This window comes from Ammospiza caudacuta, chromosome 2 (assembly GCF_027887145.1).
Source record: "Ammospiza caudacuta isolate bAmmCau1 chromosome 2, bAmmCau1.pri, whole genome shotgun sequence".
Lineage (NCBI taxonomy): Eukaryota > Metazoa > Chordata > Aves > Passeriformes > Passerellidae > Ammospiza > Ammospiza caudacuta.
In genome coordinates this window covers 55076055-55137002 of record NC_080594.1, presented here as the reverse complement: position 1 = coordinate 55137002, position 60948 = coordinate 55076055, and the positions used below count along the sequence as shown (strand labels likewise).

The 60948-nt window shown below is 41.6% G+C and overlaps 2 protein-coding genes across 4 annotated transcripts; one reads left to right on the top strand and one right to left on the bottom strand.

The window, feature by feature from the left end:
• Window positions 1-219: 219 nt before the first annotated feature.
• SMAD9 (SMAD family member 9) lies at window positions 220-22078 on the top strand. 3 transcript variants are annotated; one of them, XM_058824950.1, is made up of 6 exons: window positions 220-774; window positions 7160-7417; window positions 10208-10318; window positions 12129-12350; window positions 16542-16798; window positions 21251-22078. In XM_058824950.1, the coding sequence occupies exons 1-6, from the start codon at window positions 363-365 to the stop codon at window positions 21392-21394; spliced, it is 1404 nt and encodes a 467-aa protein (XP_058680933.1). In that variant the 5' UTR covers window positions 220-362; the 3' UTR covers window positions 21395-22078. The 3 variants fall into 3 exon arrangements, with proteins under 3 accessions (XP_058680933.1, XP_058680932.1, XP_058680934.1); XM_058824949.1 differs by having other exon boundaries at window positions 10208-10345; XM_058824951.1 differs by lacking the exon at window positions 10208-10318.
• Window positions 22079-33863: 11785 nt separating this feature from the next.
• Window positions 33864-42130, bottom strand: RFXAP (regulatory factor X associated protein). The gene is made up of 5 exons (XM_058825583.1): window positions 42086-42130; window positions 39391-39490; window positions 38647-39308; window positions 36036-36143; window positions 33864-34091 (listed from the first exon to the last, which is right to left on the bottom strand). Exons 1-5 carry the CDS (start codon window positions 42128-42130, stop codon window positions 33981-33983), a joined length of 1026 nt encoding a protein of 341 aa, XP_058681566.1. The 3' UTR covers window positions 33864-33980.
• Between the last annotated feature and the right edge of the window lie 18818 nt (window positions 42131-60948).

Here is a 60948-nt window from a genome sequence, read left to right as displayed (position 1 = left end):
CCCAAAATAAACATTAAAAACCAAACAGAAAACCACTGAAAATTAACTACACATTTTGAATGATTTCTCTTTCAAAACATTTTATTGAAGGAACAATGGAAATAGTGTGTGAAGCCTAACCATGTATTGTGTTGCTGTTCCAGGCTTCATCAGCAGTTTCTTGATGTTTGGAAAGTTCTGAGACCCACCCTGTTGGACTACTTGTGCCTAAGACTAAAAAAACGTACGTGTGAAAGAACCTCTCTTCCTTCTTCCACTGAAGGAAGTGTCCATCACAGTACTGTGGAAACGCCGTGCAGGCCTTGCAAGGCAGGAGAACAGTTTGTGCTTCCCTTGACGCTCGTGCGCAATCTCTGCTTCTTATGCACTCCAGCACCCCTATCAGCTCCTTGTTCTCCTTCACCAGCCCCGCAGTGAAAAGGCTGCTGGGCTGGAAACAAGGAGATGAAGAAGAAAAGTGGGCAGAAAAAGCTGTTGATTCCTTGGTGAAGAAGTTAAAGAAGAAAAAAGGAGCCATGGAAGAACTGGAGAGGGCTCTGAGCTGCCCAGGGCAGCCCAGTAAATGCGTCACGATCCCACGTTCCTTGGACGGGCGGCTGCAGGTGTCTCACCGCAAGGGGCTTCCCCACGTCATATACTGCAGAGTGTGGCGCTGGCCTGACTTACAGTCTCACCATGAGCTGAAACCACTGGAATGTTGTGAGTTCCCTTTTGGCTCAAAACAGAAAGAAGTGTGCATCAACCCCTACCATTACCGGCGGGTGGAAACCCCAGGTAATTATGTCATCTGCCGATGATTCGCATCTCTGTGTTAGCTCTTGCTCTGGCCGGTCTAGTCTTGGTGCATCCTACAGCCGTGCTCTGAAATGTGAAAAGGCAGGTTCCATCTGATGGAAGGATCTTGTGTCTTACCCTGCCTGCTGCTATCATAGCTCTGACAGCCAGGACTAGGGAGGGAGTAAGGGGCCCCTCTCCCGTTGGGGTCTGAGTCCCGTCGGACCCCTGAGGGTGCCCAGATCTTGTCCAAGGTGCTGAAAGCAGCTTCCTCTCCCTGGACGTGGGTGCTGAATCCTCCCCGTCTGAACTGGTTTGCATGAAGTCCGGGCACCAGCCTGGCTTCACCACCATGGTGAGATTTATGTCTGACTGAAAACCAACAGTTGACTCATTAAGCCCCAGGAAACACTAGCTCTCTCTTTAAAGATAAGAGTTGCAGTAAAATGGCATATTTTGCAGTGAATACGAAACCTGGTCAGTTGATTCTTCCTAAAATATCTGGTGGACTGCCTTAAGTGGGATTTACTTGCCTAAATGGAGAGTTTATGTGAAATAAATCCATCAGGTTCCCATAAAACTTTGACATTTTCTACTGATAACCCTCTTTGGACTGCACTAAAAACTTATGACCTCACTGAAAGGTCATTTAATTGGGCTTTATGTCAATGAAACAGCTGTTAAAAAATTGTAGTGTTCAGTGTTGACTTCTATAGGGATCTTGGAAAACAGGGCTGGCAAAGGTCTTTAGCAGTCATCCTGTTTTCCTCTGCCCAGACTCCTGAACAAAACAAAATTACCAGGTACGTTCCTGACAGATATTTTCCTAATAAGCTTTAAAAATCCCATGTGATTAAGGCTCTACAACCTCCCCAGGCAAGTGAAGCTATTGCTTTTTCTATCCTTACAGTTCAAAATGATTTCTAATGTCTAACCTGGCTCTCCCTTACTGCCAAAAATCACGGTAATTTAATTTACTAATGGATACGGTTGGTAAGTGTATACTTTTTATTCTGAGATTACTCCTTGTCTGGCATGAATTTTACTCTGAGGTGACATTCTGATCAGATAAGTGAACCGTGGGATGTTTCTTTTCACACAGATGAAATAAGGGAAAGACATTTGTTAACATTTGTTAAACACTAGGGGCTGCTTCCTCTTCTGATAATCCTTCCAGTGCAGCAGAGCTGTCATTGTGAAGGTGTATCCAATCTCCTGTAAACATTGTCAAAATTTTTATATTTTACAGCTGCACTGAGTGGCGCTTGTTGTCAACAGTTTTCAGTGGACAAAGCTGATCTCATGCCTTGTTAAAGTAAACTCTTCAATAATTTAAGAGAAGATGCTCATAAAATATCCCTTTTTTTTTTTTGTTTATTGCACTTCTTTATTTGCAGGCTGCAGTCTTTAGAGTCTTATTTCTTCTGGTGTAACTTTGGTGCAGTTAATGGAGTCTCCTCAAAGCTGACAGCACTGAACAGTGCTGATTTCAACCCTGGTTTTCTCATCTTTTCAGTTCCAGCTAACAAACACTGCTAATGGAATAGTCCAGCAGCTGCTAAATGGCTGCCAAAGCTTGTTGTTCTGATCCTGAAACTCAGAAGCTTTCAGCTGTGAACATGTCCCTATTGTCTGTCTGTGCAGCAGACTGGCAGTATCTGTGCTAGTAAAGCAGAAGAGGACAAGGTGCAGGTCTGGGTACTGCTGAATTGGTAACATGATCCCAGGAACAGCTTTCACCCATGTGGACTCGTGTGGACTAGCAGCTCTCAGAGTGCAGAGTTAGCCCACAGGAGGGACTTTGGGCACTTTGGACTTGGCCACCTTGTTCTGGAGGTGAAAGCGAGTGCGACTGTGAGGATACAAGCTGTGCTGTGCCAGTTCTCCACAGGACCCAGGAATTGCTCTCAGGCTGTTATATTCACTCCTACAACTCTGCTTACAGGCACAACTCAGAAGCCTTGGCTCACAGCCATAGTATATATTTGTACAGTATAGCAGAGTGCAACCCACTTGGGTGCGCTGGGGCAGCAGCAGCAGAGAGAACTTGCACCACTGCAAGTGGTGCAATGCAGCTCCAGTTAGAAAGCAGTGCTGCAAGGAGGGGTTGGCAAGGCAAGAGAACACATGAGCTTCATGAGAAAGTGGCACCAGTGAGATCACCGCAGAAAAGGCTGGGAGTGGTTGATTTAGGTGCCAGTCCGTTTAAACAACAGTCCTCTTTTAACTGCAGGAAATCTGCATCTTGGCTGTTGGTGATTTTAGGCTTAAATGAGATTCTCTGAGTTTCATCCTCTGGAGCTAAAGAATCCTTCACTGAATAAGTCAACACTGTATTTTTTATAATCTGCATACCAGCCTTATTTTCATATGAATGTCCACCCTTTTGGGGATCATTTTCCATCACTGCAGTCTTTCTTGCTGAGTCAACCACTCCATGACCAGATCCATTAACTTCAATCCAGAATGAATGAGCTGTGTCCAAGATGGGAGGGCCTCATCCTTTCTTTGACAGCCTGGCAAATCCTCTGTTACTAGAGTACAGCTTTGAAATCTGGTCAGAGATTCCGGGATTTCATTACCTCTGCTGTGTCCTCAGGCTGCCCAGTCCCATTTTAGGCTCTGCTACTGAAACTGCACAGATTACACATGGCTTTTATTGCTGCTACAACTATTCCTGGCAGATTTCTTCTCAGGTCTGCTGAATAGCAGGTGCCACTTAGGAAAAAAAAAGCAGAAAATATTCCCTATATGTGTGCAACATCCCACTGCAGAGAGGAGTTAGCCACCTAATCTGAAGAAGGTAGGAATGTTGGTTATGCTCTGCTTCTCCCTTCATTGTTGCCTTCAAAGAGCTTCTCAGAAGTCTGGTTTATTGTCAGCAGAAGCTGCCTAAACATGTACCCTATTGTTTTTATAAGATATCATTCATATGTAAGTATTGTAAATTTGAGGGTGTATACCATTGCTCTGGACAGGAGAATTTTTGACTTAGACTAACTGACTGCTTTCATGAAGCCTGAGTGGGACTAAGATGTGATAGCCTGCAAGGTGGAAGACCACCTGATGGCTTCACTGTTGGCTGTGTATTTGGGAGTAGCCATGGGCAAAGGGAAGAGATGGATCTCCCTGGAGAGTGGTCTCCAAAAGTAGTAAACTCTGCGGAGATGGATTAATGTGTGAGAAATCGCAGTGTGGATGTTGTACCTGAAACTAAAATGAGGCAAAGTTTTCTTCCTAGCATCTGAAGTCACAGGCACAGCCAGGTTCCCAGCAAGAACTATTTAAGCCCAAAGGGAATGGGAGAAAGGTATGAAAAGCAGTGGCAGGACTTAGGACATGACCATATTTGTCTTCAGTTGGACAAAGATCATCAACACTTCAGCATGCATAGAAGGAAGGATTCCACCTCTGGCCCCTGGTGGACAGTAGCATGTAGAAGAAAAGGACCCCAGTGAGTGGAGAAAATGTGGGTAATTTATGAGGACAGACAGGTCCCAACACATTCAGTTACTCAGTTTTATGCCTCTGGTCACACTTCCTTCAGAGTGGTTGAGCCCTGGAGAGTGACATGTTACTGAAAGAACAAGGAGAACGAGGCCCTGGGGGATACTCTTAGCCACAAACAAGAGCATCTCGGAACGCTTCCCCACCACAGAGGCTTTAGCCCTCCAAGCAGTCACAGAACAGTCAGTGGAAAGAGTGAGTGAGGTGGCAAACAAACTGTTCAGCAGAGCAGAAATTAAGAGTGCCATGATCAGAGCTGGGAAGGAGTTCAAGGCTTGAAAATTCTTCCTGCTGACTCACTCAAGGCAAATCAAAGGCTTTCCTTGGCAAGCACTGTTCACACATCCAGATTCTCAGCTTTCATTTAGAGAAGGAGTTGAGTTCTCACAGGGCTGAAGGAAGCAGCTCCCTCAGCTGTGGTGCCCACAGTGAGGTGTCAGCCTCTCAACACTGCACGACATTGCTGCACACAGCTGCCCCTTGCTCAACACCTCTGCTGGGTGCAGAGGGAACTCCAGCTCCTCATTTTTGAAGGCTGCTGGTTGGAGCTGGCTGATCAGCAGCAGACCTGACAAGCATCAGACCAGTTTCATGGAGCTGCTGAGGAAAACTCCAGAAGCAGCAAAGGAAAACTCCAGAAGCAGCAATAGTTCACAGCCTGAAGCTGTTCACAGGAGCATGGGAGGAATACAGCTCACCAAAACTGTATCTGCAGTGCTGGTATTAGTCTTGTCTCAGTATATAGCAGTTAAAGAGTTTATTCCTCTCCAATGGCTGTGAAGAGATCCACAGGGGACTGGGCAGTGCATGCCAGATGTGAACACTTGTATTGCCTGTATCAGTCCTACCTGGATGTTTAAAGCTAAAAGAACAGTAAAGAAGCAGAAATACCTTTCTTTACCAAACAAGAAAGTGGCAGCAGACTCTTCATGCCACAAACAGGGGCATATGAGAGGCAGAGGGAAAGAAAATAGTCTCCAGAGCACCAATCCTTGTCCTGGCCAGAGGCTAATTAGCAATGCATTGGGCCAGAGAGCCATGCATGTGTGGTGTCCTAACAGGTATGCCGTGCTTCTGTTTCTGGGCAGAGGAGAAGATAACTTCTGCAGTGAACTCCCTGCCATCAGTCCAATCTTTTGCAGTGTTAGGGCTCAGTTCTTCAGGTCATGGGTGACTAGCAAACTCCCAGTGGTATATTCCAGTGGGTGGGCAGACAAGTTGTTTAACCCTGCCTCTACTGCAGCATTGAGCAAGAAGCTGTGAACCCATTGTTGGTACCAGGCACTGTAAATGCCCCAGCTCTCTGAGCAACTGATGTGCATTCCAAGCAGAGTTCTTGCAGCCTCTTCTCATGCACATGTTTTGCATTATCTATACATTATTTGCTTTATTCAATAGCAATTATGCCACTCTTTCATTAAGCTGGATAAATGAGAGTTTGCTGTAATTAAAAGTTGTTAGCTAACCTACCTAAAAATAATTTGCCTTACCTAGACAGGTCTTTGGCTCAAGCAATATGTTAAAACATGTTCAAACTGTATATTCCCATCAACATTTAAAAACAAGAGTGTACATTGCTATTTGTTTCCATAAACCAGTAAGGATAGGCTGGAAGATGATGTGCTGCTGAATTTTAGGCCAGAGGAACTCTGGATACTAAGTCAGTCAATAAAGCCTGCTGAATTGTCCCTGATGCTGGGACAATTCGTCCTTCTCACAATAACTCAAATTGCCTCCTTATCTTCTTTGGTGGCTTTTAGGTCTACACAATACCAACTGGGAATTCATTCTCCTTACCTGTGCTGAAAGCCTTAACTAAGATAATTTGGCATTATGTGAGCTAGTAGCTAATAGAGAAATCTTGGAGTACAGGAATCACCCATTGTAGGGGCTGCTCTCCCCACCAAGGATTATGGAAGACATGGTTAAAGCCTCAGGTTGAAGTCTCATATTGTAAACTTACCGGCAAGCCTCCTTGTGTTCCAGCCTAGGGACTGCATCTTCATAGGTATCTCACTAGTCAGGATTTTCAAAGTGTTTTGAGTCTTAATTCTACTATGTCAGAATCCAAAGTAATTTGGATCAGCTTTGGGTTTCTCAAAGGGGCAATGCTGTTAACAGCACTGACAGTGTGAGATAAAAAGGAAGAGAGTTTGTGGATAGGCAGTATCTTCTTCTAGGCTAATTTTTAGATGGGTTAATTTGGATTTCAGTTTTCTGGCCTGCATTTTTCATGTCTTAAATACCAACCACTGACATATGCCTTATTATGCTAGATCTTTTATAACTATATTGCAAGACCCAAATTGATATTGCTGCAATGTTTGAATTGCCATTTACATTTCCTTTCAAAGATCCCACTGTCTGTCTGGCAGCATTTTCAAGTACCTGATAACATTTTAGATCTGGCTTCAGGTCTGTACTTCTTTTTGACCATCTGTAACATGCTGATAGTAAAATATGCAGTGTATTGTAGAGCACTATTTATTGTTATTAAACTTGGCTGTAAATTTGGCACATCCTGGTGATAATATTTAGAAAACTTCTGATGTGTTCAGTTTTTGAAGAAGGGAGGATTAGGTAATTTTGGAAGGGAGAGATGTATCTCCTGAATTTCTGCATGCCATACTTGTGGTACCTTGCTCAAGTCAAGATTCCTTATTTTTCATGTGAAACTGCTGTAACTGGCTGCAGATCTGGAGAAAAATGTCCAAGAATTCAGCTTTTGATTCTTGGGTTTGGACAGATTTGTTACTCTTCAATGACTTGTATGCAGACAGCAATATTTGAGCAGCATGGAATATGCTTCTTTTTAACTTACAAGATACACTTTCAAGAACACAGCTTTAACCATTTTTTCTGTTGTTTTTGTTTTCAGTCCTACCTCCTGTACTTGTTCCAAGACACAGTGAATTTAACCCTCACCTCAGCCTCCTTGCCAAGTTTCGAAACACTTCTCTGCACAGCGAGCCACTGATGCCGCACAATGCCACTTACCCGGATTCCTTCCAGCACCCTCCGTGCACCCCTTTCCCTTCATCCCCCAGCCACATGTTCTCCCAGTCACCCAACAGCATCAGCTACCCCAACTCACCAGAAAGCTCTTCTGGACCAGGAAGTCCCTATCAGCTCACAGGTAAGAATGAGCTTTGGGACACCCTCACTGAGGCATTTGAGGGTTGTGACAGGGCCTGGGGTCAGGTGACAATTCTGTGCTCCCCCCAGACTGTGGCTGCAGATTGAACAGTTGGATAGAGTGGACTTGGAATGTGATTTCTCATGACTGTCTCCTGTATATTGTCTCTCAGTCCTTCTGACAGATGCTCAAGAGATTGAGAACTGTAATTGTCCTGCTCATAGAAGTGCCTGGGTGCGATGACATGATAATTCTGGGGAAAAAACTGAGGAGAGAAGCCGGTGCGGCAGAAACGAGCACTTGCAAGACCTAAGTTAGGGACCTAGGGTGGTCAGGGTAGGAACCTTTAGAAACTCCATCAAGGAGACGGGATAAAATGGGGAAACTGGTGTACAGAAAGTTTTCAAAGTTTATGGCAATCCTACTGACTGTATAAATTTCAGAAAGTTAAGTTGTTTAACAATCTGGCCCAACACTTGGAGAAGTCACCAGGCAAGTTCCTGTGACGTTGGAACGTTCCACAGTTCTGAGATTAACAGGTTTATATCACTCAGATTGTTTGTGCTGTGAACTCCTGACTTAGTACAGCTCTAATTACCTGAAAATTTAACTGTGCTTTTGCTGCTAATGCAACACAGCTAAGATCTAGTTTTAATATCAAAAAATGGCTCAGATTCACTTCAGCACTTTAACTTTCAAGCAGTTTCAGTTATGTCAGCTTTTTCACAAAGATGAATTCAGGTCAGAATCTTGTAATTTAAGATTTTAGCGTCTTAACTATGAAGCATTTAAATTCAGGTCCTTAATGATATGCCTATTTAATTTTAAGAAAGAAGTTTATTTTACAAGGTTTTTGTAGCATTTGAACTTCCTTTTAAATTGAATACTTTCAACACAGTATGATGTTTTTCCTTCCCTCTTCATTCATTGAATGTGCCTTCATTCATTTCTTCTCTAGATCTCTATTTCTGATTATATCATATTTAGCAACACTGAAACATTTCATCAAGTAGCAAGACTTGTTTGTCTTGCCAATATTTTTCTTTCTCCTGTGTGTAACTAAGTTGGATTTAGTGGAGCTGGTCCTGACAGGTAAATCAGGCCCATTCCAGCTGTGTAATGACTCTGACTCGTGCATTTAACTGAACTTGGGACCTCGCAAAGCTACTTAATAATGGACGTGGCTCAACCTGAGCTTCAGTATATCACAGCACACGGCTAACTGATAAGCATAATTTGCCTGTGTAACAATTAGTGATGGAAGGCTATCTAAAGCAAACTGGAGTTGCATCAAGAACCTTGAGAGGGATTGCTGTGACCAAATATAGATGTCAGCAATGCAGCTTTCTGCATCTCATAGAATTGTCTACACTCTCCCTGTAACCAGAGCAGGAAAACAGACACTCCCAGAAAAAGATTCATTGCATCTTCTTGTGTATGTCCAATACACTGTGTCTGCAGGTTCCTATTTTTCTTTAGTGGATATAAGGAGACCTAAATGTGACTAGTTTAGGAGCAGACATCAAAAATATCCATATAACCACATGATTCTGTGTTTATATTCCTTTCTGTAACTTATTTTCTCTTCCACTATTTCTTGTCTCTGTTTTACTGTTTTTTGTTGGAGGGTTATGTCATCTAAGTGTCAGAAATATCATATAGTGTATGAAATTCCTAGGTCCTGAACAGTGCTTAAATAGAATAGAATAATGTGGCTTACTTGGAAGATTCAGTGGTTGTCTAATGATACAGTTCACAGTTATCCACTCTGGGTCAAGTTGCTTCATTTTGAGGGCCAGACAACAGACCCCAAACACAAGAGGGAATTTCAGTCGGGAACCAAGTTAAACCCTTCTTAGAGAGGCCCTTGGTCCTGCAAGCTTGTATATGGCTATAATTTTCATATTATCCCATTGAGTTTCTGTTCAAATGAGGCAAAACTACACACTTTTAGTGCTTATGCACTGAATGTTGTCATTTTATATGAAAATGAAGTCCTTTTTAATTTGGCTTTCTAGAGCCTCCAGCCTTTCTGGATGATCCCCACTGTAGAGTCACCTTCTGTTTTCTAGCTCATGTTGCTGTAAATGAAACAAATCAGGAGCTGAGCAGTTGTGACTTGATACTTTTTTCCTCCCAATGTTTTCATGACATCTATTGCTCTTTGATGGGAGACGGAACAAACCAGGGGAGGGACACACTTCCCTTGTAGGACAGGGGTAAAAAAACAAGTCTGGAGGGAGTTTTGTCAAGTCTGATTTCTACAGTTTTCCATAAGCTTTTTTTACATATTATGAAGAAAGAGAGCTTTCTCCCAGAGGATGAAATGAAGTCAGTTTCTGTTTGTGTTGGGAACTCCTGACTTAGTACAGCCCTAATTACCTGAAAATTTAAATTGTCCTCCACAAGTTTTGAATTAAAGACAGAAATCTGGAAATAACAGATGAAACTGCATTACTTTCTTAGGGTAACAACCAGTGTTAACAGAGAACTTGATTTTACATGGGTCTAGGCCTGAGGCACTGTTGTGACCACCCCTCTCTCTTTCAAGCACTGCATGTCCAACATGACAGCTTTTCCTTCCCATCTTTGCTGAACATGCAATGGTCTTAATATGGAGACTGAAGGGAAGTCAGATTCAGATTTGTGCTTTTTCCAGTCTTCTCAAGCCAAACAGTACTGAAGTGGTAAAATACTCACCAGGAAAAAAAACAGGAGGAATTTACCAACATACTGACTTAGGTGTCTTTCTTCCTCTCTTTCTCCTTTCTTTTTTCTTTCTTTCTGTAGTGGAAACTCCACCTCCGCCCTACCATGCAAGAGAACCTCCAGGAATCCACAATGGACGGTCAATGGATGCAATAGCTGAAAGTCAGCTAGTGCTGTCTTTGCCCAATGGAGGTAAATCTGCCGATGGAGAAGCTGAAAGTAAATACCATTTGTATTATTCTTTAAATAAAAACTTTTAAGAAAAAAATAGTTTTAAAAAAATTGTTATTTGCACATGAAGGGTTAGTGATCTGTAATAATAATTTTCAGTCAGTTTTGCAGTAAGGCTCTGTGCTAGACCCATCCATTAGCTAGCAGGAGAGGTTGAAGTAATATTTCCATGAATTATGTGCAAAGTTACAGAGTTTAGACCTTATTTGCATCCATGGACTATTACAGTTAAAAAGCTGTTAATGCAAGCAAACACTGTTATCTACATTGTAAAGATAAACATATCAAATCAGGGATGGTGGGGCAATATAACACACAAAAGAGTTATCCATATCAGAACACATTTCTTTATCACCTTCAGCTCTAGGTTTCAAGTACTTTAAAGCCTTATGGTAGGGACCTTTTTACTGCCATCTTTGTATAAATGTTATGGAACTGGCTGGCTGGAAAAGGAAAGGACATGTTCTAGTGGAGTACAAAGATATTTTGACAGAACTCCAAAGTCTTTGTCGTCTTATAAGAATTATTTAGTGAGAGGCATTAATGGTCAAAGAAGGGTCTGGGGTCCTGTTTGCACCCCTCAAACAACTTGATGACCTCTCCTCTTGATGGCCTTTCCTACCTTTGGGCTAGTACTGGCTAGTGCTAATGCCCCCACCATTCAGAGCCCATGCTGCAGAGTAGGAAGGGGAAATGGAATTCCTCTGCTGGCTTTTGCTTTGGCTTCCCGCTACTGCAATGAAAAATCACTGATGTTCTTTTAGTCCATCATATTGTTTTCCTAAAGAAGTGTCATTTCTAGAATGAGGACTGACATTAAAAACAAAATATTGCCAGCCTTCTGAAACAGTGAGGAGTGTGTATTTAGCATGGAACTGGAGCAGAAGGAATGTGAGGGGATAGTGCTAATTATGGATGGGGACACAGAATGGCTGGATAATAACAGGTTATCAGACACCAATACTTATAAATAAATTGTCAAGCTAGTTTAATCTCTTTATCACAGCCTACCATCCCTGATCACTATCCTAGTGAATATTAGTTGGAAGTTTATTAGAGGTTATGCACAGAGGTGCTCTGGGGGCAGGCAGGCTCACATGCCTGTGGTGAGCAGGCAGGATAAAGTTTCCTACTAATTCCTGTAGGACAAATGAAGCTCAGAGATTCTGTTACATTTTTGAGTCTTTCTCTGTCTCTGACTTAGAAAACCTGAGCAGGGGTAGATCCAAAAGAAATGACCTTGCTGACATTTCTGCTTACAGTCCCACATGGAAGCGGAAAGCCTGAAAGCGTGCAAAAATTGGAGTGATTTATTACTTCTGAACTCCAGAGTTTGGTATTAGGCTGAAGGCCTAATACCAAAAACTTGGCTCAGTTTTGACTTGCTTTGAGCCCATCTGTCATCTCTATCTCCTGCTGGTGTGCAGAGCAGATGTATCCCTTTCTATTTTCAGTGTATAGTTTGGGCCCCAGTTCAGCAAGGAATGTCAGTGTGGTTGATTTAATGCAGTGGAGTTTCCACTTTTAAGAAGAAGTGGGGATCTTCGAGGCTTAGAGTTAAGCTGATGCATCAACCTTTTTGCATGTTTGGTACTTCAGTCATAAAATCAAGAAGTAATGGAAGCTTCTGTGGGGATAAAGTATGACATAAGTGACTGTTTAGATAAAGAGATGGGGGTCTGAGAGTGGGAGGGAATGAAAGAAAACAGAGCAAGATTGTTTAAAAAATATTGCTGAAACCTGAGCAGCTGCTTAACTGTATTTCCTACAGACTTTCGGCCTGTTTGTTATGAGGAACCCCAACACTGGTGCTCAGTTGCCTACTATGAACTCAACAACCGAGTAGGGGAGACTTTCCAGGCCTCCTCTCGAAGTATCCTTATAGATGGATTTACAGATCCTTCAAATAACAAAAACAGGTTCTGCCTGGGTCTGCTCTCAAATGTAAACCGCAATTCTACTATAGAAAACACCAGGAGACACATAGGAAAAGGTAAGAGGAAATCCCCTCTCCTCAGGAATAATATTCAGAACTCAGAAGATCCATGCATTGCATGAACTAACCTATCTGATTCATCAGATGTGCTTGCCTTAAAATCAGACCTCTGACATTACTTGTGAAATAGAAGAAAAGCAGAGGATTCTTTTCTGACTGGATAACAATCAACAGAGTAACTCCTTACAAAGGCTATTTACTTGGCCAGCAAAGAGAAAAATGTTGTTTATAGTTGTGTGTTCTAATTTAGCAGTATGTATTTTCATTTTATTTATTAGAGCTTCTGGCAACTGGGAATATTGCCATTGAAATGCCACTAAAAGGATAATTGCTGGTGCCTCAGGGCTGCTTCTCCTCCCACCAAATAACAAAGGGAGATGGATGAAACACTTAGTAGTTGAGTTACTTAGCTGAAGAACTCTGGTGGAGTTGTGTTTGTAGCTTCCCCCCCCCCCCCCCCCATCCTCCTCCTGCCAGTCTGATTCCCTGGTTTGTCAGCTTTTCACTGGTAAAACTAAGGTTTGTGTCCTCCCACCAGTGGCTGCTGGTGCAGCTCTGTGTGCTCCAGCGCTGGTGTACAGATACCCTCAGCATGCAGTGCTGGGGCCAAGCACCAGGAGTCCACACCTGGACACTCATGGCCACACACACTCTGTCCCAGCTCCCCAGGGTTGTGTAGGGTTTGATATTCTCCCAGAACTTACTGTTGTTTGTGGTGGTGAGTCAGAAGCCCTGTGCCAGCCACTTCTCCATGCAGATGAAGCTTTGCCTGTTCTGGTACATCCAGTCTAGACTCATTATCTTGCCAACCCAGCCTCTCACCAGTAGCTGCCTGGGAATGCATTTCCCTCTGGGCTAATTAACTCTAATTGTTCCACTCCTATTATCTTGTCAACCTCACCTCATTTCCCAGGCCTAGAGCAATATTTTAATTGGCTCTTGATAGTCTAGTGTTGAATGACTGAATATGAGGAAGCTCTGAGACAAATGTGATACATTTTTTGCAAACAGCAGCGAACCTGAAGGCTGGAGCAGGCAATGTTGTGCTAAGCTCTTGCACTTTTCCCCAGAATGAAAAACACTTATGTTGCAGATGCTACGTGTGCCATAGTGGTTTGTTGTGTGGAGTGCAAATGTGTTGTACATCTAGTCCTAACTTACTTAGAAAATAAAGCAAAGCTTTACATCCTATCAGTGTAAGCTGTCAGAGGGATGTGGATCAAAGCTGAGCATGGCCCTAAAAGAAGAATGACAAAAGATCCCAGCTGTCATTTGGCAATGTTACAGTCTGTGACTTTCTGCCCCAAAAGATGAGGAGACAGAAGAGAAATAAAGTTGGGTCAATGCTAATGGTCTTCATCCATTTAAATGTGAAGATCTGTCTTAATTGATTGGAAGTCCTTTAAAGTCCTACACTAGGAATGTGCCCAAGGGAAGGGAGCAGATTGCCCAGAGAGGAGCTTAATATATCAGAGATCCTTAATTTTACTGCTCTTCCCTGTTTATGCAAATCCTAAAAAAACATATACAAGTGGAATAGAAGCGGCACCAGTGCAGGCCTGCAGAAGAGCACAGAGCAGCTCTAGAAGCGTATAGTTCAAAGGCATGGTGGACAGATGAAAGCTGCTGAAATGGATACAATTGTCACATGTTAACACTGGAGAAAAAAAGAGTGAGTAAACAAGATTAGCTCAGTAGGATAAGGATATGTGATTGAATTGTCATCTAGAGTATCAGCGTGAAACCATTTCCTGGAAATACCACATCAAAGCTAAAAACAATCCAGAGCACAATGCAACATCTACGAGCAATTGGACCTGTTTCAGCAGTCAGACTTCAAGGACAAAAAAGTAACTTTTGATCAGTGTCAAAAAGATGTGGATGCTTGGAGACTGCTGAATTTTCAGTTTCTGCAGAGGCAATGAAATTCCACTAAAACATATGGACCTTTGATTTGGTGTTCTACAAATATGTATTTAGCTGCTTGGTTTCCTTTAGGGTGCTTTCCTCTGGTGAATGAGTACTAGAATAATAGGAATACACACTGATTAGTGTTGTATTTACTGCTTTTAAAAAGTTCAAAAGAAGAAAACAATTTGTAACCTCTGCTTTCAGAAGTGGCATTGATGTTTTTGTTATTTTAGCACAATGTTTGGGCAATACCTTTGAAAGCATTCATTTTTTTCAGAAAATTGGTTACTTAATATACTTTGAAAACTCAGCCTTTAAAAAAATTCACCTTAGCATCTTCTGTGTGACCCTAAGTCTATAGCTTCTCCTGAAGATTTGAAATGTGGTGCACATTTACGTCCTAATTCTTCTCTCCCTACCCTCTGTTCTCACTTCATCTGATGATTTCAGACAGCTATATGGACTCCATCAAGTTCCTTTCTGTCCTTCCCTTTTGCCCATTTCCATGGGAAGGAAGATCAAGTGGTAACAGTCACAGTGGTGTGCAGCACCCCACAGTGCCTGGTGCAGCTGGAGCTGACGCTTTCCTGTCACTGCTGTTCCCAGTGCAGCACCAGAGTGTGCTCCGAGACACAGCCCTGCCACTCACAGCTCATTTCAGATCTTGTGGCTGCTCAGAAGTCAAGTGATGGCTTGAAGACAGACTTTAAGGTTCCCATCTGAGTCACCCTGGAAGACTATGGGAGAGTATTTTTTTTCCCAGATTCTTTTCCCACTCAACCTGCTTTCCCCCATGCTATTCCCATTTCTGTTTAGAGGCTGGTTTTGACCTAAGGATGTGCTGCTGCCCCTTGTTGTTATGACTGCAGAATGATAAACAGACTGGGAATATGTAACCATTCTGTTTGTATGAAAGACAGCAGGAATAAAACTAATTACAGCTGCATTATTAAAGCACAGTTACCAGTAGCTTTGCAGGCAGTGTGCTGAGGCTCTGTGAACATTTGTGTGTGTTTGAAGAGCATACCTAGTATTAGAGAGGAAGATTTCATTTTTATTTAGTAGTGGTTTGTACAAGAACAAAGAATTGAGTTTTTCCACCTCTCTTGGCCCTTGGAAGGATTCATTTCCCCTAATCTAGCCATGGGAAGGGTGACTGGGCATTTTCACGGATGACTTGTCCCCTTTCAGGTTGTGGCTTCATGCTCACTTTTCAAGCAGTCAGGGTCCCCATTGCCACACTTGTACTGATGAAGATCTCACAAGATCTCACTGAAAATAAATTTTGTTTTGTTTGTTTTCAAGTTTATTAGCTGGTTCAGTTCCTCAGCCTGGACAGCAGACCAATCCTCAGCTGTTGCTGCCAGCATGAAAGCAGGTGTGACAACAGGGGCAGGGAATGGGAGAGCCTTTTCAGCACCTGCACAGGCTTCAATGGCATTAAGCTGGCTCTGAGCCTGCACTCTGTAGCAGATGGAGTGAATCATCTGGTCACAGTGTCTCTCTCTAGCTATCAGCTAGAGAAGGCATCTACATAGTTATCATCTTACAGATGATCCCCAAATTCAAGGTTGCTGAATTAGGCTAAGATAAATTCTCCCACCAATTCAGGTATGTTTTCATGCAAGCACATATCCTTGGTGGATCAGAGTATTTGAAGGGATAGAAGTGCTTCCACCTTAATTTCCTGAAGTCACAGTCAAAATTTGAGTTAGTATTGGTAAGTCACTTGGGCACTGAAAAGTTCTGAAGAAAAGCAGTCATTTTCATGCTAAAGGTCCCTTGGAACAGGATCGGATGAGTAAGTCACATCATGTAAATGCAAATACATGGTTCTGATGTGGGAGATAATGCAAAATACAGAAAAGTATTTTAAGTACATGCCATGCTGTGTTTTAAATGTTTGACAGTAGGACCCTGTAGTAAAACAACAGCGTGCAGTGAAGTGGGTCTTGGCCAGTGCACATTTGCTTAACAGCGAAAAAACACATTTAGCTGTGTAATGCAATAGTGATTTTTTCCATTCTTGCTTAGTTTTGATTGATGTTTAGGATATTGTTGACATGTGGTTGATGTTTATGTATGTGTATTTTGTCATAAAGTTACTACTTTAGTACAACTATGCTGTTGGGTAAAAGTAAAGAAACCAGCACTGAGAAACAAAGATCCTGGAAGGATCCTGGGCTTGTATCCCCAAACTAGTAAAATACTTAATTACTGGCGTAAAGTGTGTTGTGAAAAATGGAGACATAATACATGTTACTTTTTTTTTTCAAGGTGTTCATCTTTACTACGTTGGTGGAGAGGTTTATGCTGAATGTGTCAGTGACAGCAGTATTTTTGTGCAAAGCCGCAACTGTAACTACCAGCACGGTTTCCATCCTGCCACGGTCTGCAAGATCCCCAGTGGCTGCAGCCTCAAGATCTTCAACAACCAGCTCTTTGCCCAGCTTCTTGCCCAGTCAGTCAATCATGGTTTTGAAGTGGTGTATGAGCTGACCAAGATGTGTACGATTCGAATGAGCTTTGTTAAAGTAAGGATTCTTTGCTTTCTCTTACATCCTTGCTTTTGCTTTCTCTTGCATCCTTTGGTGCAAAACTAGATCACATCAAATCCGTTCCAAGGGAAGATGTAGATAGCCAACTTTTGAATAGCAATTCATACTGCTTGTTTTCCAGTATTGCCTTAAACTTTTAGGTGCTCAAAATCAATAGCTTTTGTGGCCAACCTGAAAATGTCTGAGATTACAAAATTCAGGTGCTCCATAGACTCTCTGTGGAAAATAGGCAGAGAAATCATGGTGGTGGTCCCCCGCTGACTGTTCAAAAAGCTCAACTCAGAAAGGCTTAGCAATGTATAAATGTTGTAGCACATATCTTAGGCAGTTGTGATCTCTCCCAATGTTACTGGTTTGCAATAGAGCTTGATGGAGCCATTAACTTGAAAAGAATGTTCTTATGTATTTAGGCTAATTTACAGTCTCACCAGTACCACAAACTGGTATATATTGTCTTAATCAAGAAACACTGGGTCCTTCCTCATCCCTCACTGAACTTGCAGAGAATTGTTGTTTGCCATGTGCCCAATCCCTCACAAATACTGTTTTACTTTCTGATGATATTCACTCTGGCCAGCCACACAACCAGAAGGGCTTCTTGCAAGCAGAACAGAAAACTAAAAAGAATATTTTACCTTCCCCCTGTTATTTGGAAGAGACAAGGGGCTACCAAATCCATTATTGTTCTGATGTCCTTCATATTTGATTTTCACAGCCTGACTGCTCTGTGGGAAGACTGCTCTATCAGTCTTTGTGGGACTTTCTCAAACCTTCTGAATGGCCTTCTCACCGGAACAAGATCTCTCAACTGCTTTTAGCACTTAGGATTTATTTGCATGCCTGTTGTAGCATCTAACCCCCAAATAATGGCACGTGTTTCGAGATAGTTTCCAGATGATGCTAGACCAGCTTGCTATAGTGCTGTTGGGGAGAGCTGGCAGCAATGTTCAGCCTGCAAACTAGAGCACTTGCACCATTAGAAGTTCTTGGTCCTGCTAGGTACCATAAAAATGGCTTGAGTATGTTCCTTTATCTTGCAGATTTGTTTTTATACAAATGACTGAATTGAGGTGATTGAATTCTCATCTAAGATACCAAAAAGTGCTTGAGGCTCAAGTCCAGTTTCCTTAAGTTCTACAGAGCTGATGAGTTGAGTTCTACATATCTTTCTGGTCTAACTTTTTCTAGCCATCCTTGGGGACCCCTCTTCTTAAGTCTTCAAGAGAATCAGGAGTGCCCTGTAATCTCTCCCAGGAGTCCAAGCCAAAATCTCCATGCCCATGCTGTTGCTTTGTTCTTGAGAGTGAACTGATATCTTATTCACATACAAGCATTAGGGCAAAAAAAAGAAAGAAAGCAAGAAACCCAACAAACAGCATTTTCTTTAATGGAAGACATGAATGGGCATGTTGTTTGTAAAGGCAGTATAGCCAGTTACACAATATTTTCATTATCTCAGCGATTCAGGGGCAAGCTCTTTGATGTGTTATCTGCCTCCATGCCCAGCATGGCAGCAGAAATGGTGGTGTTGATGCACTATATAATGCTGCTGCCATATTATCACCTTGCTTTGTTGAAATAATAACAGCTATCATTGTGCTTCAGTCACCATAAGACCAGTGCAAGGAGTTGTTTTGAACTCTTTCCCATGACGTCTGGAAAATTGCTATGCAAATCTCATCTAGGCTCTTTCTTCCTGGCCTGCAAATACACTTTCCTTTATTCAGTCTTCCTAAAATATTTCCCTCCCAAGGAGTGAGCCCTCCTGTGTTCAGTCTGGGGTCAGGAGTGATCCTGGATGTTGGGGATGCAGTGCCAAAGGGGCCTGCTGTCTGTCAGAGCCATAGTCCAAGAGAGCCCTCGTGTGCAGGGCAGTGCTGTGGCTTCTCTGCTGACTCATGTCCAGACACTGCTGGTCACCTACAGCCCAAAGGGCTGGAGATCCTGCTCTGACCCCACCAATGCTTGAGCTACCAGCTGGGAGGCAGGGATAGGTAGGGATTGAGATATGAGAAACTTGACAGGGCTGTGCCCTCTTCTGATGTAGGGCGTGGGACAGAGGGAGGTGAAGGTCTTGTCCCCTCTGATGCCCTTTTTGTGCCCACTGAGCAGCTGAGAGGAGCTCAAATATGGGTGTATCATCAGTGAAAGCAGCTTCCATCCACTGAGCACTGCTGAAAACCAAAGCAGGTTGGCTCTTGCCACCTCTCCACAGCTGAGGCAGCTGAAGCACTAAGGGAAGAGATGGAGAGTTTCTCCAAGCCGAGGTCTGAACCCAGCTCAATCCCTCCCACACCTCTCCAGGTCTTGGGGCTAAGGGGAACACCTAGCAGACTTGAAAGCTCAGCACTCTGGGACACGGAGACTAGGCTGGAGTGAGCTGTTGCCCACAGGAGGAGGGAAGTGTTGGCAGGAGCAGCAGGACCCATGAGAGTACCAGTGTCCTCTTCCCACCATCTGTGGAAAACACCACTGCAGCTTTGAAAGTTGTACTCACTTCATTCCCTCGTTAAGAGAACTCCAGCTCTGGGCTCTTCTCAGTCCCAGGGTGAAGGAGGCTACCTGCAACCCAAGAGTGATATACAGGGAGCATCAGAGTCCTTGCCCTCCTGGCATTTCCCCTGGGGGTGCTCCAGCCAGAGACAGCATCGCTGGGAGTGTTTGGGAGATGCCAGCAGAGGGAGATGGCCAGCCACCTGCCAGGCTCCCCCAAACCTGGCACATTGCGCTTGAATCCTGTAATTGCTGTTCCTCTAGATTTTCTGTCCTGCCTGTCAGCAAGGTGTGCCAGCTCCTCTGACACTTGCTCTCTTGGCTGTGTATCTTCACTGCAGTTGAGTACTTGTGACTTCACCACCTCAGAAGTCTGACTGCGCTGGCATTTTATGCAAACGTTTACAGAACATCAATCTGAGGTTCTGTGAATGCAGGCTCTTTCTAGTCTGATAAATGCTCTGCAGTTCAGAAAAACGCTGTCTGTTTGGAAGTACTCTTTGGGATTTGGCGGGTTCATATCTTACTCTTCTGCTTTCTTTCCCCTTTTCTTCATTAATTAGCATGGATTTTATCCAGACCACTTATGGTGACATCTCATTTTAGTGTTGATCCTAATTTTCCAGCTATCATCTAAAGAAGTAGCTGCACTGGCAGCCACAGCTGTCTGAGCTGCTCAGCACTCTCAAATTTTGGTGACTTTGGCAGCCATCAGTCTTAATATACCTCATATCCTTTTTTGACAAGAATACCAACCTGCCTGCTTATCATAATGACAGGTATGACTCAGTGTCTGATCAGCATCCCACAAATGAAGATCCTCTTCCTGTAGTGGGACCATGTTTTGCACATTGCCCTATGGAAATCTGAGATCAGTTCTGCCAGTGAGACATCTGGTGAGCTGCAAGACTCTGGGCTGTGACTCGCATGCCTTGTGTTGCTGTGACGTCAGGCTGCCTGCTTAGCACTGCTTAGACACTGTGCCTGCTTGAATCAGAGAATATGCTGAGTTGAAAGGGATTCATCAGGATCATCAAGTCCAGCTCCTGGCCCTGCACAGCACTATGCTCAAGAATCACATCCTCAAGCTTCTTGAACAGGCTGGTGCTGTGACCACTTCCCTGGGATGCCTGTTCCAGCGCCCAACCATCCTCTGAGAGAAAAGTCTTTTCCTAACTTAAACCTGCTCCTTGAAGCATGGGTACTTCAGGTTTTCTCTTCTCCCTGCCAGCACCCCATCCCTACCTTCTCTCAGATGCCTCATATCCCTTATCTTCCCCAAGAGAGTTGGAGAAATTACTGCAGGACTTCCCACAGCAGACAGCTGGGAACTCTTGTTGGCAAAGAGGACATGTTCAAGGATAGAAAACCCATGGGCAATATTTATACATAGGCTAAGTATGGTACATAGGAACTGCTCGAAGTTTCCAGAGGTTGGGCAAATACTTAGAAATTCTAAATTCTTAGAATCAAAGGATGAATCTCTACCAATACACGAAGCAGTGCCCAGGACCATCCCTAGTTCCTGTTAATGAAAAAGGCTGGCCTGCTTTTTGTCAGTGCCAGACAGCAGTCTGCCAGACTTCCCTGGGCATGTCCCTGGGGTGCAAACTACAGGAACCGTTCCCCACGGGCTGTTTGCAGGCAGCCAGGCTTGGAAACAGGCCTTTCCATGCTAGTTGTTCTCTGCACCTGGAAGTGTAACTGAGATTTTTAATTTAATAGCATTGAGTCCCTGGTAATTATGCTAACAATGACCTTAAAAAGGAGCTAAGTTTTTAGAGAAAATTATCCCTAGGATAAAGTAGCAAATCTTGGGAACTTGGATAGTAGACTGTCTGTAGTTGTGTTAGACTATCAGCACTGGAGTTATGATTTAATGTTTTGAGTGTTTTAAAAAAAAAAAACAAAACTCACTTTTTGGTCCTTTTATAGGGCTGGGGAGCAGAGTATCATCGCCAAGATGTTACAAGCACACCCTGCTGGATTGAGATCCATCTGCATGGACCATTGCAATGGCTGGATAAGGTGCTGACACAGATGGGCTCACCTCACAACCCCATCTCCTCAGTCTCTTAAGAATCATCTCTAGAATTCCCTTAGGATGGATGCTATTGCAGGCAGTGGCTTATAGAATTCCCATGAACAGAAGCTTCTATATGTAGATGTATGTAGATGTAAATATATCTATACATAGTCTACTCTCTTTTTAAATTTTTTTTTCATTTTGTGGTTTCTAGTTACTCTGATGCCAGTACAATAAGTTTAGAAAGTCGGGTATAGCATATCTGTTCTCTAGTACAAAATAAGCCAAATTCCTGCAAAAGTGTCAAACATTTCCTGTGAGCATCTTCATTCCCCAGCCAAGCCAGTAAACAGTGCAAATTCCCAGCACTTCCACGTGGGTTCAGAAACCTGTCCATCACTGCTCCTAGCAGGTGAAATTCACCCTTCTGCAGGCAACCAAAATCAGATCTCTGTGCCATTTAAATTCATCTTACATCCTGATTTCAAGTCCAGAAGAGGACCTGAGGTGGTGCACAGGACTTATGCATAGAGGTGACTTTTATCTAGGGAACTGAAGGACTAAACTGCCATTCCAGTCTGTCTCCCTACTGCAAAGCACGATGGGACAACAAATCCTCTGAAGTGCTGGATGCACACTGTCTCTCCTGGGATTTGGCAGGAGAAGGGAGCATGTTCAGCCCACGAACCTTATCTCAGAGCATTCTGGACAATCTGAGTAGTCTGATACTGCTAACATAGTAGGGTATGGTACTGCTGTGCTGAAAAGCAACAAGCTCCTAAGAAAAAAATAATAATTTAAATATATGCCCATGAGTTAAAAAAATTAATTAACTTCCAGTGCTTTTTTGCAAAGTAGATACATACTTGCATATGTGTCGGGTAAACTAAATCCTGTTCATTCTACAGTATTGATGTAGCTTGTTTTAAGATTAGGACTGTCTGTATTTAGACTGCTGTGCTGATATCAAGGTACTCCTAAAAGGGATTTGAACTGTGATTCAGAAAAGGGACATTATTTGTGCATTGAAGAAGCAAATCATTACTTTATCATTCATCTTGGGAACAGAAAGCCGCACACTCAAAGGATGCAATGAGAAGGAGATGGGAGCCATGTCCATCCCCTGTATTGGGCCAGTCCCCGGGATCTGACAGCATTGCTCAGGTCTGACTGAGAGGGCTTCCCTGCCAGTCACTCCATACATCCCTCGGGATGGTTTCTCATCTTAGGTACACGCTTCTTCATTTGCTGAGCTTTTGCCTTGCCTGCAGAGGATGGTGAGGCATGGTGGAGCCATGAACAAGTAAAGAGTGAATCTATGTGAACAACCATGTCTGTGTTCTTTCTGTAAGCAGGGAAACCTAATCATACCCTAATAATCATACCCATTGCCCATACCCTAATCCCATCCTTGCAAAATGCTGTTCACTTGGAAACCTTTCCTGAGAAGACATTTTGATAATCTTTCCTTTTGCTGAAAGAGTTGAGATTATTTCTTTCCAGGCATAACAATCCACTGAAAATCGTTTTTATTCAAGGGTCAGAAAGACTGAAAATATCTGCAACATCATTCCTCCATAGAACAAGTAGAAATATTAGTGGAAAAAAAATGTTTTTCAGAATATTTCTTTTCTTCTCAAACAATATTTGGTGCTGGACGTTTTCCTGAATAATTAGAAGAAGACTCCTGAAATCTTCAGCTGTATCACAAATGCAAAATGAAATAATATCCACCAGAAAGACAGTGAGTAAACTAACAGTGTTATTTCATTTGAATGCATCTTCAGCTGCCTGCAGCTTTAGCAGGGCACAGAAGGATAAATTGTTGTTAAGTTTGAGCAGTAATAGCAAGTTGTATAGAAAATTTGTAAGTGCAAAGAACCCTATTCTGTCACCATTTGATGTCAGCAGTGTCACTGTGAGATAGGAAAAACTTTACAGTCTCTTGCAGCAATGAAATCTAATAACAATAATAATCATATGCAGAAATTCTAGGCTATTTACTATTTAGCAGACTTTAGAGACATCAGTTCGGAAAAATGCATTTTCCTCAGCTCTCTCTGTTACAGTATCTGTTAAGTGATCAGATCCTGGTAATGTTTTACAGCACGTTTGCTGCTCCTCTTCTCCAGCTGCACCTTTGCTCCAAAGGATGAGCACCTTTTGATTTTGCTCTTTTTTTTTTTTTTTTTTTAGCAGCTAAGGACAGAGGATATCACCTTTACTGTCCAGCATCTAGCTCTGTCCCTTATCCTAGATTCTTCCTTGTCTTTTAGGCTGAAGCCTCCTTCCTATGAGTTCCTTTTAGACATTCCCAGCATTGTCATCTTCCTCACAGAAAGCAAAGAGAAATGTTCTGAGGTGCATCTGCTCTTGGGCAGTTCCAAAACTCAGTTTTCTGTCAATACTGCAGAAAAAAATTGGAAAAATGGCCAGTGAAAAGAAGCAGCTTCTTTTGGGGCATTATTTGTTTCATCACAAGGTATTTCAGGCAGGTGAAATGCACTCCTATCTGAGCATGCTTGTGTCTTCCCACTGAGTATAAGGAGAACTCAGGGTCATTAGCTCAAATGTAGACTGCTACATTGGATGTATTCAAAAATAGATGAAGGGAACCCTAATGACATTGTTTTGACTTTCCCAGCCTAGTAATGATGCTTTTTCTGCAAGTGTTTGTTTGGAACAACAGACTGACTTTTAAATGGAAGTCGGTCAATATAGAGCAGTTTTTCCTTTCCTTTATGTCTACCTTTAATCATTTTACAAATAGGATTTGGCTTCCATGTAGTCCATACATGCATCTCATTTAAGGTAGTCACTTTAATAACTGCCTTACTAATAAGAAAAGAGGCATTTCTGGAGCATGATTCTTCTGACCTATTTAAAACACCTGTATTAGCATGAGATGAATTTCAGCAAATTTAACTATTTGCTGAAAACTGGATCAAAGCACTCGATTCTGGGAAATTCTGGCAACAGCCATCTGTTTTTAGCCTTTGGGAAGGCTGATACCACTGTGTCAGTTGTTTCCTATTGTGATGGTTTCTGGGGGCTTAGCCCACTGTGCTGTGCAAACACACAGAAGCTGACAGCTCCTCCCCAAAGCCCACAGTATGTGGAAGGAGCGGTAACAGTGGATGAGACAAAAAAGCAAATAAGATTACACTTGCCCAGATAAAAAGTAAGGCTAATAAACCATTTATTTCCCTTTATTTTTAACAAGGTTCCTTTTACAGGCTTTTCTAATATATATGAACTGCAATTGGTTAAAATTCAGGTTTCTTACAATTTACAGCAATAGAACTTTGCATCTCTAATGTCTTCCCCACTTTGGAAGGAGATGATTTCTGCTCAAAGGTCTTCATGAACCTTTAAACTTGTAGTCAGTTTAAGGTCTTTATAAATGTTCTACTCATTAATGCTCAGCCTTTGGAGACAGTCCTCCTGAGAGATTTAAAACCACTTACAGCAAGACTACTTAGTTGAAAGCAGATTTTTAAAATGTTTTTTTTTGAGTCATCAACAGTTCATAGCCTCTTAAAAGATTCTGTGGAGCAGTACCATGCATCAGCAGGCAGCGGCGGGAGCCTAATGAGGCAGAGTCATAAAGCACACTCAGCATGGTATGTAGACCACTTGTTTTCCTATTAAACAGTCGAGAGAAGATGACTTCAGTTACTGCCAGTTCTTCGGCACCACCAGTATTAATGTGCTGTTTGCATCCGGAGGTGGCAGGAGCAAATCTCACAGCCTGACTGCCTGGAGCCATTCCATGGCACTGCTGCTTGGGTGGCTCAGTCCCATCCCCTTGCCTAGGAAAAGCTGCCCAGGTACGGCACAGCAGTGGCTGTAGCAATGCAAGGTGCAGCACGTGCTTGCCCTCCCCATCAGCTGCTATTCCATCAACGTGTTTACTCCTCATCAGAATGCTTCGGCAAGCTCAGTCTGAAAGGTAACTTTCAGAGCCACAAAGGTGGCCCAAAGTAGCATCAGCTGGACTTGAGGAAATCCCTTCCATGTCTCCAGCAGGTACTGTGTCAAGACTTTCACTACCCTGAGCAACCTTGTTCAAGCAGTCCCTGTCAGGAACAGGGTGTCAGACTTGATGCCATGGTGAGCTCCCTTCCAATATACTTCATCCTCTGGGTTTCTGTGGAGATTCAGTCATAACTGGTTGCCACAGGAAGGAGTTCTCTGTTAGCAGCACTTTCAGGATGAAACATTTTTCTCCTTAGCTATTTCATATTAGTGTTCCCTCAGCATAAAATCAGCACTCCAAACATCTCACTGTAAATGTATATTCACCACACCCCTCTTAAAATGCAGAAAACAAGGCAAATTGTGACTGTAACCTTATCTAATCTGCTCTTGTTCTTCCTGACTTACAACACCCATCTTTGTCTATCAGCTCTACAAATGAATCTCACCAGTGACTAAGGAGTTGCACAAACAGCTGGATTTACAGAGACAGCTCAGGCAGAGACTTGGCTCCTTGACTGCATGGAAACAATGAATAAAAAAGCCTGATCAATTTAGGAACTTTAAAGGGGTATCAAATATAAGATTAATGTTCTTGGATCAAGACTGCTCTGGTACAACTACAAAGTATTTTAGGAATACTTTAGCACTACCTGGTACTCAGCAAAGGAAAGAAACATTACATCCTCTCTACTATTCACCTCTTCCCCTAGCTCCACATAACCTAACTTAGTACAAGCAAAATCAAACACAACAAAAAAAGAACAATGAGTCATAAAGTAGAGTAATTAAATACCATTTTTCAAAGCTGAGAAGTGCTGCCTAAAATGTAGATTTATATCATGAGAAGGCCATGTAGTTATAGGACAACTGGGTAATGGCTTTACTGAAAGAGGGTAGTTTTAGTTAAGATATTAGGCAGAAATTCTTGATTCTGAGGGTGAGGAGACACTGGCACAGGAAAAGCTGTCCCAGAGAAGTTCAAAGCCAGGTTGCATGGGGCTTTGAGTAACCTGGTCTACAGGAGAGTGTCCCTGCCCACGGCAGGAGGTTGGGACTTGATCATCTTTAAAGGTCACTTCCAACCCAAACTATTTGATGACAATGATGTTCCAGATGCCCACCAAGCCAGGAACAAGATTTCCTTGCTCTAGAGAAACCTGGAGACCCGGCTGTTACTTGAACATCTGAACCCAAGCCCTTCTGAGTGAGTGGAGACCTCACTCAAGGGGCTGAGAAAATTTTTATAAAGGATTTACAGTTCATGGGTGTTCCAGTAGCCAGAAGTGCACTGAGATGATGAAGATACTGAGGAGGAGGAGGGAGCATACAACCAGATAAGCCCAGTGGTCATCACTGGAGGTATAAGGCAGTACCTGCCCAGGCAGCCACTCAAGGCCTGTTTTAGGAGCAGCTTGAATTACCACAATCCTTGCTTGGGTTTTTGCTATACACCTGGCCTGGGAGAATGTGCCAGCTTCCTGATTAAGCCATCCGATATTGTGGGGCAAATGGTGTCCCATGTGCTCCAGAGAGTAAGCTCTGGTTGCATTTGGGAACCAAACTTGGAAGATTATCCTCTGCCTCACCACAAGACTAATGAGGATCTCAGCTTCAGGGCATTGTCCAAGGACACTACAAACACATCCAGCATATACTCCTCAAAGAAAGATGGAGTCTGAACAGAAACTGCACTACTGAAAGCTGTGGACTATATATGGAGAGAGCATCGAACCTGGGAATTGCGACAAACCAGCTCATTACAAGATAAGGTGGGAAATTGCAGTGCCCAAAGAAAAACAGTCAGCAGGAACCTTCATGAGGACTCCTGACTATGAAATCAGATTTTTAACAGTACATAAGGGTGGACAAGTGTACTTCCCTAAGAGCAACTAAGAGGTCAAATTACCATGAAAAAAGAGCTTGACAGTCTCATCTTGCAGCAGGGAGAGAGATTCTGTGAGACTTGAGATCTATGAGGCTGATCAACCTGGAGATCAACCTGGAGGCTTCATTGCAGCCACTGAAACAGGGCTTGTTCCTCATGGCAGCTCCAGGAGTACCCTTCAGCAAGATACAAGAAGTCTGAGTGGGCATTTAGTCTTTGTTCAGTTGAGAGAAATCTCTTTGTGTGTCTAGGACAGACAGACACTTCTGCATGTTGGGGGCCAGCACAGAACACAGCCTTTGGTTTGTACCCATCATCTACCCACAGGAAGTTCCAGAACAGTCAGGAACAGCCAGAATCCTGTTACATGTTCACCCCAGGGCTGTCCAGACACCCTGCCCAGGCGTGCCTTACATTACGTTGCCATACTGATGCCACACATTTCTCTGCCAGGGAGGTGAGACACAGGAGAATCCTAGCAAGAGGACACCTCCACTTGCACCTGGGCCATGCTTGCAAACTTGGTGCCTGTATAGATAACAAATCTAATTTGCAGGCCATGTCTCTCACGCAAGGTAGACATAACCACTATGTCCTCCAGAATCAGCTACTCTTCCATTATGGTCAATGTGAACATTTGCAGCTAATTGTGAACACACTTTAATCTTCAGTCATAGTGTTTTTATTATCCATGGATGCTGCTATTTTATATTCTGTGTTAGTATTCAAATAATATTGCATATGAATAGCATAGGGTGAAATAGACCAACCAGTTAATAATTTTAAATACAGACCTCATCAGCAAAGAAAAGCTAGAGAAATCTTGGTAAAATCTGACCCCTTGCACTTTCACAGTAGTGAGCGAGCACGTCATATTCAAAGTGGTTTATTTGATGCTAAAGTGTGTGTTGTCTTATTAATTCACAGTTATGTCCATAAGAAGCTTTGCAAACAAGGGCAAGGGAACAAACATGATGAGCAGACACAATGTGCATTCAAATAAATTTTTTTCACTTACTCAAGCAATTGGAGTTTTAAATTATTTATAATACTGTTAAAGTACAAGTTAAATGTACCACAGCCTGCTTTCTGCAGATAAGTCAGTGTTAGCAATTTAAACCTTCATTTCATATCACCTCTGTGATATTAATGGGGTTGAGAAGTGAGACAAGAAAGTGAAGAAACAGGCCTTTTTGTGTGGATCAATGAAGCCATGAAGTTGCAAAGCTCTATGAATTGGTGGATTTGAGCAAGGAGTGTTAACTATTGGGTTGTGTTAACTATGACCTATCAGTCTGGTGAGAAAAGCACTGTGAGTCATCCACAGATTAACAAGAGTCACTCATGTCTATGAATAATTCTGCCCTCTGTTTTCCATCAGAAGCAAAGCAAAACATCTGCACTACCCACAAGTATTACTCATGGTTTGTGACATTCTGTCAGCCAGCGTAGGTCGCTGTATAAAGAACAATACTTGGGCTCTTGCTTCTGGAGAATAAAAAATTCAGGAGTGCGAGAGACCCTGGGCAGCCAGTCCCAGTAACCAAGGGGACACTTTCTCAAGCATTCCTCCTGCTGCATTTGATTTGAGGCCTTCTGAAGACAACACATTTAGTCTGAACAATACACTTTTTAACGCACTCCACTTTCTTTGGCCAGAATTATTCTATTGTAAAAGGGATTATTCACATCTTGTGTTTTACTGTTAATAAAGAGATTTCTGTTTTAAGAGCTCCTTCTCTTGTTGTCTCCCATTCTTCTCTTTCAAAGAGATTGGCTGTAGATCCCAGTATGACCACAAGTGACTTTGGGAACTGGAGCATTTAGAAAGCCTTTATCATACAAATCAGTCTTTGGCAAAAGGAAGCATCCCATTACTCACTTAGTGCATCTCATTGCAGTAAATGAATGAGTAATGGGATGCTTGACACAAGAAAAGGTATTGAAAATTAATTCAGCATAAAATCTCCATGTATATGAATCCCTCACTGTCCTGTGATAGATTTGATGATTCAAGAGGATGGTTCAGTTTTCTCTGGATGGGGACAGCTCTGATCTGACAGGCAATCAATGAACAATGATGCTGCTCTGTGACACCTTCCCTCTGGACCAGATTGACATAAGTGGAAAGACAGACTTGCAGCTGCACAGTTCTTCAACTGCTCAAGGACAATGAGAGCTATAATAAGAATGTACTCTTAGATAAGTATTGTGTTTCCATCTTCCTAAAATTCAGATTTTGTTCTGCGATAACAGAAGGGAGTAGACAACATAATGGGCCTCAGAGCTACACAAGACAGTGCTGGCTTGGGAATCCCATCCAATCTTCTGCCCAAACAAGAGAGCACTGCTGCCAGCACATCTCCCAATGTCCGCACCGGCCTGATGGTGCTGCTAGCACAGACTATCAAAAATACAGGATAGGTGATACTGTACTTCTCTATACACAGCTTCAGCACCTGACATTTGTTTTGACATAGACAACTTGTTTGGCACTGTCTTAACAAACACTCCCTGTGCCAATTTTCTGCCCTGAGGGATTTGGTTTTAAAAAAGTTTAATCAGATCTGTCCACCTAAATGATCTGTTCACCTTTTAAAAATTGACCATTTAAAACAAAATCAAGTACATTATTCTACAATTTTTGCCAATTATGTTTTCACATATATTCTTATTCACTGAAAAGTAACCTATTTTTGCTTAATTTAAATTAATTTTCTATAACAAGACCTTGAAACACACAATTTCCTTCTAGTCAGAGCTGGCTGTTTTAGCACAGGAAGAAAAACCCACACAAATTTAACAAAAGAAAAAAGAACAGAATTTTTTTTTAAAGAAAAACCAAAGATTTTACTCACTTATTGGTCCAGAACTGTTTATACAGTTTTTCAAGTTCTTTTTTAAAGAACAATTTGCACAATGCTAAACACAATAAATCCCCGCAGAACAAGTTGTATGAATACAAAAAGCAGAACATGTAAAAATCCACAGGACTAACAAATACTGCTGAAGAGATATTATTTAGTGGATCAAACTGCTGCAATATAAAAGTAGTACTTGATAATAAGCACCTAACCCATTTGGATAACCTCTATTCAGAAATGTGGCTTAATACAAAATGATTTTTATAAATAAAACACAGGATTTAATATTTACATAATATAGTGTTTGGATTCTTAACCCGATAAATTGCAAGTTCATTTTAATTGGTTGAAAACCTGTGAAGTCTAGCACTGCAGCTGATTAGAGATCTGTTGTCTTAATAAAAGACTTAACTATACCTTTTTGAGAAGAAAGAAACTAGATTTTGAATTATTTACTATTATGAGTTAAAAACTTTATAATTTAATTTAGTCACTTAAAAATTAGTGGTATTCTAAACTGTAATTAAGTTATATTTCACATATAAGAAGTTAGTAATTTCAAATAACTCCATGTAACAAGGTCCAACTCTCAGTTTCATACTTTTCACCTGATACTTTTTTAAGTTTTTTGCCATTTATCACTTTAGGAACTTTTAAGTGCAAATTCTTTCATATGCTATGCACAATGTAGCATTTCAAACCTACTTAATTTGCAGGTAATAGAGATCACCTACTTGTACTTTTCTGAACTGCTAGATTGACTTCTTGATGGCATATTGTCTTTGCCTTTAGTGAAAGATTCTACAGGACATAAATCTCTCATATCCCTGAGCAATTGCTGTTAGCTAATGCCACTGGACTGACTCAGCTTCAGAACTTTGTTTCGCAATGCCCACAGAAAGTAACTGACTTCCATCAATGATTGTCATCAAAGACTGACTTAACTGTAAATGTTTATATAGAAAAATGTTAGTTTATTATAATTTTGGTAGAAAACGGTGTACAGCTTAACACTGCTACCATAAACAAGTTTTTATTAACAAATTAAATATTAAAAATTAAATATTAAAATTAAGGTTTAAGAATAATTGGAAAAGACTTCTCCAGATGTCCAAGGAAACATCCCCATAACAGATCACACAGCCGGTGCTACATGGAGTAAGAGGGTTGCACTGATTACATGAGCTCAACTGGGAATTCTGGAAAAAATCATGGACTGGCCAGAAGGCAAAGATTTTGGAGCATTGCCGAGAAGACTTGTGCACAAGAAGAACCCACACACAACCAGTTAACCAGAAGGTGAAAGAGGCTATGCCCTATTTAGTGATGGATCCTGTTGTGTGGCAGGAAACCATCAGAGGTGAACAAGTCATTGAGGCTGCTGAAAGAGAAGGCAAGTCAAGGCAGTTTGCAGAGGTCAAAACCATCTGAACTAGCCAGAGAAATTGCTGAATGAGAAAAGTGACTTGCCTCTATCTCTATCCTGACTCCTGGATGGTGGCTAATGACCTATGGAGGGGGCTGCAAAAATGGAAGAGGACCAATTGGCAATGCAAAGATAAACCCATCTGGGCTGGACTGCACCTGCACTGGGGCAGGACATCAGTGCACAGGTCGAAAACTTGACTGGAAATGTGTATCAGAGAGATGTTCACATGCCCAAAACCCATTCCACTGAAGTACAGGTAGATAACGCTGCCAAAACTGAATTAACTTAGGTACACTTGGACTGGGAGTGGAAGGGTGAGCCATTTATAACCTGATGGGGCCATGAAACATCAGCTGCAACAAACAGATGTGCTCATCAATGACGGACTGACCTGACCATGGAGGCCATTGCACAGATCATTCATAAATGAGAAGCATGTGCTGCAATCAACCAAGCCACTGAAGTAAACTTTCCCTGGAATAGAGCAGCAGCTGGGTTGCCCGTATGGTGAGGCCTGGCAAACTGGACCATTGCCATAAACACACCAAACATATGGTACATACTCACCATGGTAACAACTGGATGGCTGGCAACATACCCTGTAAACCACTGCCACTGCTCAAGACACCATCTCAGATCTTGAGACATATTTTGTGGCAACATGGTAGCGAGAGAGAATTGAATCAGACAATGGGACTACTTTTCAAAACAACCTAATAAACTCTTTGGCAAAAAAACATGGCATTGAGTGGACATCACATCCCTTATCACCCATAAGATAAGGGGTTGTGTGGTATAACACAATCACACAGCCTGCTGAAGACTGTGTTAAGTGTTAGGTAATGGGGCATGGAAGGATTGGGATGTAAATTTAACAGAAGCCATTTGGCTGGTTAACACCAGATCTGCAAACCTCCCTGGTACTGAACAAACAAAACCCCTACACACTGGGGGAGGAGATAAGGTCCCCATACTATACATGGGAAGTGACTAGGAAAACCGGGGTGGATTTCTCTCCCTATAGGAAAAGGCAAACCCATTTATGTGATTGTCTTTGCTCAAATACCTGGGAGTACTTGGTGAGTAATGTAGAAGGATGGGGAGAACCGTGTGTGCTCCATAGAGATTTGACCCTGGGGGGGGAAACAAAAGGACAGGGGATGGCACTAATGAAAATTCATAAATCTGTATGTCCAGCCAAAGTCAACCCATCACAGCCCCTCTGCTCTGGTGAAAATGCCATCTGGTGGACTGCATCCAGTTCTGGAACCCACAACACAGGAAGGACATCCACCTGTTACAGCAAATCCAGAGATGGGTCACAAGCTGATTAGAGGGATGGAAGACCTCTCCTATGAAGAAAGGCTGAGAGAATTGGGATTGTCCAGCCTAGAAAAGCAGTGGCTTCATGGTGACCTAATTGCAGCCTTCCAATACTTGAAGTGAGCCTACAGGAAAGATGGGAGAGGGACTTTTTAGAAGGACATGTAAGGACAGAGTAAGGGAATAAGGGTTCACACTAAGAGTAGATTTAGATTAGATATTAGGAAGAAATTCTTTACTGTGAGGGTCGTCAGGCACTGGAACAGATTGCTCAGAGAATCTGGGTATGTATAGCCCCTCCCTGGGAAATGTTCAAGGCCAGGCTGGACAGAGGTCTGAGTAAGCTGGTCTTATGAAAGGTATCCCTGTCCAGAGCAGGGGAGTTGGAACTTGATGACCTTTCAAGGTCCCTTCCAACTGTTGAGGAACACATCTGGTGCAGGTAGTTGATTTATAAGCTGCAGTTATAGATGCAGATTGAGATGCAAATTGAGCTCTGGGTGGGAGCAATGACAGGAGGCAGTGAACTGCCAACTCTTTGTATAACAAAAGGCATGAAGGTGAGTGGCCAGCCAAGTGAATGGACACTGGGATGTGGCAGGAATGGAATACTCAGAAGGGAAGATTCAGGAGGAAGAGCCTTACACTGTGATGGTATAAAAGCCCAGGAGTTCCTTCGTCTGAGATCCCTCCTTGGAGGCACCAGCCCAGGCTGTTTCTGTGTTATTACACTGTTAATAAATTGCTTTATGGAACAAGGTTCTCAAGACCTGGGGTCAAACCAGTAAGGAAACCTGGTCTGACTGCAAGCCAGGTGTGCAGGGAGTCGGGGGGGCACCTGTCAGATCACTGGAGCTACCCACAGTGAAGGAGCTTTGGTCCCAGAAGTTGAAGTCTCTGGCACTGGGAGAGTGACTGTCAGAGAGTCCTGTGAATGGTCAGACTGGGAAGTTTCCATAACACCACCTTGTCTGCTCACAAGTCTGCAGACACCCAAGCAGCTCAAAACCTCAAAAAAGTGCAAACAGGAAACAAATACATAACAACAGCAACTTCCATTTTTGTTTAAACACTGAGATTCTTGGTATTTATACAAAATACAGATCCTGTCCCTCCTTCAGCACCAGACTCATCTGCAGATCATTGATCTTTCCTCATTACCCAGGTGCACCTTGAAACTGTTGCTGCCTTTGTTCCAAAGCTTGTTGACTTAACAGTTGCTGTTGTTTCTGTAGAAACTGCACTACTTCTGGGCTTCTGAGTAGGGACTGAAAGAGAGAGAAAGTGAACTTTATTTTACAAAACTCACATACGTTAAATAGCTACCACAGTAATATTTTTCCATTACACTAATTCACACATTACCCACTGCTGTTGCTTAATATCATAAAAACCCTGTAAGTATAGCAAACAGGAGTAATTTATTGACATACAAGAACCAAAACATCTTTCAGTTGTGCTTCAGTTCTACAGCTGTGCTTCAACTGAGCTAATTTCTACATTTCTCACGGCAGATCGCTCAAAACCAGTTTAACAAATGAATAAAATATTGTAATCCTGAAGCAAAGCTCATGCGCCTGTCAGAGTTCAAGCATCGGGACTATGCCCATAGCACATATTTTAGTTTTAGGCAGTCCTGTGAGGAGCAGGGAGTTGGACTCAATGATCCTTGTGGGTCCCTTCCAACTCAAGATACTCTATGGTTTTCACTGATTGTCCAGAATTTCCCAACATTTCAAAACAGAAGCCCATCCATAGGGAATGACTTAAAAAACTCCTCTGCATTTAATCAAAAGACAAAGTATCTAAAAGTATTTGCATTTGGCTCCTGGCTTGAATGGCTGCAGTCTGTAATCCAACTGTAGTTGTTCACTCTCATTCCTGCATGGTGGCAGCACAAGTGATTGTAAGGTAAAATGGCAAATCATGTGGGAATTGATTCCTTCCAAAAATTATTACAGGAAAAGGGTTATTTTTCAGCTGAATTAATTCCCTAGATGCTTGCTCATTATGCATGGTTACTTCAGTGATATAACCAAAGAGGTACTGCAACTGCAAGTCAGAGGAGAAAGAGAGAAGCAAGAACCAGATCAAGGAGAATCTGAATTTCAGGAATACTGGAAGGAATCCTGAGTTCTTAAGGAGCCTTGACATAATTAGTGCAAAAGCTCTGAAAATCTATTAAAAGAGCTTCTGGTTGCTGTACGTCTATTAAAAAATAATGTTTAATTCCTAAGATACCTTTCAAATTTAATTAAAAGCCATGTTCATGGAAACAGCCAGGAAAGGGGACAGCAAGCCAGTAAGTGGGCATGAAGAACAAGAGAATATATGAAAATTACTCCACAGTTCATTACTTGTTTTTGTCATGAAAACTGAAGAGCTATGAATACTCCTCTGAGTTTTAGACACAATCACTAAAAAAGTGCTATTATTGAGAAAGAATTATCAAGAAATACCTCTAGGTAGTTGTATACCTAAGACTGACATGATGTTTCTTTTAAAGCTTTCCAAATTTCTGAACAAGCACTACAGCACTATAATGAGGATTGTTAAATTGCATTAATTGCACAAGTAACAGAGGAAAATAAACAGTCCCATAGCTTTTAAAGAATAGAGACTGCAAAAACATGCAGCAAAGAAAGTTGTAGTGAAGAAGTTGAACAAACTGTAGGTACTGAATGATTTCCCCGCACTTGGCTTAACTTGTTAAAGGAGAAACCAGTGTTTAAAAAACTTTACAAGACTCGCCATTCATGCAGTCTGCAAATATAATAAATCACACTGTTTGCTTAGAGTTTGATTTATCAACACACATATACACAACTTTAAGTTTGATATGATACATCTACAATTTCTAAAACACACCACAGTAAACCTTACATGAGACCAATAAAGTCCATTCATTGTTCTACCCAAGGCTTTGCTTGAACAAGCTAAAACCATCTCAGTTATACTGTAGGCACTATTTACCCTAAAGAAACCACCCCATCTGTTACTACCAGAACTTCAGATCATTAAATTCAGTCATCTTAGTATTCTTCACAGAGAGACTGAAGCACACATCTCTGAAGCATGTTTCAAATTTGAAATTATGCACTTGCAGTGCATGCTTATTAAACTGATTTTCTTTTTTCACAATGGTGGCAGGTAAACACTGTTACATTGCCTTCACTTATTTGAATCCAAAACCTCTCAAAAACAAGACTTACCAGCCTCTTCTTATTCAATACTTGTTCTAAAAGAGTAGGTCTTGCTGGGCGATCTCCAATGGATCCTGTTCTCTGCTTTGTGACAGACACTGAACCTTCAGCACTATCCTGCACACGACAGAAAACAAAAACAAAAAACAAGGGAGGTCAGACAATGAACTCTGATACAGTCATACACAGAAAATCCCAAGAGTAAAGAACATTTGCCTCCTTAATCTGAAGAGCAAAGTAACAGCACAGGAATGGAAATCTGTCTATTCAAGACCTGGCCTCTTCTTTCCACCTCCTTTCACTATTTCACCAGCAAGAGTGAAGCAATGCATCTTCAGAGTTAGTCTTCTATACTGCAAAACTGAACAGGTTACTAGGGCTAGTTAAGGGCTTCAATTTATTTGACTGCATTTCTTAAAAATGAAGTCATTTACAACAGGTCAGCCTCCAGCTTGTGGAAATGAATGATATTTACCGTTTGTAATTGGGCAGGAATGACAATAATCCTTGTAGTACCAAAATGTACTTCAGAACAGTATGATGAACACACCAAAGCTACAGGCTTCTTTCTTCCCCCCCAGGTTTATTCTGTTCCCTGTACAGTCATCTGAATTAGACAAACTAGTACAATGTGGCTCTACAATCTGCTCTAAAGAAAATATGAAAGGTTTGGAAAATTTCAACCAATGCTGAATCCTATGTGTATTACATTCAAAACTTACTGATATTTCCATCTACCTGAAAGAGTTCAAAAGCAGGAACAATAAAAAACTATACCAGTATCTTTCACTTCTATCCACTCCACAGAAGTGAAAAATGAAACTTCTAGTAGGAACTTTTACTGAAAATGGCCTCAATAAACATCACTGTAAAAAAGTAAAGTTAGCACTAAATACCCTGCTTGTTCCTGCAACTTCAGGCCCTAATTTCCTTACATTCAAAGCAATCTCCACTTGCACAAACTGGGAAAAGAAAACCCACCCTCTTCCAACATGCAATAATCACTATTTCATGCTACAGATCAAAAAGTGTTAACCCATCACTACATGAAATGCGGCATTTTTACCCTTCTCCCATACTGTCCCCTTTCCTAAACTAGCACAAGTATTTGTGTAGACACATCATGAATTGAGCACGATGAACTATCAGGGAAGGAAGAGAGAAGAGGAAAAGTCATGCTGGTATATAAATCTAGAATTCACTCTCCTTTTCAATAATGTGTGCTCTCTTATTAAAATGAGAAGTAGATACTCGAATTAGAAAAGGCTCACAAAACAGCATGGATGATAATAGTGTGTAACTTTTTCACTGGAAACAAGCATGCCATGCCTTTTCAATGTGAGAAGGAAAAAAACTCGGACTAAGTATCACAAACACAAGAGGAACTGTTCTAATGTAAACACTACCTGGCAAATTAGGTTGACACTAACAAGATTCAAAAACAAGGTGAATATTCACACCAGGTAGCAGACCTGAAAAAACCACCAGAATGTAACAGAGCCACAGAGCTTACAAGGGTTCAACAAAAATCCAAAATACTATATGCAACACTTATCAATTATAGCTACAGAATACATCAGGAAAACCTCAGCGAGTCCTTTGAACTGAAAGAGAAGATGAGAGAACATTCCCTAGCAGCAACATGTACACTTCCCTTTCTAAAAGCACCTGCCTCGTGGCTTTTACAGATACTACAAAAGATTCTTTCGTGTGACACCCAGCATGGTTACTATTATATTTACATGAAGAAAAATGGAAACAGGAAAAGATTTTGGTGGCCAGTTTGCAGTTAGATCAGTTCCCAGTCACACTACTCCGGACACAGCTGCGATGACATAAAAAGGTGGCTTTTAGCAGGAGCTCCGGGTAAGATTTCTTTTCTTCTTCTGACAATCACTATTTCACACCTACCCCTTTGAGCACAAACAACTCATTGTGTAATTATGTAAATGTATTTAGTGTAAAACTATTTCCCTTTTTTGTTTCATCTAAATACAAGATCTGAAACACTAACTCTGTACAAGCGACCATCACAGAAGGGCCCTAGCTGAGTCACAAACTGTAGGAAAAAGAGTATTTTAAAAAATGTACATTACCATTAGTTTTCCCACTGATAGTTTCCCCATCTAAACAATACACATTAGCTTATACAAGTTAATTATGAACTAGCCGTGGTGGAAATATTTACCTGCCATTTAATATCAAAGTAAAAACCAAAAAGCATCCTGAAGAACCTACCCAACTGACTTTTGTACACCTGATACCCAAAGCCTTTGTGACTTTAAAACCCCACACTACAGCACCAGCTGAGAAACAAGTCTGACATATCTCTTAGTCTATACTTTCCTACCGCGGGAAAAAAAGCCACGCTGCAAGCGAAGCATCTTCCAGCGATATTTTTTTTCTTGGAACCTGGTATAGCTGTAAGCTTCCACAAATTACGCCAGAACTGTAAACAAACGGTGTTTGGCTGAAGAAGAGCGAGCTGCAGGACGGCCCTGAACTTCTTCCCTGTCCTCTGGCCGTCTGACAGATCCCTACAGCCCCCAGGCAGCCCCAGCTCCGAGGGACCAGCGGCACCCGAGGGTGTCCGGGCCGGGCCCCGCCGCCCCCGCCTCACCTCGGCCCGCGGGCCGCCCCCCGCGGCCGCCGCCCCGCCGCCCCCCAGGGCCTGGTCGCTCTTCTTGCGCTTGTACTTGTCCTTGTAGATCTTGTTGCGGTGCCGCTTGCACATCCAGGGCTTGCGCTGCTTCACCACCTGCGTGGTGGTCTCGCTGCAGCCCTCGTACGTGCAGCTCTTGCACTCGCCGCCCGCCGCCGCCTCGCCGCCCGCAGTCCCCGGCGCCGCCGCCTCCTCCTCCTCCAGCTCCTCCAAGCTGGCCGTGCTCTCGCCGCCCGCCGCCTCCACCTCCACCTCCTCCTCGCCCACCTCGATCTCGCCGGGGGGCCCCAGCTCGTAGAACACCATGAGGCCGCCGCTAGCGGAGGGCGGCAGCTGCGGGTCGGCGCTCGGCTGCAGCACCACCCCCGCCGCCCCGGCCACCGCCTCCTCGCCGCCGCCGGGCTGCATCACGAGCAGCGTCAGCTGCTGCTGCTGCTGCGGCGGCGACGAGGAGGAGGAGGAAGAGGCGGAGGAGGCGGGAGCGGCGGCGGGGCTGTCCTGCAGGGCGGCGGTGCCGTGCCCGGCCCGGCCCGGCCGGTCCCTGAGCGAGCGCACCGCTCCCGCGCCTCCGCCGCACCGCCCGCGCGCAGGCGCCACGCGCAGGGCGCACGCGCCCCGGCCTGCTCAGGGGCGGGGCCCCCGTAATGGCGGCACCGCCCCCGGGGCGCTGTGGAGAAATTTGGGTCGGGACTGTAGCGGCACCGCTGGCGTGAAGCGTTAGAGGCCGTGTTAGAGCCGCCAGTGTGGTTTGGCCCCGGGTGGTAAATGCTCGTGGTCGAAAGGAGCGTGGAAGTCGGAGGGTCTGCAAGCAATCAGAACGTTATATTAGTATATTGCGCGCTTGGCGGGGGAATTGGTTTGTTAGCCCCTGACTTACTGTGTAAGCACACGGTAGTGGGTTTGGATGTAAGGGCCGGGTGAAAGGAAAGAGCGAAACATTGTGAAAAATGCGTACTTTATGATTGGCTTTTCACAAATATTGAAATGAATATTATATGTGTTGTGTCAGAAATTAATGCTATATTAATTCTCTTAAGTAGTGTGTTAAATATAGTTTTAGGTCATAACAAAATGTTAAAATAGAAACTATACAATATAGGATACTTTTTCTCTAAAGAATGGACTCGCACCGAGATAGCAGTTACAGGACACCTAAGTCTTTCAGAGAAAGAGAATTTATTGCTCCATTATCAGGAGAAACGAACTTCTTCCCATCTCACTCGGGCAGAATGATGCCGCTAGGATTATGAGGAAGAAGCTGACATTGGCCAGACAGAATCCTTTGAATGGAATTTATGTATCATATATGAGGTGTAGGAATATGCAACAGGCTATTGCTTTGAAGGGTTAATCCTCTGTTAACGGGTGTCCTTTTTCAGGCATGTGCTGCCCAGAAAAGGTACCCGGACATCTGTAACTCTTTGTTTCTATTGTCTCATATTGTCCTAATTCAAATTGTCCAAATTATTATTACTCTATGTGTATTACTATTTTTATAATAATTTTGTTAAACAACTATTAAACTATTAGAATTTTAAAAACAAGAGATTGGCGTTTTTCACAAGATGAATTAGAGGGGGTGAGGGGTCAGAGAGAGGAAAAGAAAATTAAGAAATGAGAGAAAAGAGAAAAATGAGGTGCTACTCAGCTTTGGAGGGAGGTACCTTTTCATGGGCAGGTTTCTTGCTTTCTATGCAAATTAATTATCGTGCACAGTCTGCTCTTTCAGATCTTTTGGGAAATAGCTCAGAGAGCTTTGTGAAAAACGCCAACCACTTGTTTTTAAAATGTTAAAAGTTTAATAGTAATAAAATGGTTATAAAAATAGCTATATAATTAAAGTAATAATAATTTGAACAATTTGGAATAGGACAATATGAGATAAGAAAAACAAAGAGTTAGAGGCAGTCGAGGTACCTCTTTCTGGGCAGCACAAACCTGAAAAACGACACCCGTTAACAGAGGATTAACCCTTAAAAGCAACAGCCTGTTGCATGTTCGTACACCTCATACATGATGCCAAAATTCCATTCAAACACAGGATTCTGTTTGGTCAGTGTCAACTTCTTCCTCTGAATCCTAACAGCATCTTCAGGGCTGAGCAAGGCAGAAAGGACTCGATAAGAGACCAATAAATTATTTTTCTCTGAAAGATTTAGGTGTCTTATGGGTGCTATTTCGGTGTGAGTCCTCTCTTTAAAAAAGGTATTTAGATAGCATAGCTTCTATTTTAACATTATGTTATAACATAAAACTATATTTAACACACTACTTAAGAAAATTAATACAGCATGACTTTCTAACGTAACACATATAATATTCATTTTCATATTTGTGAAAAGCCAATCATAAAATATGCATTTTTCAAGGAACTTTGATGGTCTTGATCTCCTCCCACAGCCCATGCCCACATCTTGCCCTCATTCCCATGCTTGTGTGATACTGTGTTGGGCTCATCTCCAGGAACTACAACAAGGCTGTTAGACCAGGAAGAGTGCTGACCTCCCTCCTCATGGCCCCCGTCTCCAGCCACATCTTCTCCTTTCTCACAGAGCATTGACACCAGCAATCCTCATCTGTTAGTGCAAACAATCCTTGGTTGGCTCCGTTGCTATCCAGCTATCGTTTTTGAGACATACACATAATCCCATCATCTTCTGGGATTCTACGCCCTGTCAGCCTGCTCAGCCTCCTGCCCTGCTGGGGTCATGTGGTGGCTGTCCAGATCCAAGCTTTCCTGCTGCTGAGCTTTGCAAGTGCTGTCTCCAGGCTGTACTTGCATCCTTGCTCTTCATCCACTGTCACTTGAGAGTGCAGATACAGGGATGCAGTTTGGCTTCTGCCACTTAGCCTTTTTGTTTCCTCTAGTGACAGCCCATGTGGCTGTCAGCATGCTGCTCCTTGCCCTTTCTTCCTTTGGATGTCAGTTCTCTCCTTGGGTTACTTCTGCATGGCTGCGAAGTCCCACTGATTTCCATCTGCTTGATCACCTGCTGTTGGCCCCTCTTTATTTGTCTTAGCTCCTTTCCGTGGGTTCTTGCCTTTCTCACTGCACACAGCAGTTCATCCCATATTAAAGAATGCTGCTGACTCCATTTATTTCCTGGCAATTACTGAAGCTCCCTTTTCCTGTTACTAAGACAAATGATTATGCCGTTTGCAGTTGTAGCCCTTCTGTTTCGCCCTCAATCTTGTCATAATACATTTCTCTCTCATTTGTCAAAATAGTTAATGATGGTATAGTCCTAGAAAAATTGCAGTGAACTGAGTAACTCTGTCCTCGTGAACTGAGTAACTCGGTCCTCATTGCCTTTGACCAAGCAGTCATGGGTGAGGTGATCTCCAGCTCCAGGGTTTAAACAGGAATTACTGACTATTTTTGTCAGTTAAGGCTTACTTTCCCCATATCTGCTTCAGTGTTTTTCATCTCTGTTACAGCCATGCTAGGACAACTTGCCAGAACCTTTCTTTAGGACTCAGCCTTGATCTGTGTCAGTAGTGAAAAAGACAAAAATTTCACATTGTCACTGTCATATTTTCTGGAAAAATCCCCTCACCAGGATTTCTTCTCCTGGGAAGCTAAGAAGCCTCAAAGAAAAAGGAAAGTGATATTATCTCCTTTGTTTCTCCTGTGTTTTGCTGCTTTGATATGTGGTTGGAGATTGTTTATCCAACATGTGAATTGTTTTGACTTAATGACCAGTCATGGTCAGGCTGTGGTGGGCTCTGGAAGGGAGAGTCGCAGGTTTTTCAGTAGTATCTTGTTAAGCCTTCTGTCTGTATCCTTCCTCTATGTTTTAGCATAGTATTCTTTAATATAATATAAAATAACATAAAATAATAAATTAGCCTTTTAAGAACATGGGGTCAGATTCATCAATTCCTCCTCCATCTGGGGAGCTCAGAAAATACCACACGCATAGCTTTGTTTTCGTCCCACTTCTTAACTATTTTGATGTCATCACAAAATGTTTGGGGTTTTTTTTCACATTATAGGTCCATTCAAATAATTTTTGTTTATTTCTTTTGCTTTGAATGCATCTTGAAAGAATGTCTTCCTAAAATTCTAAGTTCTCCCAACATTATTTAAAATAAAAATCCAAAGTAATAATGAATCAAAATAAATCACATTTTTCTACAGCCACACTCCCTGCATGTATATACATGATAACTAATTAAAAGAAATAGGAAACTGATAACCTTTAAATTCTAGGAAGAATTGTTTGGGCCCTTCATCCACTTCTGTGAAGCCTCACTGAGACAGCCGGGTTTGGCATGGGCCAGTCTGACCAGCAGACCAAAGCAGTTAAAGACTACATGAGAAAATTATTCAGGGAGTTAATCTTTCCAACCAAATGCTCTGCTGAAAACTCCCTCTCTTGTAGAAAAAGGTGAATTCTTAGACACTCTGGTAACATGTGAGGATTTCATGGGAGACTATGCCTGGAAGCATACTTTGACTCCATGGTTCTCATTTTCCTCTTCTGAAGAAAAAAGAGCAACAAAAAGCCACAGAAAACTGACAGTTCATTACAAAGATATTGAAGGGGTTAATTAGTTAGCAAATTGATTTGATATTTACTGAGTCTCTTACTGTACTGGAATGTGAAGCATCATCTATTTTTTTTTTAACCCAGAACCTTGTAGTCTGCTTGCTTGAGGGCACAGAAACATAGACAAGTAGTAAATTAGTGACAGCTAACAAAGCGAGTCCTTCTTAAAAAGCTGCCACTTGTTTTCTCATCTTGTTTTCTGCCTGGTTTGCTCAGAAAAGAGAAACATTCCAGTGGAAAAGAAATCAAAAAAGTAGTTGTTTCTTTGGGCTGCACTTCTGTAAATCTGTCTGCTGGAGAAGGAAGGTCATGTTTGGAAAATTTTATCACCACTCTATCCATCATTGCTATCCAGTCAGGTGCAGTTGCATCATGTTTTGTATTCCCAGGTGCAATTAAAAGGAGAGGACAAATACAATTATTGAAATGCAATAAGTTCATTTACTGAAATGTAATAAGTTCATTTGTCCTCAGGCTGATATCTCTAAATAAATATTTAAATAGATTCTCTGATTTTTCTGCTGTCTCTTCTTTTGTATTTGTGAAATAGTTCATTTTAATGTTCTACATTTCTGTGCTAGTTCTTACCATCCAGTTCTTAATTGTCTTGGAAACAACATGTTTTAAAAAACAGATACAGGTTAAGATCCAGAAAGGTAATAATCATTAGAAGAAGTTGATTTGTCCTGCTTACAAATCAAGATAGTACTAATGATTATAGCTGAACTAATATTTTCAAATTGTTAAAGTTGTTTTAGCACTCTTCCATAAGGGATGATATGCATTTTGTTCAGTTAATATCTATCTGTGTGTCTCTCTATCTATCTATCTATCTATCTATCTATCTATCTATCTATCTATCTATCACACAAAAATGCATTTGCCTTTATCATGTGCTGTAAGAGCACAAGCCATACTAAGAATTTCTGTGAGACATGGGACTCTGAAATTCATACATTCAGTGTTGTGATATCCCTACAAATATAATCTAAATGCAAAGTATTTTGTAACCTTATTGCTGTGGGTTGTCCTAAAATTAACAGCTTGAGTCAAGGAGAGCATTTGGGTTTTTTAAAAAGAAAGGAGTGGTACTTGAAAGATAAACAGGAATGAAAGAAGACTGCTAGAGGAAGCTGAGAAGTAACAGTTTTTAAAATACATCGCTTTAGAAACACATTGTTTGATGAGGGATCCAAATGCAAGTATAGAGTCAAGAGAGATTTTTCTGCTTTGTTGTACCTTGTACTGCTTAGCCAACTCCCCATTTATTCTCCCTACTTGCTCTTGATGTTCGAGCCAAATTGAACAGTGATACAGTCATGGAAAGATTCAAAAGCTCAGCAGTCTGAAAACAAATCTCCCCTCAAGGTAAGGTGATGTGCAGATGATCAATGTGCTCACTGATACAAATGCCCAGGTACCAATGAGTGCTGAAATCTTACCACAAATAGCAAAGCAAAGGAGTATTAGCTACTACAATCAGTCTGTTAAAGCTTGATTTTCAGATAAGTATACAAAAATTTGATGCCAATTTCATCAAATCTTATAAATGTCTCTCTTTGCACTGTTCAAGTATACAAAATGAGGGTAATCAGAAACTCATTAAGCTTTATGAATTACAGACAAATTCATTTTTGCAATCATAGAAATAAAAAAATTAACTAAACAGAAGTTTGGTTTGCATTATGATATGTATTCTGGTTTTAGTATATGTGTGACAAGAATGGCCATTAGAAATAGGTTTCCTTCCCCATGCCCCTCTCATCCCTTACCTTTGTCCCATGACAACAGGTAAATTAAATAGGTATGCTGAAAGAAAATCTGCCCTTGCATATATTTACACATAATTAGACATAAGTAAATCAGCTTTTTAACAAAGTTAAGATTTACACAAGATGGTAAAAAATTTAAATAATTTTTAAAATAAAATTGTTAATAAAATTAAGATTTACAAGATAGTAAAACCAATCAAAACCAGACATGAATAAAAATGTGCAGGACAGGCTTTAGAATATACCTCAAACCTCACACTGGACAGTTATTAGCCCGTGTTCTCTCCGCAGCTTTAGTTACTGGAACACTACTAATTTTCAAAACAGTGCCTCTTTGATGTTCTTTTAAATTTCTGAAGTAAAACTTAACTGCAGGCCATTTTGTTAGTCTAGGTGATTTCCATTCACAATGAATGGATTATATTTACCATTCACAATGAATGGAGTATATTTACTGCTTTTAGCTTCTGGGTAGGCTCTGTGTCATTCTGGATGTTGTCCCCCCCTATGCAGAGCCAACATCCTTGGACATGTCCTGAGCTGTCTCCTAGTCTAGGTGAGTTGTTATATATGCCTTTGTGGTGTGGAACAGTGAGTACCTTGGCAGAAGCCTGCATTGCTAATTCTAATTATTACTGTTTCACAGGTTGATTCCCTCTCAATCTAAATAATTGAATTCAGGCCTACTTTAAAATAATATTTCTCTCTCTCTCTCTACCATAAATAACAGAAAATTGCTTACTGTAAAAATAGTAGGTATAGTCACTATGGTTAATAAAGCAGTAAATATAAAAAATGGGATACATTTGAAAAATGAAAAAAGAAAAGCAGTGAACTGTTTTAGACTATGGAACATTATCCTTCAGTAGAAGTAGGGAGATCCTTGCTTATTAAGAAAGTTAAAACTAGATGGAAGCAAAGCTCTAGATAAGAGAAGCAATCCTCTCCTGGCAGGGAAATACGTGATTAGCTGCTCTGTCCATTGCCAACAACTGTGGCTGCCAAACACAGGCAACTCATACCTGTGTCTGAACGTCAGCATCTTTTCCTTCTTATCTTGTAACAACTGATAACATTGATCATGTGTTCTGGCCTTTGTGCTGACATTCATAGAATCACAGAACGGTTTGTGTTGGAAGGGACCTTACAGATCATCTAGTTCTAACTTCCCTCCATGGACAGAGACACCTTCCACTTCACCAGGTTGCTCAAAACCCCATGCCGTCCTGGCCTTTAACACTTCCAGGGGATGGGGTATCCACAAGTTCTCTGGGCAATCTGTGCCAGAATCTCACCACCTTTATGTTGGGAACCCCAGAGCTGGGTGCAGCACTTTAGGTGGGGTCCCACCGGCGTGGAGTAGAGAGGCAGAATTCCCTCCCTTGACCTGATGGCCAACCCCCTTTTGGTGCAACCCAGTATATGATTGGCTTTCTGGGCTGTGAGCAAACTGCCAGGTCCTGTTGAGCTTCTCACCAGGGACTCTGTTATATGATCCAAGGGAGTCACACCTTGGAGTCATTCACTGACTTATTCACAGGTTGTGTTCTGTGAATAATTTATCACTTTAATCAAGCAGTGAACTACCTTCTGTGTAGTTCTCACATGTATGCTTTGCATGTCATTTCAAGCAAAAGTTGGAATATTTATTTCTGGGATAGTTTTTTGGACAGCAAAATTTATATTTTCTGTTCTGGCTTAATGCCACGCATTTCTCACATATAAGTGTTATCAAAGGTTAATTTTTCTGAAAGAAGTATTTCACACTTGAGAATCCCCTTAGTGAAAAGGGTGCCTCTAACTTATTAACAGGAATTTCTTTCCTGAACTAGAGCTATTTTTGCACACTTCTCTGGCATTTGTTGAAGCTGTGAAATAGCAACTTTGTCTCTTCTTTTACCCAGTCGTGGAGGCTTTTCTGTTTTGTTTTTCATTATCAAGTGTATGTGTGTGGAGGGGTGTTATTTGATTTGCTCTGTTTGAGAGACAGTTCTTTAAAGAGCAAGAGAATCAGAATCACTTTGTCTTCTTTGTACTGCAGTGCTGTAGAGGGTACCCACAAAGGGAAGGGCAGAGGCATAGAGTGTTCTGGACACAGGAAAGTCAAGATGCCCTGGTTTATGAAATTGAATAGTAACAACTATCAGTAAATAAGATTTATTGGCTCCTCATTTATATGCTTTCCTAGCCCACTCTTCCTTTACAGAAAGTCAGGGAGAAAGGAGTCCTTCATGGAAGGCCATTTGTTGTATTCTGCTCAATGACTTATACCTGTTCTTTTTGAAATTCTTGGCAAATACAGGTACAAATGAAGTTCATATATATAGGGACTTTATTATGATCAGATTCAGACTATCAGAGAATGAAATGAATTAATTTTTGCATGAAGGAGGGGAAGGAGTTATCACTGTACAGGACTGAAGCATGGCTTGATTCTCAGTAAATCATGTATCTGTGACTATGAAGCTGTTTATTCTCTCCTTTCTCAGTCTGACATTACAAGACTTTATTTATGTACAGGAATAACATTTTCTAGACAAGTGTGCTGTCTTTGTGCTATGTGCATACAGCTATTCTGCCTTTCATCTTGGCAAACAAGAACATGTTTGTCTGAATGCTGGCCCTGAAGCATCCATGATCAACAGCCTGTTGGAACACCCTTGGGAACCCAGCTGTTTTCAAAGCCATTCTATTAAAGCTGGATGTTTAAACAGTGTAATTTTGGAGCAGTCAGGATCCAGACTTCCAACTACATCAAGCTGGTTCCAAGTAGAGGATCCTGAAACCAGTTTTCAGGAAGCTCAAAAGGGATTTATTAAGGGGCCATTAGCACATGCCTTAGTCATTAGCTTATATCTTCTAATTACAATTGCCTTTATCCTTTTTCTTTTGCAGAGATCTAGGGACAGTTCCTTGCTTAGTTACCAGATGCCCTGGTGTCGCAGACATTTTTTTCATAGAAATCCTTTCTTTGGGATTTGTGCATCTTCTGGGAAGCAAAGGCCCCAGAAGAAGAATGTAAACAATTGTTATCAGCTGCTGTGAAATGTAGCAGGTGCTCCTGTGATTGGATCATGTTCCGTGTTTACAACTGGGGGCCAATCACAGGAGCAAGCTCAGGGACAGATTCCCTGGATACAGAACTTTGTTATTCATTCTTTTCTATTCTATTCTTAGCTTAGCAAGCCTCTGCAACTTCACTCTTTATTCTTTTTAGTATAGTTATAATGTATTATATATCATATATCAATAAATCCAGCCTTCTGATCACCAAACAAGATTCTCATCCTTCTCTCACCCTAGAGACCTCCTCAGGTCGTTGTAATATTTGGTGACCCCTCGTGTCAGAGCAAAAAATAATTTGATAAGACCAGAGGAGCAAAATTGCTGCACTGGGTAAAATCCTATATGTGTAGTATTTGGTGGTGGCTTTGAAGTGACCACAGAAGTGGATTCAAGCCAGGACCTGAAGAACTGAAGATCCTGATTTGGACAGAGTTCACAGCCAAGGCTGACCACAAGTGAACCTTCTTCTGGAAAACCATCAGGAAAGATGTTCGGAAAAAGCAGCAGAACCGTGGAGCGAGCCAGAGCATGCTGGACTCTTTCAAAAGGTACTGTTGGCTTTTCTATCCCTGAGGATTCAGCCCTTCCTGATGAACCAGCCCTTCGTAGTTTGTGGTTGTTCGTATGGCAGACGCATGCCTTGGAGGAAGAGGTTCAGTTCTCTCCTTCAGAGGAGAATCTTATTGCCCTCTGGCAAGAATGGTGTAGAGAAGATGATTTTTTTCTGTCAGCAACAGATCTCTATGAGTTCTTTCGATGGGCAAAGCTTTTTGAGTTCTTTACTGATGTCCTACACGCTTTGGATGTTTTCGTGTGGGAGTGCATGGATTCCATTTTTTATTTCGTCTGGGGCCAGGGACGCCTTTTGCCTCCTGTCTACCCAGCATTTAGAAAGCTCTTCCCAGTTTTGAAACGGAGAGCAGCTGTTTTTCCATGGATTTCTAACTGCTATGGGCAGGCCCCGTTTCCACCATCCCCAGTGGGAGAAGACCTGGTGGGGGATGAGTTGGGGCTTCCCAGCCCCCCCTGCTTCGCGGCGGGGGGGGGGGCTGAAACTTCGCCGCGAGAAGAAGGTTTTTTTACTCTTTCTCCGGAGCCTGCGCAGATGGAACCTTCTCCTCCCCTACCTTCTCTCTCTCCGGGGGGATGGCAGTGGGTGGTCCCGCTCAAGCTAGCGCCGTTGGTGCCGCCCCTGGAACCCCGGCAGGCCCTTCCCCAGCTGGCCTCTCGGACTCTGCCCTGCTCAGAGATGGGGGTGGAACCGGTCTCCGAGGCCTTCCCGCCCCTGCCAGCGCCAGCGTCTGAGAATGCAGAAACAGCACTTCCTGTCTCTGCTGAGTAGTTAGGCGACGACGACGCGTCTCCAGCTTCCGGCTCAGCGGAGGAGAAGATTTCTCCGGCCCCTTTGGCCCCCCCACTGCTTCCATCGGCCTTCCCGCCGCCTGCACCGGCTGCCCCAGCAGTTCTGCCGCTATCAGAGACCCTGTCCTCCGTGTCGGCGTCAGAGACTGCCCTGGAACCGGCGACTTGTTCGAGCTCGGACCATCCCGGACTGGCTGCCCCAGCAGCGGCCCCGGCGGCTGGTCTCCCTTTCCGTGGAGCGGGGAGCGCTCGCCAGCTGACTGTGGGGACAGTGTGTTTGCCTGCTTTTAAGATCAGCATTCTCGGCGGGTTGGGGGGTGGTTTTCGGGGATTGCCCCCTGGAGGCTGCCATCTCTGCCGCCTCTCTTGCGCCCTAGTGGCATGGGGCAGGTGCATCCCAAGAGCTCTGCCTCTGATCCCCAGCCCGGAGGGGGTGGGGATGATGCCATGGGGCAGATGAGAGAAAAACCCGATGCATTGCAGGGGAAGAGGGCACAGTTGGAGGAGACCATAGCTGGTTTGCTGTGGGGAACAAACATCTCCAGACCCCAGATGGGATTTCTGGGGAAGGCTTCTATTTCCTCACTGCTGGCATGCCTCAGTGGTTTTGGGAAAAGGAAGCGTGTCACCACCCGTGCTGCCATTGTACTGGCAGCAGGGTGCAGGCCTGTGGGAATGCAGAGCCTGTGTCATGGGTTTGGCCTGGCCTGTTGGGCTCAGGAAGTTCCTGGGCCAGGGCCAGCACTTGGCCTCTTGATGTTTCTGGGAGTTGTGGTTTCTCCTACTGGTCCTGGTCCCCCTTTGTGGGCCAGTTTTGGGGTTCCTGGTCCATCATGGGCCAGGGCCCCCAGGGCTTTTCCTTCTCTGGCACTGCTCTGCTTGGTTGCTGCTCTTTTCCTTTTCAATCAAAAAAAAAAAAAAAAATTAAAATTAAATAAAAATATTGAAAATAGCAGGCAGCAGCTCTGAAGCTCTGAAGCATTGAAGGGCCAGAAAAGGACATTCCAAAAATTGTTCAAATTGTTTGAAATTGTTGTAAGACTGTCGATGGTTTGTGATAACTATTGATGGGACTTTTGCAGAAGTCTGTTTCAGGACCAAAAAGGATTCTCAGATATTCCAAGAGAAACAACTTCAGCTCATGGACTGTTCCTGAAACTCAGCTGCTTGGACTTGAATTCCCTTTGCATTGTTTTTTGCATTTTCTTAGATTGTAGGGTTGTTTTAGTGATTTGTTAGTATTATATATTTAACAGGTGAAGAAATTTCCTGTTCATTTCACATCAGCATTTTTCTTTTAATTTATACAATTTAGAAAGGTGAGATGTCGCAGACATTTTTTCATAGAAATCCTTTCTTTGGGATTTGTGCATCTTCTGGGAAGCAAAGGCCCCAGAAGAAGAATGTAAACAATTGTTATCAGCTGCTGTGAAATGTAGCAGGTGCTCCTGTGATTGGATCATGTTCTGTGTTTACAACTGGGGGCCAATCACAGGAGCAAGCTCAGGGACAGATTCCCTGGATACAGAACTTTGTTATTCATTCTTTTCTATTCTATTCTTAGCTTAGCAAGCCTCTGCAACTTCACTCTTTATTCTTTTTAGTATAGTTATAATGTATTATATATCATATATCAATAAATCCAGCCTTCTGATCATCAAACAAGATTCTCATCCTTCTCTCACCCTGGAGACCTCCTCAGGTCGTTGTAATACCCTGGGACTGCTATTTCACATGAAACATTTTTCTCAAACATGGAATTTCTTGGTCCTGACATGCATCATCACCTCAAGCATTTGTATTGATCTACAGTTATTTTGGCATTGCAGTACATATATTGAGATATATATACATGCATATATTTATATGCATGTTTTTCTGGAGGTGTGTCGTACACTTGTACTTAAGCATCAAAATTTCTAGGCAATATTAAATATTGAGAGAAGTAAGGACAAGTCCTCCATGAGGACTTTGTATGTGTAATTGTGAAGTTTGTTTTGTGTTCTAAATAGATGGCAACTTGTAGGCTTGTTGAATTGTTAGCATTCAACATTCTTTTTTGTGTTTTGTGAACAGTCTCACAGTGGTCTGTGCCACACAGTCTGTTGAAAAGTGTTTGGAAGGGAAAAGTGTGCAACCTGGAGATTTCTGTCCTCCGCTCTCAATTTCCTAGACTTGTGCATCCTATATAGAGCTGGGCATTTAAACTATTGAAAGCAGAGCAGGAAGCATAAAATGCAATTTGAATATTCTCAAACCATGACAACATTTTGTTTAGCTCCCCATTATTGATATAGGGATAATTATGACTTATCTTCTTTCCAACAGAATATTTTACAGAAAAAATTCCCACCACTTCTAAATATTCCTCTTTATATTGCAAGTGTTGAACAATTCTTTGTAATAAAGAAAATGGTTCCCATGGTATTATTTTCTTATTAAAAATTACTTGTCAAACAACAGCTTAGTGAAAACAGTCTTATTCCAAGTAATTTTTAAAAGTTGACTAAGAACCAGGTAATTCCTGCTCAACTGCTTTTTCTCAATAAAGAATTAAAATTCATGCTTAGAAATGTGTCAAAGTCTGAAAACTGTAAATTCATTCCTCTTTGCTTCTCTTTGGCACTGTCACTTGATCAAGAGTGTTCTCTTTTTTTTTTTATACTGAAATGAGGAGGACCAGTAGTTTTGGACCAGTGCTCTCAGGATAAAACTAATTGACATTCTGCAGTGTAAGGAGTACACAGATGCAGATTTTGGACTTGATTAGTGGTGGTGAAAAATGCCAGTGCTGTGTTTTATATAACAAACACAAGTTGGAAGTTTAAATCAATATGCTCCCCTGAAACTGCCTGTATTTCAAAAGATTTTTAGATGCAGAGAATCTAGATGTTACATTCTGCCCTTTTTTCTCTTTTAAATAGGCACTATTGATTTGATTGTTTTCAAAACAGTATGAATAAAGTGAGTATATGTTTACATATACTTGTTCATTGCCTAGTGTGAGGAATGGCTAATTGTAAAATCCAGCTCTGATTTAAGGCCTTTACAGCCATACTGAAATCAGTAAGAACAATCCAACCCTGCCAATTCCCACACAATTGTACAAATACCACTCAAAGCAGAATTTGGACCTAAAGCCCTTTAATTGTTGACAATTCTTCTACAACTCAAGCCTTACTCACAGGGAGATCACAATACCTTCAATTACTCGGGCAACGTCTGGAAGATCCATCTTTCTTGAGGGAAAAAAAAGAAAGAGTAAAACAAAAATGAGTCACCACTCCTGACTGCAGTGGAATCCTTAAAGGCTGACAACTTATTTCACTGTGTACTATCCTCCTAGTTTCCCCATGACCTGGATCTCTTGTTACAAGAGTAAATGTGTCAGATGTTTGCAATTACATGACCAATTGCAACTGAATTTGGCCTATTTCCACCATCAAGTCAAGCATCAGACTTGAGCTTGTATATAGTATCCTTGATTTCTTGGTAGCTTGCTGACAGGCCAGACAGCTAGCATGACTTTGTGTATATTAATGTAATCCACAAGAATTCCTCTTTAACCCATGTCTAGCCTTGTTGGTCTTATCTGCTTCTTTACTCCCGCATAATAAAGTGATTCTACTTTAAGTAATGGTCTTTCAGGCATGTCCTAGTCAGGCAAATCAACACTTTTGATCTTTTAACAGTTTGTAACAAATACATCATCCTATTACATTAAAAGCACAGAGTAGCAAGGGAAGGTTTAGCCTGCCAGTGCTAAGGCATTATTACACCTTCTAACAATTAGCGATAGTAATTTATTTGCATAAGGGATACTAAGTGCCAGATTATGATAAAGAAAAATTAATCACAGAGTAGAAAATCAGGAAGCCAGTAATCAAGACTAATTGCAGTCTCTGTGGAAAAAAAAAATCACCATAAACAGTAATTATAAAAACATATGCTGCACATAAAGATGCTCATCACAGATATAGGAGTTAACTTTAAAACAGAAAAAAATTGAGCAAAATAGTTTAGGAGAAAATAGAAAATAGTTGATTTAAAATAAAAATTTATTAGATGGTTTAAAAAGTTCCAATCTATCAGAAGGGACATCTTTGGCTTAGAGCCAATCTTGGCCTGATGCCTCAGGTTTTAGCGTTTATATTTTTCAGATTCTGTGCTGCTTTAGTGTGTGGGTCTGGGCTTCATATTAAAGGATGGTAAGCTTTCTTCACAGAGTAGGTAGGAAAAACAATTCCTTCTCCAGCTGGTGACCCAAGGACAGCCAATACAGATCTCAGGCCCAATAGCATAAAAGAGGGTGGACTGAAGAGAGAAAGACAAGGATAAGACTTCATGGGCTAAAGCTGTAATTGGACAATTGACACCAATATGGTAATGGACCAGAAGTGTGAGAGCCCATGACCAGTCATGCATTTTATGACCATTTTGGGTTCATCTTGGGTGTGGCCCTGGCTGGGCTCTTGTGCTGGCCAAGGTGTATCCATTGAGTTCCCTTAATAAAAACCTACTTTATTCTTTAACTCCATCTAGTCTCTGTTCTAGGCCAGCCTTCACAAGGCATCAGGCCCAGTAATGAAGCCAGGGCTGGCCTTGTGAATATTAAATTATATGTAATGAAAAATAGGTAAGGAGACATATATGATCATGAAATGTAGAAAAATGTTGGCCTCACACAGAAAAAATTAAAAGCTGAAGATTTTTAGAAAATGTGTTCTTCCTAGGCCTGCTGTTAAACGGAGATGATAAAGTTATTATGAAGGAAAAATAGACCATGCTTTTTTCTATCGTAAGAGGAAATTAAAAGTGTTTTCCAGTTCTCTAGCAACTTAGGGCAATATTGAACATCTGCAAAAGAAAAATTAAAAAAAATAGAAGTTCATTAAAAAAAAAAACCAAAAACTTGACATGTGATACAACATCAACATAAGTGGATTTTTGAAGATAAAATAATAGTAAGTGAATTAAATTAAGTTGAATTAAATAGGGAAAACCTCGGAAGAAAAAAAAAAAAAAAAAAGAAACAACATAACCCAAAAACCAACCAACCAAAAAACCCCCACAATTTTCTGGAAACTAAAGTCATACAGATTCAAATGGCATTAGGTACAAATTTTTAAGAGTGAAGGTTTGGATTAAGCTAATAAAACTGGTGGATTCTCTAGTTTTCTGTGTTTTGGATTCAAGCCTAGCTAAATTGCTGGAAAATGTGTTTAGTCAAACACAAGGTAGCCCAATAAAAGGGGAGCTGTGTGATACATCTGGGAAATGGCCTGTGAAATACTGGAGATTGAAATCAGATGATCAAATATCCACTTCTCTTAGTAAACTCTGTAAACGTCCTTCAGTCAACTATAGACACTATAAATTTTACTTTTGATAGTGCTCAGGTTATTAATATCAAAAGACTATAGATCTTAGTCATATTAGCTAGAACATGTTGTAAAACTGCTATTTAAATATATCGATCAAACCAAATCTAGTGGGAAAAAATGTCCTGCAGAGATTTCTTTTCCTTTCACTCCATTCTTGGAAAGAAACATTCCTCTCTTATGTAAAGTTGTGTTTTCAGCAAAGAAGAAATTTATCTTCTTTTCCATCTCTTCCCTTATATTACCTCTGTAGCTGTTCCCTGTACTCACTCACAGGAACTCCCTGCAGCAGGACAATGGTCAGCACAGCTACCTGTGCTGTGCTTGTTTTGGAACATGGAGGGAAGCAGAGATGGGATGTTGACAGCTGGGTATTTCCTCAGCTGCAGAGACAGGCTCCATGGTTTTGTGGCAGCCATTCTCTTCTGTGCAACTACTGGGGCTTTCCACGAGGTTTTTAAATTTCTTCACATTGGGCAGCAGCTTGGGAATTTGTATCTGCTCTTTTATGAATTAGATGGAGCAAAGCATAGCCCATGCAAAACTGCAATTCAGATAATGGTGCGACTTCACGTTTCAAAATAGGTCCAGATATATAATTGGTAGCTTTGTATGCAACCAATTATATATCTGAAACAGTCCAACCTGAATAATCTTACAAAGGGGAACATTTTCTTACAGAGAAGTTGCTGCTGTAGTCACTGTCCAGCAGGCTGAAACCACAGCAATACAGTCAGGTGAGGGACAGGTTTTGCAGATTATGTGGGAACAATAGAAGAAACAGGCAGCATTTTCTGTCTCTATCTTTCCAAAGATCCAGGCAACCCCATGATGCTGCTAGTTCTGGCAGTCCTCGCCATGAAAGGACAAAGCAGTCTCACAGCAAAGGTCACTTTCTGAATATTTTTGTACTTTGAGTTCAATTCTCTCCTAAAATAGCATTTCTTCTTGCTCTTTCCATGCGTATGCCAATTGACAAGCTTCCCAGCAGAAAGGCTTGGCTGAAGGGTTTATAGCTGGCAGAAATCAGGAAGTGTAATGTACATTGACACAATTCTCTGTACCATGAAGAGTGTCATTGCTACTTTTTTAGAGCCATTCTGTGACTTCTGGCCCAGGAGAAAGAAATTGGACAAAATTCCAATTCTGAATATTCTTGGCCTGGGTTTTCCCATTAAAGGTTTAGTATGAAAGCTAATTATTTTCTAGTCCCACTATCTGATAACAGTCCATACCGATATCCATCTAAAGAAATTAATATGTTCCAAAATTAAAGGTTAAAAGCTTCTAGCTTGAGGAAAACTGGTTTTGCAGCTTGATCTGTTTGAGGTTATTCGCAGAAAAAACACCTGTACTTCACAGAGAAGAGAGAGGGAGGAGTGGAGAGGGATGAGGTATGATCCATCAAGAAAATTTCTTGAAAAGAAAATGTGTTAGGTTCCTATTCTCATGTGGGTGAGGTATGTTTTACCTACTGGATCCTGTTCTGTCTGGTACTTGCCCAGAAATTGCTGTGACACAGAGACTGTCTCTGCGATTTGCCGTGCTGCACCTACCAAAAGTCTCAGAATCATCAACTAACACTGCCAAGAATCATCACAAGTAAATGGCATAAGCTAAAATTATCTATATAAGCTAAAAGCCTGTTAAACAGACTAAATAAGTTAAAGACACACAGGCAAAACCCCCTTTGTTTAATGCCTGAATGAAAAAAAAATCAAGAAATCAACCCTTCTCACTGGTCTCAAAACACAATAATAAAAGAATCAATTAGATAGATGAAAATGTGATAATAAGAAGGAACCATTGCTCTCCTGCTGAGTAGAGTTTGCTTCTCTCAGAGGTTATGGTGTCAGGAAGCAAACTACAGTGCAGTAAGAAAGGAGGCAATTTCCTTTCCCCCTCATTCTTGCAAAGTCTAGAGAGCTGTTATTGAAATAGCAAACTCTAATCTTGACTAGAAATTAATTTATCTTCTTGATTCAAAGCTAAGGGATTTAGATTTGTCTTCAGACAACTTAATGGGATTCTCCAGTGAATTAAAATGTTCCAAATTTCCCAAGAAAGGGATGCCTGACATTGTGAGTGCCACATGATTCTGATGGAACTGTGATAGTTTGGTGAGTCTAAATGTAGAATGATATGTGAACAAGTGAATGTACTTTTAAAACTTCTATGTCTTTTCTATTTTCTCCACAATGGATCTGTTCCATAGATAAGGCCCAAGAACTGGGAGTGACCCTTTAGCATCAGCATCTCTGAATGGCTTCAGTAAATCAACATCTTTTTCCTTTTTTGGTCATTCTCAAAACCGCATTTTTTTTCAAATGTGTATTTTCCCAGTTTTCTTATGAGTGCTATAAAAGTGTCTCTAAATTTCTGATAGCACAACTGTGGCACTTCTGGTTTTGCTATCATTCAGCTGATGCTAAACTGTCTCTTTTCTTTCCATATTCATTTTCTTTCCATATTCATTTTCTTGTTTTCCTGATTAAAATTCTGCCTGTCACTACTCAAATTTCAAACCCTAATTACTTGTCAAAACCATGAAAATTCTAAGAAGCCTTTTCACAGTGCAGTTGTCCAAATAGTGCCTTGTGCTTGTGTTGACTCCAACCAAATCTGTATGGAAAACATTGAACTAAAATAATTACTTTAGTATTCAAAGCCTTTTGCCGAATCAAAATTAAATCCATCTTGATCATTGTAATTATCAAATGTGGAAGCATTTCCTCCCAAATAAAAAAACTTGGAATTACTGGAGGCTCCTCCTTCTCGGGTGGTAGCTAGCAGTGTCAGGGAGGAGTAGCCTCAGAAGCCAGGTCATTAAAGTTCCTGAAGAGACAGTCCTCTGTCAGAGCTGTAGAGTTCTAATCTAAATATTTTGGTACAGTGAGTCTTGAAATGCTGCTCAAATGCTGGCCCCCTGGAAATGTCACAGCTCTTCCAGAGAGCAGTAAATGCTGTCAAGGAGGTAATGAGGTTAATCAAAACTTTATTTCTAATAAAACCTCTCATTTAAGACAGTTCCTCAGAGGTCAGTGAGAGACGTGAGTTATGAGCATATATATGACTTCTTTGCACCTCTAGCATCTTTGCTGCTCTTGCATTTGTTATCTCAGCATCAGTTCATTGGTGCTAAGGATATAATCTAGGCTATTTTCTTATTATTTTTCTAATATTTTTCTGTTAATTTCTCTGTCTGCTAGCAAAAAGCAACCTGTGTATCAGAAATTATTAGCACAGCAATGGCAATCAAAATAGAAAATAATATGCACAGTGTGCATCTTGGAGGTGTTCAGTACAGTTCTGGTTGTGTCTCGAGGGTGACGACAAAGCCGGAGGAGGTACAGAGATAAGGGATAAGGACAATTAAAGGTATGGAACTGCTATATAATAAATAGACAAGTCGGATAGACTGGCTGAGAGATGACTATAGAAAAGTCTGTGAAAACAAGTGGCTAGAAAAGACAATTACAATTTTTTGTTATAACCTATTTCATCCGATACAAAAGCAAGAGACCTTCAAACGAAATAAGCAGATGACTAGATAAAAGCAAACAAAAGAAGTGAATTTTTATACGATATTCAATCAAGCTGTTAAAAGTTTCCCTGCAGAAAGTTGTGGTTGCTACAAGTTTACATAATTCAAAGAGTGACTGGACAGTTTCAGGAAAGATAACTTCAGTCAAAGTAAAATGCAAACCTATTGTGTTATGTGCAGTGGTACTGTACATAATGGTATACAACATATGTTTAAGACATCCATTGTGTACACCACAATTGCATTAAACAATTGCATAATACAGTTCTAAAAAACATAGTGACAATATCTCTAGCTCAGGAAGTCCTCAACTGATTATTTGCTGGATGATTGCCATGAGAACATTTGGAGGAAGCACTACTGTGAGTGTAGTGTTCTTATTGCCTTCATCAAGTATGCTAACCGCTGTTCTCCTGGGGCTTGTTGTTGTTTTCTTCCTTTTCTTCCTTTTTTTTTCCCTCTCAAGAGAAAACTAGCCTTACTGAATTCAGTGCCGCAATCTGCTCTATAGAGTGTTTCATCAAACATCCCATAACTAGGGGATATTACCATCTGTTCCTGGCACCTTTAAGTTTGGCTGCTGTGACAGGCACAAGATTGACTAAAATGTTGCTCCACTCCACTGGATGGTGCTTTTGTCAGTGAATGATAGAAAAGGGAATAAAGGAGTGAGGTGCTGGGGTTTCCTATGGCCTTGTCTATGACTGCCCTTGTATTCAGATTCTGTGATTTCCAGAAGCACCACTCCTATTACCAGTTGTTGGATATTGGCAATTTCTTATGATCCATGTTCTGGAAAAAGGATAGTTATTGCTAAGAGGAACATAGCTACACTTGTGCTACCTATGACAAACAGTACAGTAACTCCTTTGTAAGGCTGAATCCTGGGCTAGTTGGATCTTTCTGACTCTTCTGGCCAATTTCATATCCTTAAATAACATGAGGGAAATATTTTTCTTGATCATACTACAGTTTCTATTTAAGCTGACTCTTTCATAGTAACATTTCTAGGAGAATTCATTCAGACTAATAGCTAAATATCCTAATGAATATGAGGTTTATGAGACAAGTGTCTTGAAAAGGCTGCTGTGTTAGTTTGGAAAGGGCATTGTGGTTATTGTAGATAGCAGCTTGCAGCCTGTCTGGCCATGATTCTATATCCATTTACAGCTAGATCAACAAGGAATTGGCTCCAGACTTGTGTTTGTAAACTAGGCTTGAGTCCACATCTCCAGATCCAAGGTCCACAGCAGGAGACTTGATAGAATCCCAGGGGTCCTGCATTAGCCACAATCAGAGTAATCAATGGAGTTCACTGTAGTTAAAAAAATATAACAGAATGTCAATACTCTTTTTTTTTTTTTTTTTTTTTTCAGAAGCCAGACAGGAATAGGAATAACAAAACAGCTAATGCACAAGCTGTTATGAAAGTGGTACTGGGAAATTGTGCTAAAATGGACACTTTTGTCTTCCTAATACCTCCATCTGATATATAAAATCTTACGAGGGAAAAACTTCCTTGCAATATTTTGCAGTTTTTTGAAGCATACAACTAGAACGAAGTTGTCACTATAATTTCTTCCATCTGCTCCCTTTGGCTACAGGTACAAGACTGTCAATTCATCATACACAAAAAGAAACCTGGGGCCAAATTCTCTGTTGGCATAACTCCACATAAGTCTTGGATTTGATCTTCCCATGAAGAACTGATTTGGAAAAATTCAGTGGAAAAACAAGAGAAAAATGGAAATAGCAGTACGTGACTATTCTCATAGTTCATAGATACTGTTTGTAACAGATTTCTGAGACAAATACCTTCAAGAACCAAACACCAACAAAGTACTGAGGCAGTAGGCCATGCCCATTTTTATGCAATAAGGAGTGCCTGGCATTTTATCAATAGCAGATGCTGGATGCATTGTTATAGAATTTTAATACTTGGCCATCCCTTTTTGCAGATTGCTGTTCTTGCTATCAGAAACACATTTCATCTCTAGCTATTAATCAGTCTGTGAAATGTTTTGGAATAAAAGATGGACAAGTGGACCTGATGGGGGTCGTAGTTTTTTCATACCATATCTAATATAGAAAGTTTTTAGAAGAGGAAAATGGGCCCTCTGTTTTCTTTTGGTCTTGAAATCTATTGTGTTTGTCAACTGTAGTATGAGAAGATTTTCTTCCACTAAAACAATTTGAAGAAGAGGTCATCATTGTTACAGGAAAGTCTACAGAGATCTTCAAAGACAAAACTTCAAAGTGAGGTGGGGCAACCCCCTCCCCAAATGTCACATTACACATGGGGAACCTTAAGCCTTGAGGATCTTGTGTGAAGTCAGGTCCAACTGTGTCCACAGCAGGCAAAAGATTTTCATTTATGGTCAGTGTTGTCTCACCTGAAAAACTTAAAACATAGTAGTATGAGAGAGTTGTGCCTGTTTAGCCTAAAGAAGGCTCTTGGGGAGACCTTATCACAGCCTTCCAGTGGGAGCCTATAAAGAAGAGAAACGTGACTTTATACACAGGGAGATTGATAGGACAAGGGGGAAAAGTAAAAGAGAAGATATTTACATTTAATGTTAGGA

What these genes read in the sequence shown, in the direction of transcription:
- SMAD9 (XM_058824949.1), top strand. Translation starts at nt 363, where the DNA reads ATGCACTCCAGCACCCCTATCAGCTCCTTGTTCTCCTTCACCAGCCCC. An exon ending in CCGGCGGGTGGAAACCCCAG is followed by an intron (nt 775 to 7,159) that starts GTAATTATGTCA and finishes TTTTGTTTTCAG; the next exon opens with TCCTACCTCCTGTACTTGTT. An exon ending in TGCCGATGGAGAAGCTGAAA is followed by an intron (nt 10,346 to 12,128) that starts GTAAATACCATT and finishes TATTTCCTACAG; the next exon opens with ACTTTCGGCCTGTTTGTTAT.
- RFXAP (XM_058825583.1), bottom strand. Translation starts at nt 42,130, where the DNA reads ATGGCTGTAACAGAGATGAAAAACACTGAAGCAGATATGGGGAAA. An exon ending in TCTAACGCTTCACGCCAGCG is followed by an intron (nt 39,309 to 39,390) that starts GTGCCGCTACAG and finishes GCCCCTGAGCAG; the next exon opens with GCCGGGGCGCGTGCGCCCTG. An exon ending in GGGGCGGCCCGCGGGCCGAG is followed by an intron (nt 36,144 to 38,646) that starts GTGAGGCGGGGG and finishes TGTCGTGTGCAG; the next exon opens with GATAGTGCTGAAGGTTCAGT.